The sequence below is a fragment of the Camellia sinensis genome, chromosome 13 (genome assembly GCF_055761805.1).
Source record: "Camellia sinensis isolate YWXY chromosome 13, ASM5576180v1, whole genome shotgun sequence".
NCBI classification, from domain to species: domain Eukaryota; kingdom Viridiplantae; phylum Streptophyta; class Magnoliopsida; order Ericales; family Theaceae; genus Camellia; species Camellia sinensis.
Genome location: NC_138973.1, coordinates 47,158,906 through 47,230,838, shown reverse-complemented (window position 1 = coordinate 47,230,838; position 71,933 = coordinate 47,158,906). Strand labels below are relative to the sequence as shown.

General features: G+C 42.3%; 4 protein-coding genes across 5 annotated transcripts; 1 reads left to right on the top strand and 3 right to left on the bottom strand.

Moving 5' to 3' along the window:
* Nucleotides 1–17,414: 17,414 nt before the first annotated feature.
* On the bottom strand, nt 17,415–19,664 carry LOC145805366 (uncharacterized). The gene is made up of 3 exons (XM_082900487.1): nt 19,610–19,664; nt 18,136–18,527; nt 17,415–18,044 (listed from the first exon to the last, which is right to left on the bottom strand). The coding sequence occupies exons 1-3, from the start codon at nt 19,662–19,664 to the stop codon at nt 17,415–17,417; spliced, it is 1,077 nt and encodes a 358-aa protein (XP_082756613.1).
* Nucleotides 19,665–28,642: 8,978 nt separating this feature from the next.
* LOC145805365 (uncharacterized) lies at nt 28,643–31,123 on the bottom strand. Its single transcript, XM_082900486.1, has 3 exons — nt 31,069–31,123; nt 29,595–29,986; nt 28,643–29,503 (listed from the first exon to the last, which is right to left on the bottom strand). The coding sequence occupies exons 1-3, from the start codon at nt 31,121–31,123 to the stop codon at nt 28,874–28,876; spliced, it is 1,077 nt and encodes a 358-aa protein (XP_082756612.1). The 3' UTR covers nt 28,643–28,873.
* Nucleotides 31,124–33,063: 1,940 nt separating this feature from the next.
* LOC145805364 (uncharacterized) lies at nt 33,064–34,017 on the top strand. The gene has a single exon (XM_082900485.1). The coding sequence runs from the start codon at nt 33,064–33,066 to the stop codon at nt 34,015–34,017; it is 954 nt and encodes a 317-aa protein (XP_082756611.1).
* Nucleotides 34,018–41,777: 7,760 nt separating this feature from the next.
* LOC114256480 (pre-mRNA-splicing factor of RES complex protein) lies at nt 41,778–55,309 on the bottom strand. Of its 2 annotated transcripts, none has more exons than XM_028196138.2 (9): nt 55,036–55,309; nt 54,465–54,678; nt 53,400–54,360; nt 52,558–52,625; nt 52,414–52,472; nt 51,722–51,825; nt 43,049–43,121; nt 42,784–42,964; nt 41,778–42,259 (listed from the first exon to the last, which is right to left on the bottom strand). In XM_028196138.2, exons 2-9 carry the CDS (start codon nt 54,655–54,657, stop codon nt 42,174–42,176), a joined length of 1,725 nt encoding a protein of 574 aa, XP_028051939.2. In that variant the 5' UTR covers nt 54,658–54,678; nt 55,036–55,309; the 3' UTR covers nt 41,778–42,173. The 2 variants fall into 2 exon arrangements, with proteins under 2 accessions (XP_028051939.2, XP_028051940.2); XM_028196139.2 differs by having other exon boundaries at nt 54,465–54,681; nt 55,036–55,268.
* Nucleotides 55,310–71,933: the final 16,624 nt, after the last annotated feature.

The following is a 71,933-nucleotide window of genomic DNA, read 5'->3' as shown; positions in this document are numbered from 1 at the left end:
ACCTAAAACCAAGTCTGGATAAGAGAGATATGCCCGTTTGAAGTTGAACTTAAGAGTAGATTTTGTTGAACCGATCTGAAACAACATCAGACCCCTTTTTTTTTGGGTTTTGGTTCTGCTGGGACACCTCATTAACTCATTTTCTGATATAATCATCACCAAATATATATACACTCAGCTTCCATTATCTAGTGCTTAATCCATTAGATAATGCTCCGTTTTTGTCTCCTATTAGCTCCATTAGTACTACATTAGCTTCATTATCTTCCTTTTGTCTTCCACCATTTCTCTACTTGCTTAGCCTATATATACATCAGATTGTTGAGAGAAGCAAGAGGTTAGATTAAGGAGAGAACATTTGAGCTAGAGAAAAGAGGAAGAAAAGAAAGAAAAGTTCAGTTTTTGAATTAAACACACTTCTATCTTCCATATACACCCTATACCTTCCATACAAACTGAAATTCTATCTTTTATACACCCAAAGCTCCTTCAAAAATTCTGAAATACTTGAATTTCAGTAGCTTTGATCAAGAGGAAGAGTGGGTGTTGGTAAAAGTGAGCAAAAACAAGAGAGATAATCACTTTTCACCACATACACTTCCAAGCCATCATTTTAGCAAGAATTCCAAGCTTTCAAATTGAGGATTGAGAACATAATTCATATACTTGAAGATGATCAGAAGGAAGTTTGAAAATCATGAAATTCATCCTTTCTTGAAGAGGTGAATTTTCAATTTATTTCATTTTCTTGCATTTCTTACTTATTTTGCTCATTTGCTTTGATTTCTTATTATATTGTATATTGTTGTAATCTAATTGAAAGTGGTGAATTGAGAGTTGTTTTTAGTTTTGTTTTAATCATGAGAAAGAGACCTTTCATGCTAAATGGTTTAATCTCTTCGGAGGTTCGGAGGTTCATTACCAGGACATTACATTTCTCTCTCATGCCAAGAACAAACTTCTTGTTTGACGCTTCTCGTCATTAGTGGATGTAATTATCACTTTTGGACAAAATGATTAAAGAATGGAAAGGTAATGAAAAGGGCGAATAAATTTGGACTAAAAGAGGCACAAGATAATAAAATTGAGTTGGGTTCAATCTAACGTCATATTGAACCCATTGGCTTTTTTTACTTATTTTGCTCTTTTGTTTTGAATTCTTGTATATTATATATTGTTGTAATCTAACTGAAAGTGGTGAGTTGAGACTCCTATAGATATTGTTTTTAGTTCTGTTTTTATTGTTGAAATCTAATAAAATAGAGTTTGGTCAAGCCTATCGAGCTACCCAGCCCGTTAGTTGGCCGAGTAGCCACCTAAAAGTACACCATCGCGCCCGCAACCTTCATGACCATACCTGTAACCTCTAGGCAAAACCGAGCAGCCTTCCGACGTTAAGAAGATCAACTTCCGCCATTTTCTTATGTTTATTTTATTTTGAGTGTTTGTGAGTATTTTTATATTGTGTTGTAATATTTATTCATCTCCTTCGAATTTGTAATATTTAAAATGTTGTAATAATTTCCCACCCCGTTTCTTTCTATCCCGTTCTTTTACTTGCTTTCTTTATTTGTGAATATGCATCATATTTTGTTTTTCATTATATCCATGCTTTGCATCCATATTTCATGCATCTTGGTTCGGCTAAGTTTGCATTTGTGGATTTAGTCAATTCCTATGAGATTATGTGCGCTATCTTATGTTTTTGAGATGACTGACATGTCATATCTTAGAAGCTGAATCTTTAGTTGCATCTCAAGAGTGAATTGCATTAGGATTTTGTATATAAGATCATACATATTTTACTAACTTTGTTTTGTCGTTGTTCACGGGACATTGGTAAATATGTGAGTTTTTATACTTTAGCATCCCGCTTATGTGTGTTTTTTCTTATTATGTTTAAGCATCCTAGAGTCGGACGGTGACAATCGTGAAAGCAGAGTAATGAATACTTTGCCAGAAGTGGTGGATGGAATGGTTGCAGAGCTTAAGAACTTGAAAATGGAGGTTTGGAAGAGAAATGTTAAAGAGAGAGAGTCTGAGAGACAAGGGAAATTGTGAATTGCAAAAATGAAAAGACAGAGAGAGAAAGAAGAGTTTTGTCAAAAATACGAAAAGGCGGCAAAACATAATGAGGTGCGTTGGACGACGTGCATGCCAGGTGACATGCGCAGAAGCGACGCGACCTAGTAGCGTGTGTCAGGTATGAACCAATGAGGAAGGGACGTGTGGAAGAAATGGTTGGGACGACTATGCGTGACAGCTCATGCGCAGTTAGAACTTTTGGGATTCTTGAAGTAACGAGGCCGTGATCTCGGCCATTGAAGCGATCTCGATTAAGATATGTGAAGAACTGAGAACTTGGTTCTTGATCCTTGACAAAGGTAAACAGTTGAGTCCTGGATACTTAAAACCGACGAGTCATGATCTCGGTTGAAGGGAAGAATGAATTTTAGTCAACATAATATATGAACAAGTGATGTAGATTCCATCACCTCAGGTTGCCGAGGTAATAGAATCTAGGGGGTAGTTGTGGGAACATATTTTGTGACTGACAGCACGTGGTCAAGGTGACGCTGAAGTGTCAACCAAGATGCCACATGGCCTGGTCCTGATACCGAGGTGATCTCGGCTAGGCCGAGGTTATCTGCAGGGATACCGGAATCCAAAATGAGCAGATAAGGGACAAGAGTCCTAGAATAGAGGGAGGATCTTAGTTCGGATAAAGATAAAGTTCTTAGGGAGTTTATCTCTATCTAGTTGAGAGTCCAGGATAAGTATTGAACCTGAGTCCACTGAAGTGAGGTTTCTACAGGGATCAGGTCAGTGGTAGCTATAAAAGCAGGGCACCCCTGTAGGTCTTAGGTATGTGTGATATACGATGAGCAGTAAGTTTTTTTTTTTTTTTGGGTTTTGAATATTATTTGCTATCTGTGAGAGATATAATTTACTAACTTAATCGTCGGAGTGCCCTCAAGTGTACGAACCACCGCAGAATTCTCATCTTCTTATTACAGGTTGTTGGGCTTAATCTATTCTGCCGGTGCTCTCCAGCTGAGTTCCCCCTTTTGGTTATGTGGTCAAAAATCAACACCCACAGGAACATTATGACAATTAGAGCATTCTCACCCCTCATATATATATATATGTGTGTGTGTGTGTGTATGTATTGATTTTTTTTTCTTATTTTTAGAAAATCTTGGATATAGTAAAAATCATATATATTGAATGTTTTTTTGTTATTATTTTTGTATGGTTTTTTTTTTGGATTTTTAGTATGTGGTTGGAGGTGGGATTCTTTCCCCTCAATCCCCAATTTTTTCTAAAATACCTGGAGAATGTATTGAATTTGTGAAAATCAAAATCACCCTCTTTCACTTATCCTTTGTAAAAAAATTATAGAGAAGCACATTATTGTTCATAGTGTGTGCAAATGAATTGGGAGGTTTTCTATTTTTTTTTTTTTTAATTAACTAATTTAGATCTATTCATTTATTGTTTTTAATAAATGTTGTTCATATTGTAGTAGGTAAACGATAATAATTTTTGTAGATGTATTCATTTATTTTTTGTAATAAATGTCGATAAATGAGAGATATTCCTAAATATATTTGTGAAAAAGAGATCTTTCTAGGTAGAGTTTTCCAGAGATCTTCCATTTACGGAAAGTTCTATTATACAAGAAGTTATTATTCAATAAAACATTTTAAGTAGACTTTAGTTATTACTTATTGAGTTTTCACCTATTACTCAATCAAACAAGTACTACTTAATTGAACACGACTTATCAATCAATACGACACCAATTTCAATAGACTTAAGTTAATAATTAATAGAATTATACTTAAATAGAAAACAGTAAATATAAACGTTACCTAGTAGGCCCTGAAATATTATTTATTATTTTGAGGTGTTGTAGGTATAATAATAATAATAATAATAATAATAATAATAATAACTATTTTAAATTAATGTTTTTAAAATTAAGTTTAAATTAATGTTTAACAATAATGACTATTTTAAAAAATTAGTAAATTTATCAAATCTTAATACATTGATATTTCCATATCATATTTTACTTTTTACAAATCATAACAAGACAAAATATAGAAAGAAAATTGTTAAATACAATTTGTCATTAGTTTTATATATTTAAAATTAATTTAAAATGTAAAAGATGGCACATTTTTTAAGAATTGAAGATGATCTGTTTAGCAGGTAATATTTTAAGTAATAAGTTTATTCATAACAAATAGTAAGTGAGTGAATACCAAATAATAAGTATGTTTGTAGCAAATTATAAGTTAACATCATTTTTTTAATCTCAAAATTAATCAAAATTACTTTAATTTTTGAAAAACCACCTTACTTTTTAAAAAATCACCTTACTTTTTTCACCTAGTTTTACTATCTATTCATCCAATGGCTAACATTTATCTTATCTAAATCTAATAGTCTATATTTCTTCATGTACCATACAAGAAAATCACTGTTATGTATGGTAGAATTTTCCCATTCCAAAGTCTTGATGGTGGAATGGTGTGTTTGATAAATATATATAAAAAATAAGACAAATATGTTATTTATATATTTAAATAATACAAATGTAAATAATAGTTAAATTTATTTATATATAAATAATAGTTAATTATAGATAATATATTTATGGGTAAATTACACTAACACCCATGAGGTTTATGTTTATTACAGTTCTTCCCTCACCTTTTGGAAATTACATCTCCTCCCTGAGGTTTAAAGTTTCATTACAGATTCCCCCCTTGGCAATTTAATTTTTTTAAATACCAATTTTGCCCTCATTAGGTAGATTACATTGACACCCCTCACATTTTAGAAATTACAATCCCCTCCCTAAGGTTTAAAGTAACATTACCAATTGCCCCATCAGTTAGTATTAGTTGGAAAAAAATTCATTGAAAAAAAAATTAATTGGAAAAAAAATATTTGAAAACAAAAATTAATTGAAAAAAAAGTTTAGTAAATTTTTTAAATTTCTGTTTAAAAACCAACGTAAACTCATTTTTTGAATTTACATTTTTTGTCAAATTAACAAACTGAGACAACCATTTATAAACCAAAAAAATTATCAAACAAGTTTTTATGACAGTTTTTAAAATTTTTGTAAATATAAATTGAAAACTAAAAATGAAATGGTTACCAAACAGGTTTCAGATGGTAAAAATGTCGTAAAATTAACAAATAATTAAATAAGTTACCAACGTAAGAAATGACTTATTAAAAGATTCTTAGACTATGTATGGTTTGATTTTTAGAATTTTTTTTTAAATTAAAAATTAATTTGGTTAAAAAATAAATAATAATTATCATTTTTATATAATTTTTATCTTTCTAATAGTTAGAAATAATTTTTTACAAATTAAATTGAAACAGCCATACGTGTATATATAACCTGCCCAAAAGTTAAAATAATAATTATTTTTTACCCTTAAATGATAATTATTTTTTATTTTTTTATTTTTTTTATTTCTTAACCAAATTAATTTTTAATTTTTTAAAAAAAAATTCTAAAAATCAAACCATACATAGCCTAAGAATCTTTTAATAAGTCATTTCTTACGTTGGTAACTTATTTAATTATTTTTTAATTTTACGACATTTTTACCATCTGAAACCTGTTTAGTAACCGTTCGTTTTCAGTTTTCAATTTATATTTACAAAAATTTTAAAAACTGTCATAAAAACTTGTTTGATTATTTTTTTTGGTTTATAAATGGTTGTCTCAGTTTGTAAATTTGAGGGAAAAACGTAAATTCAAAAAATGAGTTTATGTTGATTTTTAAACAAAAATTTAAAAATTTTACTAACAAAAAAATTTTTCAATTAATTTTTTTTTCCAACTAATACTAACCAAGGGGGGGCAATTGGTAATGCTACTTTAAACCTTAGAGAAGGGATTGTAATTTCTAAAATGTGAGGGGTGTCAATGTAATTTACCTAGTGAGGGCAAAATTAGTATTTTGAATCTGTAATGAAATTTTAAACCTCAGTGTAATAACTCAGATTTTTAATTATTTTGTAAAATTTATACTAATATTATTTAATCACAGATAAAAAAATATATAATTTATTTTTTATTATTATGTATAATTTTATAAAATAATATAATTATTAAGAATTTAAGATCAAAGTATAAATAAATAAATTGGTTAAGTTTATCTATCGATTAAAGATAAGGTTGAATTAAGGGGTTTTATGGATATGTGACACGTGGCAGCGTGGCTCGGTGCCCACGGCTGCATTTCTATATGGGGGGTGGGGGAGGAAAAGTAAGAGAGAAATAAAGAAAGAAAGGAAAATGAGAGAAAAGAGAGGAAAAAACAGAAAGAAAAAAATACTGGATGTTGGAAAGGTTTTTGATGATAGAAAAAAGGAGTAAGGTATTAAAGTTAAGGTGAGTTATATTATATTTTGAGTTACCATAATATATTTTACGTATATTTTGTCTTACTATTATTTATTTTATACAAGTTGTATTTTATTAGTTATATTAATATAAGTTATGTTTTATAAATATTTCAATTACGTAGATTAATTTCTAAACCCTATTTGCTTAAAATGAAACCCATGAATATGTTTGTTTATATTTTAAAGAATATTTGATTATAACCTTATAAGCAATTATGTTTTGTAAGTACCACCGCGGGAGTCCCACGCTTTGTGGGACTTAAATAACCATTGGCCCTCTGATTAGTCACTTTGTGACCCTTTGTCTGTCATGGATCCATTGACCCTTTGAATTTCTGGTGTGGAGTAAAGTGTTGTACGGAACTAAGTGCTACACTATAGTGGGAGTCACTTCTAGAATTCGTACGAGTCACCTCTTGAGTCCATACATTTGTTCTGTTCTTGCCCTCTGGTGTGGAGCAAAGTGCTGTACGGAACTAAGTGCTACACTATGGTGGGAGCCACCTTTAGAATTCGTACGAGTCACCTCTTGAGTCTATACATCTGTTCTGTTCCGTTCTGTACCGTGGTTATGATTATGATTATGTTTTCCGTATTATATGTTAAATGATCTCTGTATTATATATTCTGCATTTTAATATCAAGCTCTGCTTAGCTAATAATTATCCATGGTGAATTTTATGCCTTTATACTCTTAGTATAATATTTCTCACTCTGCCATGTGCTTATAGTTGTTTACTACTTTCAAGTGACATGCCAGGGTCAGCATGTGGGTAGGCACAGAGCACTTGTAGACATAATTCAACTCTGACAATTTAATTAAATAGAAGCTCCAATGGTTATTTTGGTACCCTCACTTAAATATTATCTCCGCTCGCATTTATTTAATTGTTCAAGGATTGGCCGGAGGTAACCTCAGTTACTGGCCATCACAATATTTAACCCTTGGGTACGGGGAGCGGGTCGTGACACTCAGGGGGGAGATGTAATTTCCAAAAGGTGAGGGGGGAACTGTAATAAATATAAACCTCAAGAAGTGTCAGTGTAATTTAGCCAATATTTATATAATAGTAGTGGTAAATATTATTATATAGTAAATTTCATCTTTATTTACTTAGTTTTTTTTATTTTGTCTCATATAAAAATAAACTAATTAATTAATTTAATATTTTATCGACATAGATGTTTCAAGTAAAACTTTTATACCATTAAGATGAGAACAAACATTTTGTTTTTGAATATTATTAGTCAGTCTTGCAAAACAATATCAGGTAGTAAGATGTAACTCTTACTAATGTAGTGAAAGGATACATGCACCATTTATCGATTCAGTCCCTAAATTCGCTATAGATAATTGCATTTCTTTTGAAGACGATAACAGTCCAAGTGTTAGCAACAATCCAAGTGCTGGTAATAATCCAATTGGTAAAGGTAGTGTCTCTACAATGAGTAAAGCCTATAGGTAGGAAATTTGCAAAAGAATTACTTCGAAAAAATCTAGTCATTGAAGTTGAAGTTGACAAATTTAACAATTTGTTGGAGACATTTAACCAACAACTTGCTGGAAAGGAAATGAAAAAAGTTGAAAGCGAAGAAAAAAAGGGTTCAAGCATTGTAGAAGATCAAAGAACTTGAGATAAAAAGAAGAAGAACATTTGATAATGATTGGACATATCTAATATGGACCCTCAAACGAAAGTTTATTACATAATTCGCAAAATTGAGATTTTTATAATGTGATCCACACGTGTGAACAACCCAAATTATTATTTTTCCCTGCCTCCTGATGAATAATTGAAGGAGAATGCACTTTTCATTTTGCAATGTCATTTATTTTTCAATGTAATTTTTATTTTGCAATGTAATGTATTGTTACATGTAATTTTTAGTATTTTTTATGTTTCAATTTTTTCAATGAAAGCATAATTTTTCAATGTTATTATGAAAAATGCAAAGTTATTAAAATGAAGACAATAAAGTTGTAAATAAATACAATTTTATTAGATAAAAAACATATTAAACGGTAAGGTGAATTATATTTATATATTTTTTTTTAATTTTTTGTATGTCTAGTGGAGTAAAAATTTTTGAAAAAGTTTTAAAAATGTCATAAAGAATAAATAATAAATAAATAAAAATTACTTAGCCTCCGTTTGGGAAGTGAGTTGGCTTTTTGGCTTTTTTTACTATTTTAGCCTGGGCTAAAAAGTTTGGTTTGGAAAGAACTTTTCGACTTTTTTGACTTTTTTTGTGAGAGAAGAATGTAATGATTATGGGTTGGATGTGATATTTTATTTTTTGTGGCTAAAATAGCCTATTTTGTCTTTTGTGGCTAAAATAGCCAAAAAACCCTGTTTAGCTCTTGCCAAACAGAGCCTTAAAGCTATGTTTGGTTTTGGCTTTCTAGCTAAAAAAAACATAGAAGACAAAATTGGCTACTGAGAGGGTGATTTATGCTCCGGCGTTGGGCCGAGGTATAAACCGAACAGGTTGGGGGCCCAGCAGAGCAGTGGGCCGAGATGATCGACTGTTCACCCGGAGATGGGCTACCAGAACTTGGGCCGGGCAGAGTTTGGACTATGTGCTGCCCCGAACCGTGCAGAAGGTGCTCGGCCAGGAAGTGACCGGTCAGACCAGGATGCTCGGTCTGAGGATTGTCGAGATCAGACAGACCGAGAGGCCGGCGCTCGGAAAGGCGCGGTCAGCCGAGGTAGCTGACTGACCGGCGAGAAGACCGACCAAAGGAGGATCCCGGGCTAAGCTTTGCCGAGATGCCGCCTAGCCCGGTCCTTCATTCGGTTATCCGGTCGGGCGCTTAAGGTATGAAGCATGGTATGACCGAGGTAGGGCAGCTCGGCTGCCGAGCTCCAGCTATGCTGGCAGGCAGTTGAGAGCAGGTGATGAACGGCATGGTTTAAGCTGACAGATGGGATAGCAGAGCCACGTGTCAGGAGATGACAGGGAGTGGATATGGGGCACAGAAGGTATATAAGCCTGTCTGCGCCCCCCATACGGGACAAACGAACACTCTGTAAGAAAATCCCTACACACAAACCCTCTCTCCCTTCTCTCTATTCCCTCTAAGGTGTGTGCTAACTTGACCGTCGGAGGGGTTTTTCCGGCCACACACCGCCGGGTAGCTCATCCTTATTGACTCGCAGGTGATCGGACATCGACGGAGCTCGGAAGAAAGGAATACGGGCACGCCGGAATATCTGCTCCCCGTACAATTGGCGCCGTCTGTGGGAATCTTGACAGACAAAACCTTGTCTTCCAGGTTCATCTGATCGCCGTCCATGGCGAACAACGACGAGTTCCCGTTGTCCGCCATCGATGGAACCACCCCGGAGTATACCCGAAGGAGAGAGGGACCACCTGCCGTCCATCCAATGGCTGAGTTGGGGACGCCCACTGGAGGACAGTCAGGAGACGCGCGGGATAAGCGCGGAAGGAGTCATGGGCATTCACGGAGTCCAGACGGTCACCGGCGGAGAGACTCACACGCCAGGCGACTGGAAAGCAAGTTAAGGGACCAAGACGCTGTCATCAGGCGGATGGCGGCGGAGATGGAGGATCTTAAACGGCATGTCAAAGGGAAAGGTGTAGCTGGAGTGGGGGACCACAGTGAGCGCACCCTATCCCGCCGTTCAGGCGGACAGAGCCAACGACATACTCAGTCCATATCTATCACCAGAAGTTACCAGGTTGGTGATTCCGACGTGCGTGCAGAAAAGTCCAGCGCGCAAGACAGCACCTACAAACCCTCACGTCCGGCGACGACGTCGAGGTATTCTTATTCAGCTCAGTCAGAGGACTTACGGGCAGTATTAAGGGAGCGGGCTCGCCGGCGCGAAGCTCAGAGAATACCTGCTTTCCAGCGGCTCTCCTACGGGGTTCATGCCAGCGAGGAGGTCGGAATGCTTCCACCCCGCCAGGCGGTGCCGATATTCGAAGATACAGACTTGGCAAGGTTGAATGCCACTCCTTTCTCCCTGGAAATAGAAACAACGCCGCTTCCAGCGGGCTTCCATCAGCCTAAGTTCACACTTTACGACGGGAAGACCGATCCGTACATGCATGTGAGCCACTTCCGACAGGTTATGGCCGGACATCGGCGCAATGACGGACTTATGTGCCTAATCTTCCCGTCAAGTTTAGGCGAGCTGGGCTTAAAGTGGTTCGAGAGGTTGCCGGAAGGGAGTATACAAAGGTGGCATCAGTTGGCCGAGGCGTTTGTTACGCGCTTCAAAACCAACACAAAAACACCAAAGGAAGTTGATCACTTGCTGAGTGTCAAGATGGAACCGTGCGACACACTGAAGGTGTACAATTCAAGGTATTGGGAAACCTTCAACGAGATCTTAGACTGCCCGGTCAACCTTGCTATCACGCAGTACAAGCGCGGTCTCCCGGTCGGACATAGACTGCGGGACTCGCTTACCATGCACCAACCGACTTCCATGGGCCAGCTCATGCAGCGCATCAACGAGCACATCCGAGTAGAGGATGATGCGTCGGCTTCCACCGTAAAGGCCACTCCGGTCGGAACAGACAAGAAGACAGCAGGCAAGGTGCACGCAGTTGGGCAAGAGTCCAGCCGCTCAAATGACCGGGCAGAGGAATCAGACCGAGGTTCAAATCGAAAAAACCGGGGTAGAGGACGTCGGAATGACCGGGATGACTACCCCCGTGACGACGTTGAGGACGCAAACAGGAGAATGAAGGCAAGGACTGGCATAACCACGGTCTTTAAGATTCCAATCTATCGCATACTTAGCGAAATCCGAGACGAGGAGTATGTCCGGTTTCCTGCTAAGTTGGGCGATGGACAAAAGGGGTACAACCCGCGGTATCGTTGTACGTTTCACCGGGAGAGGGGCCACCGGACTGAGGATTGTTTGCCTTTGCGACAACATTTGGAAGAATTGGTTGCGGCCGGGCATCTGGACCTTTACATTGATGGCGGAGTGAAACCAAATCAGGCTCCGGTTGATCCCAGGGGACAGGACGACCGAGATGCACCACCACAAGGAGTCATTAATGTCATCCACGGCATCGTGGAACCGGAGCGTGTCTGCGAACTCCGGGGCATGATCAAGAAGGCAGAGCACATGAGGGAAGTTTTGTCAGTACAGCCTGCCATCAAAAGGGGGAAGACAGAGGAGAAAGACGTGATCAGTTTCACCTCAAGGGATTTAGAGCGTATCCAGACGCCGCACAACGATGCTCTTGTCGTAACACTACGCGTCAAAGAATTTGATGTTAGACGGATCTTGATCGATCAGGGAAGCTCGGTCGAGATCATGTATTATGATGCGTTCAAACAGCTCAAACTTCGTGAGACAGACTTGGCACCGGCCACTTCGCCACTGGTTGGATTTAACTCGCAGCCGGAGTGGCCATTGGGAAAGATTATCCTGCCGGTCAAAGCGGGATCCGTGGTCCAGCAAGTGGAGTTTTGGGTGCTACAAGTGCCTTCAACATACAACCTTATCCTTGGAAGAGGATGGCTTCACGCCATGCAAGCCGTAGCATCGACCTACCACCAGGTGATGAGATTCCCCTCGGCTATGGGGGCAATCGAGGAGATTTGGGGTGATCAGGTCATGTCCAAGCAGTGTTTCGTGGCGGTCAACGGGAGCCGGGCTGCCAAAGGATTCGTTCAAATGATCGAGGGACCGGAGGACCAGAGTGTCTTGGATGATGTTGGCACCAAAGTAGAAGACAAGGCAGTTGAAGAATTAGTTGAGGTACGGATTGATGCCGAGCAGCCGGACAGGTTCTTCTTGCTCGGTTCAAGTCTCTCGGCCATGGAGAGAACCGAGATGATCGAGTTTTTAATGGCGAACATCGAAGTCTTTGCATGGTCGCCCTATGACATGCCTGGTCTTGACCCAAGCTTTATCTGCCATCACCTCAATGTCTTCCCTGGAGCAAAGCCAGTCATCCAGCGAACAAGGCGATCGGCGCTGCATCACGCCGAGGTAGTAGCAGAGGAGGTAAAGAACTTGCTTGAGGCACGAGCAATACAGGAAGTGCACTACCCTCGGTGGATTTCCAACACGGTAGTGGTGCCCAAGAAAAATGGAAAGTGGCGAGTTTGTGTCGACTATAAGACAGTCAACCGAGCTTGTCCAAAAGACAGCTTCCCTTTGCCGCGCATTGACCAGCTAGTGGATTTGACGGCTGGACACAGCCGGCTCAGTTTCTTGGATGCATACCGCGGCTATCACCAGATTGCCATGCATGGGCCTGACCAAGAAATCACCTCTTTTACGACTCCAAGGGGACTCTTCTGCTATCGAGTTATGCCCTTTGGTTTGAAAAACGCCGGGGCAACCTTTCAGAGGATGGTGACCAAAATGTTCGCTCCTTTGCTCGGCCGGACAATGGAGGCTTACATCGATGATATGGTGGTAAAGAGCCGACATGAGGCACACCATCTGTCCGACTTAGCCGAGATGTTCGCCATTCTTAAGAAGCACAAGCTGCGCTTGAACGCCTCGAAGTGTACCTTTGGCGTGGGATCCGGGAAATTTTTGGGATTCTTAGTCACGAACCGAGGCATCGAAGCAGACCCTACCCAGATCAAAGCCGTGCAAGAATTGAACAACCTAGCTCGGCTAAGGACGTACAGCATCTGGCCGGTATGGCCGCCGCGCTTAATCGATTTATAAGCCGGTCATCAGATCGCTGCCGCCCTTTCTTTCAAGCATTGAAGTCAAAATTCTCATGGGATGACGAGTGTGACCGAGCTTTGGCTGAGCTCAAGGATTATTTGTCTTCCCCGCCGCTGTTGGTTACACCAGAGCCCGGTGAGGAACTCTACCTTTACCTTGCCGTCTCCCAGCACGCAGTAAGTGCGGTGTTAGTTCGGGCTGAAGGAATTAAGCACCTCCCAATTTTTTACGTAAGTAAGACCCTTCTGCCGGCTGAGACGCGGTACTTGCCGCTGGAAAAACTAGCGTTGGCACTGATGATGGCTTCGAGGAAATTGGCACATTATTTTCACGCCCATACCATCGTCGTACTGACCGAGTTCCCTCTCAAGGCCTTGTTTGAGCGCGCAGACTTTTCCAGCCGAATATTAAAATGGGCGGTCGAGTTGGGACAGTTTGATGTGAAGTTCCAGCCGCGCACCGCAATCAAAGCCCAAACCTTGGCCGATTTTGTTGCCGAGTTCTCACCTGGCACTCATCCGGTATGCCCGGTCGTCATTGCCGGGGCAGATGATGAGACGCCCACAATGCCAACCGAGGAACTACTATCTGCAGAAGGTCGCGCCGCGGAGTTAGCGTGCACCATCGAAATTCCCTCAGTTTGCACGGTAATACCTCCCGGTGTTGCGATGACGGAGTTGTGTATCACCAACCCATCCACTCTGTCCGGTACCGCATCACCAAGGGGGGAAGGAATGGTTCCACACAGCTCCGAACTTGATGATTCGCCTACGGACTTGGGCATTCTGAACCAACTTGCTGAGTCCGGTGCCGAATCCTCAAGGGGGGAAGGAATGGTTCCAGGCAGCTCAGAACCTGCGGCCGGCTTCACACCGCAACCTGGTGTTTCGCCTACGGACTTGGGCATTACGGACCAACTTGCTGAGTCCGGTGTCGAATCACCAAGGGGCACTGACTTTGAACCGGCCAACACCAAACTTGACACCGCACAGCCGAGCAGTTGTGATCCCATTGCCCTTCGCAACTCTCAGGACCCATCTGACTGCTGGAAGCTTTTCGTGGGGGACATGTGGAAGCTTTTTGTTGATGGAGCGTCCAACCGCCATGGTGCCGGCCTAGGTATTGTTCTTATATCCCCGGACGGCCTAACCGTAGAGCATTCTATCACACTCGGCTTCCCGGCATCTAACAACGAGGCTGAGTACGAGGCGCTTCTTGCCGGGCTCAAGAGCGCAATCCAAATGAAGGCTGCCGAGCTTCTGGTATATAGTGATTCCCAGCTTGTGGTTAATCAAGTTTCCGGGATTTATGAAGCGAAGGACGACAGGATGGCGAAGTACCAAGCTCTGGTCAGGGACCATATCAAGCAGTTTGAGGCAATCAGAGTCCAGCAGATTGGCCGGGACGAAAACAGCCGGGCTGATGAACTCGCCGGCCTCGCTTCCATGGTAGATAGCACATCTCCAAACCCCCTGTTGATTGACTTTCTTCCGCGGCCAAGCATTGAAAACGTCGGGCAGACGGATGTACTCTGCGCCGAGCTCGGTCCTTCATGGATGGACCCATTGATCTCGTTCCTCAGAGACCGGACTCTTCCAGCGGACAAGAAAGAAGCACACAAAATCCGGGTGAAGTCCGAGCGGTTTTGGCTCTCTCCATCAGGCGCGTTGTATAAGAAGTCCTTCACCGGTCCTTATCTCAAGTGCGTGCACCCGAACAGTGTGGAGGCCTTCTTGTTTGAAATTCATGAAGGCAGTTGTGGCAGCCACGTCGGGGGACGGTCCTTGGCTTACCGAGCTATTTCGCAGGGATACTGGTGGCCGTGCATGCAGGCCGACGCCCAAAAATATGTCCGCAAGTGCGAGAAATGCCAAAAATTCGCTCATCAGATCCACCAGCCTGCCAGGGAACTTCTTCCCCTCACCAGTCCTTGGCCTTTCGCCATGTGGGGGCTAGATATAGTGGGACCGTTGCCAACAGCACCGGGCAACCGGAAATTCTTCATCGCGGCCACGGATTACTTCACAAAGTGGGTTGAAGCTGAGCCCTTGGCCACCATCAAAGAAAAAGACGTGAAGCGATTTGTCTGGCAGAACATTGTCACGCGGTTTGGCGTCCCCAAGATTTTGATCTCTGACAACGGTACCCAGTTTGATGGTCGCCTATTCAGAGGATTCTGTGAAGACCTAAAGATAGAATTCTACAACTCCACCCCGGCCTACCCGCAGTCCAATGGTCAAGCCGAAGCATCAAACAAGACTATACTGGATGGGTTGAAGAAACGGTTGGAAAAGGCTAAGGGCAAGTGGGCTGAAGAATTACCGAGCGTCCTTTGGGCATATCGAACAACCCCGCGACGTTCGACCGGGGAAACTCCATTTGCTTTGGCTTATGGCATGGAGGCGGTCATACCCTTGGAAGTTGAAATGCCCACCCTCAGAACTGAGAGTTTTGAGCCCGAGCTAAATGCCGAGGCTATTGCCTTGGAGTTGGACTTAGCGGAAGAGCGCCGGGAGAAAGCCCTCATCCATGTTGCCGCTTACCAACAAGAGCTCTCCAAGAAGTATAACAAGACAGTGCACCCCAGACCGTTCAAAGTTGGGGATTGGGTTTTGAGGAAAATTATGGGCAACACCCTGGTGCCAGGAGAAGGCAAACTAGGGGCAAATTGGGAAGGACCTTACAAGATCACTGGTCTGGCGGGCAAGGGGGCTTACCACTTGGAGGATCTAGAGGGAAGAGCCATACCCCGGCCATGGAATGCGGCCAACTTGAAATTGTATTATTTTTAAGCTTTTTACTTTCCTCTTTTTTGTAAAGCAATTTTTTGGCTTGCAAAGCAGAATGTAATTCTTTTTGTCAAATTATAGAAGTCATTTTGCATTAGCACTTGGATTGTTCTTTTAATGTTTAAAACCGAGATGATTTGCTCCGGTTGGAAGAGTTGGTGTTTTGTCCAACTTAGGATCCCCAACCGAGATGATTTGCTCCGGTTGGAAGAGTTGGTGTTTTGTCCAACTTAGGATCCCCAACCGAGATGATTTGCTCCGGTTGGAAGAGTTGGTGTTTTGTCCAACTTAGGATTCCCAACCGAGATGATTTGCTCCGGTTGGAAGAGTTGGTGTTTTGTCCAACTTAGGATCCCCAACCGAGATGATTTGCTCCGGTTGGAAGAGTTGGTGTTTTGTCCAACTTAGGATCCCCAACCGAGATGATTTGCTCCGGTTGGAAGAGTTGGTGTTTTGTCCAACTTAGGATCCCCAACCGAGATGATTTGTTCCGGTTGGAAGAGTTGGTGTTTTGTCCAACTTAGGATTCCCAACCGAGATGATTTGCTCCGGTTGGAAGAGTTGGTGTTTTGTCCAACTTAGGATCCCCAACCGAGATGATTTGCTCCGGTTGGAAGAGTTGGTGTTTTGTCCAACTTAGGATCCCCAACCGAGATGATTTGCTCCGGTTGGAAGAGTTGGTGTTTTGTCCAACTTAGGATTCCCAACCGAGATGATTTGCTCCGGTTGGAAGAGTTGGTGTTTTGTCCAACTTAGGATCCCCAACCGAGATGATTTGCTCCGGTTGGAAGAGTTGGTGTTTTGTCCAACTTAGGATCCCCAACCGAGATGATTTGTTCCGGTTGGAAGAGTTGGTGTTTTGTCCAACTTAGGATCCCCAACCGAGATGATTTGCTCCGGTTGGAAGAGTTGGTGTTTTGTCCAACTTAGGATTCCCAACCGAGATGATTTGCTCCGGTTGGAAGAGTTGGTGTTTTGTCCAACTTAGGATCCCCAACCGAGATGATTTGCTCCGGTTGGAAGAGTTGGTGTTTTGTCCAACTTAGGATCCCCAACCGAGATGATTTGTTCCGGTTGGAAGAGTTGGTGTTTTATCCAACTTTGGATTCCCAACCGAGATGAAGTACTCCGGTTGGAAGAGTTGGTGTTCTGTCCAACTTGGGATTCCCAACCGTGATAAAGTACTCCGGTTGGAAGAGTTGGCGTCTTGTCCAACATGGTATCTTGTCCAAACTTAGCAACAATCGAGATGGATATTTCGGTGCGTGAATTTGTTTTGTTATGCTCAACTGCGTCGACCATGTTATGGACTCCGGTCGACCAAGTGTTCAAATGATAAGTCGTACCGAGATAGTTTGCTGAAGACGGAATTAATTACTACCGGGCAAACACTTGGCGAAAATTCAAAATTTTTCATTGATAAAGAAATTCATTACAAAAGGTGGGGACAAAGCCCGGTTACATCAAGTGTATTGAAAGCAAAAATACAGAGAAAAGAAACCTAAACTAAGGGGGAAAGATTGGCGAACTCATCCTCGGCAGCATCAGCGTCAAGGTCAACAGCTTGGCTTGCTTCTTGAGCGCCGGGCTCATCGTTGCCGGGCTGTTCAGGCACCTCGGCCTCTTCTTCCTCAGAATCTGTGTCATCCTCTCCATCTTCAAGTCCTTCCTCGGCCTCCGCTTGAAGCGCAGTAAATACATCATTTGCATATGGCACGAGGTAGACCGGTAGTGAAGCTTTGGGAGGATTGGCAAAAACGTCGGTGTCAGAGCCCTGGCCGAGGTGTTCACAGGCAGACTTCCAACCGGCCTTGAAGTAGATGTCTTGTGTTGCAAACACCTGCTTCTTATAGCTCTCCTCGGCCTCGTTGAACCCGGCCTTGTTGGCAGCCCGGCAAGCCTTCTTCTTCGCCTTCTTCAAAGCGTCAACCTCGGCCTGAAGCTCACTTTGTTTTTTCTCGGCTGCGCCCAGCTGACCGAGCAGTCTATTGTTGTTATGGTTGGCCATTTCGAGAGAAGCTTTAGCCCGGCCGAGCTCGGCTTGGAGGCTTTCAACATGGCTCGCAGTGTCGTTGGCTTTCTGCCTAAGCCGGTGGATGCGCTCTAGGACCAAATGTTGTTTTTGAATGGCCTGCAAAAAGAAGCAAAGTACATCAGAAAGGGGACCGAGCAAGAAGGACCGAGCAAACACCTGTGAAATGTTAAAAAGAACGCCGACTTACCCTGGCCATCGACTTCACAGAAGATTTTACCAGCCGGGTGTCAGGGACGTGGTCACTGCCTACCACGTCGCCCGGTAGGAGAAATGCTTTGGAGAGATCGAAGGCAAGCAAATGTTCTTTGTCTGCCTTGATCGATGCAGTCGCCGGGATGTCCTGTCCCCGGTGCTTCAGCTGAGGACGCCAAGCGGGCACGGGAGCAGGAGTTTCAACAGGATGCTCGGTTGTCAGCTCGGTGACGAGCTCGGCGGAGGGATCTGCCCTTGGTCTTTTTCCAGCCCGGCGCGCTTCTCTAGCGGATTGCACGGCAGCTGGAGCCGGAGAAGCAAGGGCTACGACGGCTGCACTCGATTGACCGGCAGCCGGGGAACGGGTGGTGACGCTCGGTATCTCGGCTGAGGTCGCGGTTAGAAGGTTTTTGATCCGAGATCTTTTGGCCATTTCTTGCTCGTCAGTTAACCGGATTAATGGGACGTCTGGTAGTGTTGGATCTGGAGGTGGCGAAGGAGCTCTAAGGAAGTCAGTTACTCTACTCCGGCGCGGAGCAGAATATCTGTAAGTCGGTGTGTAGCCGAGCAATTCGTTGCAGTCTCGGTGACGGTACCTAAGCACGGCCCGAATTGCCTCGACGTTGGGGAATTGGTAGTTGGCTTGCAAGGCTTGGATAGCTGTAAAAGAAACAGGGAAACCGGTTAGTAAAACTAAAGAATAAAGTTAACCGAGCAAGTTGGAGTGGCTTACATGAAGAACCGAAGTCCTTGCTTATGAACCAGCCCGGCACCTCGGCTGTTTCGTAGTTGCCGGACACCCAGAAGAAATCATCATCGTGCATATCTTTGTCCGGGGTGCCGGTTACGATTTTTTCCTTGCCCGGTCTTATTTTCAGGTAGTAAGCCAGGCCGTCACCGGTGTGGCCCATAGTGTATTGCCTTAATATCTCGGCTAGGCCTAAGTTGGCGCCCAGCCGTTAGTTCAATTCGTGTACGCCGTTGATTATTCTGTATGTGTTGGTGGACACCTGTGTGGGTGCCAGCCCGGTTCGGCGGAGGAACTCGGTTATGAGAGGGTTGAGTGGGAAACGAAGACCCCCTTCAACGATGGATAGCACGGTGAAGGGGCATTCCTCCCTACCCCAAGGCGTGGTCTCTTCTTCGGCCAGCTCGAGATGGACGTTGGCCGGGACGCCGTAGTCCTCTCTGAAAGCGGCTAGCGCGGCCGGAGTATCCACAAGGAAGCGGAACTTCCCCATTTGTGGCCGACTTACTATAGCCCGGTTGATGGGTTGGGCACGGTGATAAATTGCTGCAGCTCGGTCCTGAGAAGTTCAGGAATGACAGGGGTCCCCTTGGACTCTGCAGGAAGAGGATGGTAAGTGTAAGTGTGTGGTTTCGCTAAGAGAGCTAGACTTCAGCTCGGTCGGTAAGGGGGCCAAACTACCTCGGTTGTCTGATTAAGGAGCTCGGTCGCCCAAGCAGACCTGATGTTAGCCCGGTTAAGCGACCAAGCCCTTTGGTTATCTCGGTTTTTGCCATGATTGGAACAAACACGTTGTTTGCCCGGTTTGGCTAACTTTTCGGATCAAAAGAAGGCCCAGAGCCCGATTCACCCCAGTTCTTCGATGTTCTTCAGGAAGACGAAGAACACCAAGAACAGTGGGAGGTTTAGGACGTTTTCTATGGTCTAAGCCCTAAAAGCTATGTTTTCGGGTCCTAATGTGTGCAAAATAAGAGTAAATAGCAACATAAGAGAGATTGGACATCTTACCTGTGAAGGGCCGAAGGTGTTCTTCCCAAACACGAAGAATGGCAGGATGGCAGTCGAGCTTGGGTCTGAGAATTGACAGAGATGGATGCAGCAGTAGAGGAAAAACGGAACTGGGGGGGGGGCAAATTTGTATAGGCGTTAGAGACCGCCCAAATTCAAATTCTGGCAAAAACGGCGGGTTGGCTGCCCGATGACCAATGGCAGACCGCCACGTGTCACCATTTATGGCTTTGGCAGGACTGAAGCGACGGGTTGAAAAGACGAAGAGCCAACCGAGCTGCTTTCAACGAGGAAAGGTCAGCCGAGGAATATAACCGGTCAAATCTGCGGACAATTGCGTCAACTAGCTCGGTCGAAGCTTGGCATCCTGATGACCGGATAAACGTTATCTCGGACGAGGTGAATAATCCCAGTCACGCTTCCGCGGACGGAATTAAGGGGCAATTGAGAGGGTGATTTATGCTCCGGCGTTGGGCCGAGGTATAAACCGAACAGGTTGGGGGCCCAGCAGAGCAGTGGGCCGAGATGATCGACTGTTCACCCGGAGATGGGCTACCAGAACTTGGGCCGGGCAGAGTTTGGACTATGTGCTGCCCCGAACCGTGCAGAAGGTGCTCGGCCAGGAAGTGACCGGTCAGACCAGGATGCTCGGTCTGAGGATTGTCGAGATCAGACAGACCGAGAGGCCGGCGCTCGGAAAGGCGCGGTCAGTCGAGGTAGCTGACTGACCGGCGAGAAGACCGACCAAAGGAGGATCCCGGGCTAAGCTTTGCCGAGATGCCGCCTAGCCCGGTCCTTCATTCGGTTATCCGGTCGGGCGCTTAAGGTATGAAGCATGGTATGACCGAGGTAGGGCAGCTCGGCTGCCGAGCTCCAGCTATGCTGGCAGGCAGTTGAGAGCAGGTGATGAACGGCATGGTTTAAGCTGACAGATGGGATAGCAGAGCCACGTGTCAGGAGATGACAGGGAGTGGATATGGGGCACAGAAGGTATATAAGCCTGTCTGCGCCCCCCATACGGGACAAACGAACACTCTGTAAGAAAATCCCTACACACAAACCCTCTCTCCCTTCTCTCTATTCCCTCTAAGGTGTGTGCTAACTTGACCGTCGGAGGGGTTTTTCCGGCCACACACCGCCGGGTAGCTCATCCTTATTGACTCGCAGGTGATCGGACATCGACGGAGCTCGGAAGAAAGGAATACGGGCACGCCGGAATATCTGCTCCCCGTACAATTGGCGCCGTCTGTGGGAATCTTGACAGACAAAACCTTGTCTTCCAGGTTCATCTGATCGCCGTCCATGGCGAACAACGACGAGTTCCCGTTGTCCGCCATCGATGGAGCCACCCCGGAGTATACCCGAAGGAGAGAGGGACCACCTGCCGTCCATCCAATGGCTGAGTTGGGGACGCCCACTGGAGGACAGTCAGGAGACGCGCGGGATAAGCGCGGAAGGAGTCATGGGCATTCACGGAGTCCAGACGGTCACCGGCGGAGAGACTCACACGCCAGGCGACTGGAAAGCAAGTTAAGGGACCAAGACGCTGTCATCAGGCGGATGGCGGCGGAGATGGAGGATCTTAAACGGCATGTCAAAGGGAAAGGTGTAGCTGGAGTGGGGGACCACAGTGAGCGCACCCTATCCCGCCGTTCAGGCGGACAGAGCCAACGACATACTCAGTCCATATCTATCACCAGAAGTTACCAGGTTGGTGATTCCGACGTGCGTGCAGAAAAGTCCAGCGCGCAAGACAGCACCTACAAACCCTCACGTCCGGCGACGACGTCGAGGTATTCTTATTCAGCTCAGTCAGAGGACTTACGGGCAGTATTAAGGGAGCGGGCTCGCCGGCGCGAAGCTCAGAGAATACCTGCTTTCCAGCGGCTCTCCTACGGGGTTCATGCCAGCGAGGAGGTCGGAATGCTTCCACCCCGCCAGGCGGTGCCGATATTCGAAGATACAGACTTGGCAAGGTTGAATGCCACTCCTTTCTCCCTGGAAATAGAAACAACGCCGCTTCCAGCGGGCTTCCATCAGCCTAAGTTCACACTTTACGACGGGAAGACCGATCCGTACATGCATGTGAGCCACTTCCGACAGGTTATGGCCGGACATCGGCGCAATGACGGACTTATGTGCCTAATCTTCCCGTCAAGTTTAGGCGAGCTGGGCTTAAAGTGGTTCGAGAGGTTGCCGGAAGGGAGTATACAAAGGTGGCATCAGTTGGCCGAGGCGTTTGTTACGCGCTTCAAAACCAACACAAAAACACCAAAGGAAGTTGATCACTTGCTGAGTGTCAAGATGGAACCGTGCGACACACTGAAGGTGTACAATTCAAGGTATTGGGAAACCTTCAACGAGATCTTAGACTGCCCGGTCAACCTTGCTATCACGCAGTACAAGCGCGGTCTCCCGGTCGGACATAGACTGCGGGACTCGCTTACCATGCACCAACCGACTTCCATGGGCCAGCTCATGCAGTGCATCAACGAGCACATCCGAGTAGAGGATGATGCGTCGGCTTCCACCGTAAAGGCCACTCCGGTCGGAACAGACAAGAAGACAGCAGGCAAGGTGCACGCAGTTGGGCAAGAGTCCAGCCGCTCAAATGACCGGGCAGAGGAATCAGACCGAGGTTCAAATCGAAAAAACCGGGGTAGAGGACGTCGGAATGACCGGGATGACTACCCCCGTGACGACGTTGAGGACGCAAACAGGAGAATGAAGGCAAGGACTGGCATAACCACGGTCTTTAAGATTCCAATCTATCGCATACTTAGCGAAATCCGAGACGAGGAGTATGTCCGGTTTCCTGCTAAGTTGGGCGATGGACAAAAGGGGTACAACCCGCGGTATCGTTGTACGTTTCACCGGGAGAGGGGCCACCGGACTGAGGATTGTTTGCCTTTGCGACAACATTTGGAAGAATTGGTTGCGGCCGGGCATCTGGACCTTTACATTGATGGCGGAGTGAAACCAAATCAGGCTCCGGTTGATCCCAGGGGACAGGACGACCGAGATGCACCACCACAAGGAGTCATTAATGTCATCCACGGCATCGTGGAACCGGAGCGTGTCTGCGAACTCCGGGGCATGATCAAGAAGGCAGAGCACATGAGGGAAGTTTTGTCAGTACAGCCTGCCATCAAAAGGGGGAAGACAGAGGAGAAAGACGTGATCAGTTTCACCTCAAGGGATTTAGAGCGTATCCAGACGCCGCACAACGATGCTCTTGTCGTAACACTACGCGTCAAAGAATTTGATGTTAGACGGATCTTGATCGATCAGGGAAGCTCGGTCGAGATCATGTATTATGATGCGTTCAAACAGCTCAAACTTCGTGAGACAGACTTGGCACCGGCCACTTCGCCACTGGTTGGATTTAACTCGCAGCCGGAGTGGCCATTGGGAAAGATTATCCTGCCGGTCAAAGCGGGATCCGTGGTCCAGCAAGTGGAGTTTTGGGTGCTACAAGTGCCTTCAACATACAACCTTATCCTTGGAAGAGGATGGCTTCACGCCATGCAAGCCGTAGCATCGACCTACCACCAGGTGATGAGATTCCCCTCGGCTATGGGGGCAATCGAGGAGATTTGGGGTGATCAGGTCATGTCCAAGCAGTGTTTCGTGGCGGTCAACGGGAGCCGGGCTGCCAAAGGATTCGTTCAAATGATCGAGGGACCGGAGGACCAGAGTGTCTTGGATGATGTTGGCACCAAAGTAGAAGACAAGGCAGTTGAAGAATTAGTTGAGGTACGGATTGATGCCGAGCAGCCGGACAGGTTCTTCTTGCTCGGTTCAAGTCTCTCGGCCATGGAGAGAACCGAGATGATCGAGTTTTTAATGGCGAACATCGAAGTCTTTGCATGGTCGCCCTATGACATGCCTGGTCTTGACCCAAGCTTTATCTGCCATCACCTCAATGTCTTCCCTGGAGCAAAGCCAGTCATCCAGCGAACAAGGCGATCGGCGCTGCATCACGCCGAGGTAGTAGCAGAGGAGGTAAAGAACTTGCTTGAGGCACGAGCAATACAGGAAGTGCACTACCCTCGGTGGATTTCCAACACGGTAGTGGTGCCCAAGAAAAATGGAAAGTGGCGAGTTTGTGTCGACTATAAGACAGTCAACCGAGCTTGTCCAAAAGACAGCTTCCCTTTGCCGCGCATTGACCAGCTAGTGGATTTGACGGCTGGACACAGCCGGCTCAGTTTCTTGGATGCATACCGCGGCTATCACCAGATTGCCATGCATGGGCCTGACCAAGAAATCACCTCTTTTACGACTCCAAGGGGACTCTTCTGCTATCGAGTTATGCCCTTTGGTTTGAAAAACGCCGGGGCAACCTTTCAGAGGATGGTGACCAAAATGTTCGCTCCTTTGCTCGGCCGGACAATGGAGGCTTACATCGATGATATGGTGGTAAAGAGCCGACATGAGGCACACCATCTGTCCGACTTAGCCGAGATGTTCGCCATTCTTAAGAAGCACAAGCTGCGCTTGAACGCCTCGAAGTGTACCTTTGGCGTGGGATCCGGGAAATTTTTGGGATTCTTAGTCACGAACCGAGGCATCGAAGCAGACCCTACCCAGATCAAAGCCGTGCAAGAATTGAAACAACCTAGCTCGGCTAAGGACGTACAGCATCTGGCCGGTATGGCCGCCGCGCTTAATCGATTTATAAGCCGGTCATCAGATCGCTGCCGCCCTTTCTTTCAAGCATTGAAGTCAAAATTCTCATGGGATGACGAGTGTGACCGAGCTTTGGCTGAGCTCAAGGATTATTTGTCTTCCCCGCCGCTGTTGGTTACACCAGAGCCCGGTGAGGAACTCTACCTTTACCTTGCCGTCTCCCAGCACGCAGTAAGTGCGGTGTTAGTTCGGGCTGAAGGAATTAAGCACCTCCCAATTTTTTACGTAAGTAAGACCCTTCTGCCGGCTGAGACGCGGTACTTGCCGCTGGAAAAACTAGCGTTGGCACTGATGATGGCTTCGAGGAAATTGGCACATTATTTTCACGCCCATACCATCGTCGTACTGACCGAGTTCCCTCTCAAGGCCTTGTTTGAGCGCGCAGACTTTTCCAGCCGAATATTAAAATGGGCGGTCGAGTTGGGACAGTTTGATGTGAAGTTCCAGCCGCGCACCGCAATCAAAGCCCAAACCTTGGCCGATTTTGTTGCCGAGTTCTCACCTGGCACTCATCCGGTATGCCCGGTCGTCATTGCCGGGGCAGATGATGAGACGCCCACAATGCCAACCGAGGAACTACTATCTGCAGAAGGTCGCGCCGCGGAGTTAGCGCGCACCATCGAAATTCCCTCAGTTTGCACGGTAATACCTCCCGGTGTTGCGATGACGGAGTTGTGTATCACCAACCCATCCACTCTGTCCGGTACCGCATCACCAAGGGGGGAAGGAATGGTTCCACACAGCTCCGAACTTGATGATTCGCCTACGGACTTGGGCATTCTGAACCAACTTGCTGAGTCCGGTGCCGAATCCTCAAGGGGGGAAGGAATGGTTCCAGGCAGCTCAGAACCTGCGGCCGGCTTCACACCGCAACCTGGTGTTTCGCCTACGGACTTGGGCATTACGGACCAACTTGCTGAGTCCGGTGTCGAATCACCAAGGGGCACTGACTTTGAACCGGCCAACACCAAACTTGACACCGCACAGCCGAGCAGTTGTGATCCCATTGCCCTTCGCAACTCTCAGGACCCATCTGACTGCTGGAAGCTTTTCGTGGGGGACATGTGGAAGCTTTTTGTTGATGGAGCGTCCAACCGCCATGGTGCCGGCCTAGGTATTGTTCTTATATCCCCGGACGGCCTAACCGTAGAGCATTCTATCACACTCGGCTTCCCGGCATCTAACAACGAGGCTGAGTACGAGGCGCTTCTTGCCGGGCTCAAGAGCGCAATCCAAATGAAGGCTGCCGAGCTTCTGGTATATAGTGATTCCCAGCTTGTGGTTAATCAAGTTTTCGGGATTTATGAAGCGAAGGACGACAGGATGGCGAAGTACCAAGCTCTGGTCAGGGACCATATCAAGCAGTTTGAGGCAATCAGAGTCCAGCAGATTGGCCGGGACGAAAACAGCCGGGCTGATGAACTCGCCGGCCTCGCTTCCATGGTAGATAGCACATCTCCAAACCCCCTGTTGATTGACTTTCTTCCGCGGCCAAGCATTGAAAACGTCGGGCAGACGGATGTACTCTGCGCCGAGCTCGGTCCTTCATGGATGGACCCATTGATCTCGTTCCTCAGAGACCGGACTCTTCCAGCGGACAAGAAAGAAGCACACAAAATCCGGGTGAAGTCCGAGCGGTTTTGGCTCTCTCCATCAGGCGCGTTGTATAAGAAGTCCTTCACCGGTCCTTATCTCAAGTGCGTGCACCCGAACAGTGTGGAGGCCTTCTTGTTTGAAATTCATGAAGGCAGTTGTGGCAGCCACGTCGGGGGACGGTCCTTGGCTTACCGAGCTATTTCGCAGGGATACTGGTGGCCGTGCATGCAGGCCGACGCCCAAAAATATGTCCGCAAGTGCGAGAAATGCCAAAAATTCGCTCATCAGATCCACCAGCCTGCCAGGGAACTTCTTCCCCTCACCAGTCCTTGGCCTTTCGCCATGTGGGGGCTAGATATAGTGGGACCGTTGCCAACAGCACCGGGCAACCGGAAATTCTTCATCGCGGCCACGGATTACTTCACAAAGTGGGTTGAAGCTGAGCCCTTGGCCACCATCAAAGAAAAAGACGTGAAGCGATTTGTCTGGCAGAACATTGTCACGCGGTTTGGCGTCCCCAAGATTTTGATCTCTGACAACGGTACCCAGTTTGATGGTCGCCTATTCAGAGGATTCTGTGAAGACCTAAAGATAGAATTCTACAACTCCACCCCGGCCTACCCGCAGTCCAATGGTCAAGCCGAAGCATCAAACAAGACTATACTGGATGGGTTGAAGAAACGGTTGGAAAAGGCTAAGGGCAAGTGGGCTGAAGAATTACCGAGCGTCCTTTGGGCATATCGAACAACCCCGCGACGTTCGACCGGGGAAACTCCATTTGCTTTGGCTTATGGCATGGAGGCGGTCATACCCTTGGAAGTTGAAATGCCCACCCTCAGAACTGAGAGTTTTGAGCCCGAGCTAAATGCCGAGGCTATTGCCTTGGAGTTGGACTTAGCGGAAGAGCGCCGGGAGAAAGCCCTCATCCATGTTGCCGCTTACCAACAAGAGCTCTCCAAGAAGTATAACAAGACAGTGCACCCCAGACCGTTCAAAGTTGGGGATTGGGTTTTGAGGAAAATTATGGGCAACACCCTGGTGCTAGGAGAAGGCAAACTAGGGGCAAATTGGGAAGGACCTTACAAGATCACTGGTCTGGCGGGCAAGGGGGCTTACCACTTGGAGGATCTAGAGGGAAGAGCCATACCCCGGCCATGGAATGCGGCCAACTTGAAATTGTATTATTTTTAAGCTTTTTACTTTCCTCTTTTTTGTAAAGCAATTTTTTGGCTTGCAAAGCAGAATGTAATTCTTTTTGTCAAATTATAGAAGTCATTTTGCATTAGCACTTGGATTGTTCTTTTAATGTTTAAAACCGAGATGATTTGCTCCGGTTGGAAGAGTTGGTGTTTTGTCCAACTTAGGATCCCCAACCGAGATGATTTGCTCCGGTTGGAAGAGTTGGTGTTTTGTCCAACTTAGGATCCCCAACCGAGATGATTTGCTCCGGTTGGAAGAGTTGGTGTTTTGTCCAACTTAGGATTCCCAACCGAGATGATTTGCTCCGGTTGGAAGAGTTGGTGTTTTGTCCAACTTAGGATCCCCAACCGAGATGATTTGCTCCGGTTGGAAGAGTTGGTGTTTTGTCCAACTTAGGATCCCCAACCGAGATGATTTGCTCCGGTTGGAAGAGTTGGTGTTTTGTCCAACTTAGGATCCCCAACCGAGATGATTTGTTCCGGTTGGAAGAGTTGGTGTTTTGTCCAACTTAGGATTCCCAACCGAGATGATTTGCTCCGGTTGGAAGAGTTGGTGTTTTGTCCAACTTAGGATCCCCAACCGAGATGATTTGCTCCGGTTGGAAGAGTTGGTGTTTTGTCTAACTTAGGATCCCCAACCGAGATGATTTGCTCCGGTTGGAAGAGTTGGTGTTTTGTCCAACTTAGGATTCCCAACCGAGATGATTTGCTCCGGTTGGAAGAGTTGGTGTTTTGTCCAACTTAGGATCCCCAACCGAGATGATTTGCTCCGGTTGGAAGAGTTGGTGTTTTGTCCAACTTAGGATCCCCAACCGAGATGATTTGTTCCGGTTGGAAGAGTTGGTGTTTTGTCCAACTTAGGATCCCCAACCGAGATGATTTGCTCCGGTTGGAAGAGTTGGTGTTTTGTCCAACTTAGGATTCCCAACCGAGATGATTTGCTCCGGTTGGAAGAGTTGGTGTTTTGTCCAACTTAGGATCCCCAACCGAGATGATTTGCTCCGGTTGGAAGAGTTGGTGTTTTGTCCAACTTAGGATCCCCAACCGAGATGATTTGTTCCGGTTGGAAGAGTTGGTGTTTTATCCAACTTTGGATTCCCAACCGAGATGAAGTACTCCGGTTGGAAGAGTTGGTGTTCTGTCCAACTTGGGATTCCCAACCGTGATGAAGTACTCCGGTTGGAAGAGTTGGCGTCTTGTCCAACACGGTATCTTGTCCAAACTTAGCAACAATCGAGATGGATATTTCGGTGCGTGAATTTGTTTTGTTATGCTCAACTGCGTCGACCATGTTATGGACTCCGGTCGACCAAGTGTTCAAATGATAAGTCGTACCGAGATAGTTTGCTGAAGACGGAATTAATTACTACCGGGCAAACACTTGGCGAAAATTCAAAATTTTTCATTGATAAAGAAATTCATTACAAAAGGTGGGGACAAAGCCCGGTTACATCAAGTGTATTGAAAGCAAAAATACAGAGAAAAGAAACCTAAACTAAGGGGGAAAGATTGGCGAACTCATCCTCGGCAGCATCAGCGTCAAGGTCAACAGCTTGGCTTGCTTCTTGAGCGCCGGGCTCATCGTTGCCGGGCTGTTCAGGCACCTCGGCCTCTTCTTCCTCAGAATCTGTGTCATCCTCTCCATCTTCAAGTCCTTCCTCGGCCTCCGCTTGAAGCGCAGTAAATACATCATTTGCATATGGCACGAGGTAGACCGGTAGTGAAGCTTTGGGAGGATTGGCAAAAACGTCGGTGTCAGAGCCCTGGCCGAGGTGTTCACAGGCAGACTTCCAACCGGCCTTGAAGTAGATGTCTTGTGTTGCAAACACCTGCTTCTTATAGCTCTCCTCGGCCTCGTTGAACCCGGCCTTGTTGGCAGCCCGGCAAGCCTTCTTCTTCGCCTTCTTCAAAGCGTCAACCTCGGCCTGAAGCTCACTTTGTTTTTTCTCGGCTGCGCCCAGCTGACCGAGCAGTCTATTGTTGTTATGGTTGGCCATTTCGAGAGAAGCTTTAGCCCGGCCGAGCTCGGCTTGGAGGCTTTCAACATGGCTCGCAGTGTCGTTGGCTTTCTGCCTAAGCCGGTGGATGCGCTCTAGGACCAAATGTTGTTTTTGAATGGCCTGCAAAAAGAAGCAAAGTACATCAGAAAGGGGACCGAGCAAGAAGGACCGAGCAAACACCTGTGAAATGTTAAAAAGAACGCCGACTTACCCTGGCCATCGACTTCACAGAAGATTTTACCAGCCGGGTGTCAGGGACGTGGTCACTGCCTACCACGTCGCCCGGTAGGAGAAATGCTTTGGAGAGATCGAAGGCAAGCAAATGTTCTTTGTCTGCCTTGATCGATGCAGTCGCCGGGATGTCCTGTCCCCGGTGCTTCAGCTGAGGACGCCAAGCGGGCACGGGAGCAGGAGTTTCAGCAGGATGCTCGGTTGTCAGCTCGGTGACGAGCTCGGCGGAGGGATCTGCCCTTGGTCTTTTTCCAGCCCGGCGCGCTTCTCTAGCGGATTGCACGGCAGCTGGAGCCGGAGAAGCAAGGGCTACGACGGCTGCACTCGATTGACCGGCAGCCGGGGAACGGGTGGTGACGCTCGGTATCTCGGCTGAGGTCGCGGTTAGAAGGTTTTTGATCCGAGATCTTTTGGCCATTTCTTGCTCGTCAGTTAACCGGATTAATGGGACGTCTGGTAGTGTTGGATCTGGAGGTGGCGAAGGAGCTCTAAGGAAGTCAGTTACTCTACTCCGGCGCGGAGCAGAATATCTGTAAGTCGGTGTGTAGCCGAGCAATTCGTTGCAGTCTCGGTGACGGTACCTAAGCACGGCCCGAATTGCCTCGACGTTGGGGAATTGGTAGTTGGCTTGCAAGGCTTGGATAGCTGTAAAAGAAACAGGGAAACCGGTTAGTAAAACTAAAGAATAAAGTTAACCGAGCAAGTTGGAGTGGCTTACATGAAGAACCGAAGTCCTTGCTTATGAACCAGCCCGGCACCTCGGCTGTTTCGTAGTTGCCGGACACCCAGAAGAAATCATCATCGTGCATATCTTTGTCCGGGGTGCCGGTTACGATTTTTTCCTTGCCCGGTCTTATTTTCAGGTAGTAAGCCAGGCCGTCACCGGTGTGGCCCATAGTGTATTGCCTTAATATCTCGGCTAGGCCTAAGTTGGCGCCCAGCCGTTAGTTCAATTCGTGTACGCCGTTGATTATTCTGTATGTGTTGGTGGACACCTGTGTGGGTGCCAGCCCGGTTCGGCGGAGGAACTCGGTTATGAGAGGGTTGAGTGGGAAACGAAGACCCCCTTCAACGATGGATAGCACGGTGAAGGGGCATTCCTCCCTACCCCAAGGCGTGGTCTCTTCTTCGGCCAGCTCGAGATGGACGTTGGCCGGGACGCCGTAGTCCTCTCTGAAAGCGGCTAGCGCGGCCGGAGTATCCACAAGGAAGCGGAACTTCCCCATTTGTGGCCGACTTACTATAGCCCGGTTGATGGGTTGGGCACGGTGATAAATTGCTGCAGCTCGGTCCTGAGAAGTTCAGGAATGACAGGGGTCCCCTTGGACTCTGCAGGAAGAGGATGGTAAGTGTAAGTGTGTGGTTTCGCTAAGAGAGCTAGACTTCAGCTCGGTCGGTAAGGGGGCCAAACTACCTCGGTTGTCTGATTAAGGAGCTCGGTCGCCCAAGCAGACCTGATGTTAGCCCGGTTAAGCGACCAAGCCCTTTGGTTATCTCGGTTTTTGCCATGATTGGAACAAACACGTTGTTTGCCCGGTTTGGCTAACTTTTCGGATCAAAAGAAGGCCCAGAGCCCGATTCACCCCAGTTCTTCGATGTTCTTCAGGAAGACGAAGAACACCAAGAACAGTGGGAGGTTTAGGACGTTTTCTATGGTCTAAGCCCTAAAAGCTATGTTTTCGGGTCCTAATGTGTGCAAAATAAGAGTAAATAGCAACATAAGAGAGATTGGACATCTTACCTGTGAAGGGCCGAAGGTGTTCTTCCCAAACACGAAGAATGGCAGGATGGCAGTCGAGCTTGGGTCTGAGAATTGACAGAGATGGATGCAGCAGTAGAGGAAAAACGGAACTGGGGGGGGGGCAAATTTGTATAGGCGTTAGAGACCGCCCAAATTCAAATTCTGGCAAAAACGGCGGGTTGGCTGCCCGATGACCAATGGCAGACCGCCACGTGTCACCATTTATGGCTTTGGCAGGACTGAAGCGACGGGTTGAAAAGACGAAGAGCCAACCGAGCTGCTTTCAACGAGGAAAGGTCAGCCGAGGAATATAACCGGTCAAATCTGCGGACAATTGCGTCAACTAGCTCGGTCGAAGCTTGGCATCCTGATGACCGGATAAACGTTATCTCGGACGAGGTGAATAATCCCAGTCACGCTTCCGCGGACGGAATTAAGGGGCAATTGAGAGGGTGATTTATGCTCCGGCGTTGGGCCGAGGTATAAACCGAACAGGTTGGGGGCCCAGCAGAGCAGTGGGCCGAGATGATCGACTGTTCACCCGGAGATGGGCTACCAGAACTTGGGCCAGGCAGAGTTTGGACTATGTGCTGCCCCGAACCGTGCAGAAGGTGCTCGGCCAGGAAGTGACCGGTCAGACCAGGATGCTCGGTCTGAGGATTGTCGAGATCAGACAGACCGAGAGGCCGGCGCTCGGAAAGGCGCGGTCAGTCGAGGTAGCTGACTGACCGGCGAGAAGACCGACCAAAGGAGGATCCCGGGCTAAGCTTTGCCGAGATGCCGCCTAGCCCGGTCCTTCATTCGGTTATCCGGTCGGGCGCTTAAGGTATGAAGCATGGTATGACCGAGGTAGGGCAGCTCGGCTGCCGAGCTCCAGCTATGCTGGCAGGCAGTTGAGAGCAGGTGATGAACGGCATGGTTTAAGCTGACAGATAGGATAGCAGAGCCACGTGTCAGGAGATGACAGGGAGTGGATATGGGGCACAGAAGGTATATAAGCCTGTCTGCGCCCCCCATACGGGACAAACGAACACTCTGTAAGAAAATCCCTACACACAAACCCTCTCTCCCTTCTCTCTATTCCCTCTAAGGTGTGTGCTAACTTGACCGTCGGAGGGGTTTTTCCGGCCACACACCGCCGGGTAGCTCATCCTTATTGACTCGCAGGTGATCGGACATCGACGGAGCTCGGAAGAAAGGAATACGGGCACGCCGGAATATCTGCTCCCCGTACAGCTACATAAGAGCATCTCCAACTGTTACTCAAATTTTTCATCAAATTTGAGTAAAAAATGGCTCATTTTCTCAATTTGATGTCAGGTGCTCCAATGGTGCATCAAAATTCGTAGGTCAACCGGTTGGTCGACCGGTGGGTCGACTGGTCGGTTGACCGGTGAGGGTAAAATTTTTTTTTTTTTTTTACCTTTTTGAACTGTTTGAACCCACCTATGTGAACTGGGAGAGGAGCGACCGGTTGGTCGACCGGCCGGTTGACCGGTAAGGCAATTAATTTTTTTTTTTTTTTTAGTTTCTCTCCATTTCTGTTCCCATTTGTTTTCCTATTTCTTTTTCCCTCCATTACATATATGTTCATTTTGGTTTACCTCTAACAATGATTTGCTTCTAAAATCTCATACAAACACATTATCCATATGCCAGACAACTCCGCACAACTGATACGATCATAGCTTACACCAAACAGAGAATAATGAATACCTTCAAATCCATGATATTGACTTCATTTCCATCCTCTTCTTCTTCCTCCTCCTCTAATGATGAGTCTGGTGATGAATATATGGTCACACTTTTAGGGGCTTATGAGCAGAATAATAGTAATATGCTTCAGATTCTTAAGTCAAGTGATAGCTCAAAGAAAATAGGTGGTTCTGTTGTAGGCTATAGGTATATACGCAGAGATAGAAGGCAGGGTCATGACAGATTGTTTGCAGATTATTTTGCTGTAAATCCAGTGTATTCACCTATAATATTTTGGAGACGTTTTCGAATGCGTCGTCCTTTATATCTGCGAATTTTGAATGCAATCCAAGCACACAATTCATATTTTGTTCAAAAACAAGATGCAGCTCATGTAGTTGGATTATCTCCCCTACAAAAAATGACTTTAGCGATGAGAATATTGTCATATGGTGTCGCAGCAGATGCAGTTGATGATTACATACGTATCGGGGAAAGCACTGCAATTCAAAGTTTACAACAATTTTGTAATTCGGTAATTGAAATATTTGGAGTAGAATATCTGAGATCTCCGACACCAACTGACATTGCTAGATTACTTGCTATTGGGGAGGTTCGGGGGTTTCCTGGTATGTTGGGAAGTTTAGATTGCATGCATTGGAAGTGGAAAAATTGTCCAAAGGCATGGCAAGGTCAATATATAGGCCATCAAAAAAAGCCAACCATTATTCTTGAAGCAGTAGCATCTTATGACTTATGGATTTGGCATGCATTTTTTGGAATGCCTGGCTCACACAATGACTTGAATGTGTTGGACCGATCGCCTTTGTTTTCTAATCTTGCGCAGGGTAAAGCTCCCCCTTTCCATTACACTATTAATGGATATAGTTACGATATGGGTTATTACCTTGCTGGTGGTATATACCCTCAATGGGCAACACTGGTTCAAATAATTTCTTCTCCCTAAGGAGCAAAGAGACAACATTTTGCAATGATGCAAGAGTCTGCCAGGAAAGATGTAGAGCGGGCATTCGGAGTCCTTCAATCTCAATTCGCAATTATAGGTGGTGCTGTACGTTTTTGGGATCCGAAAATGCTTGCCAACATAATGAAGAATTGCATTATATTACATAATATGATTGACGAAGATGATAGGGAGGAGCACCTTGATTTCGATTATGAAATTTCATCAACCAACACACCAGAGCAACTTTCCTCTACTCCTACCGATGACTTCCAATCATTTTTGTCTCGTCATTTAGGTATTAGAGATAAGGATGCATATCATGCCCTCTGTAATGATTTAGTACAACATATGTGGCATCATCATGGTGAACACTAAATTCATTATGATGCACTATATTAACTAAGTAATTCAGAAGTTATGTGATGATGTACTATTGTAATAATCCAATCTTTAATATTTAGAATTGTTCTGTGTGCAATTCATGAGAATTACAAATGATAAGAATCATGTCTTAACTAGGGGTGTGCATAATACCGCCGAAACCGCTAAAACCGCACCAAACCGCACCGCCAAGGCAAATTCGTTATTATTTGTCAATCGAACCGCCGGTTTTTGGTAAAAAAAAATGGCAAATTCTAGTGACACTTTTATCAATCCGCCGGTTTCTATTTTTCTTCCAAACCGCACCGACCCGCACCGCTATTAAATCATGTTTTATAAGATTCTAAAAATTCTTTTTTACTTAAGTTTGCTTGTTGTTCTATACCTTAGAATATAGTATTACATTATTGCTCGAGGGGAATTCAAGATGTCAGTAATCCAAAATAAAGTTGGATTCCAATTCACTTTTCAAGATGCTTAACATCACGGTATCTCTCGTCTTTTTTTTACTCTTTGATTTAAGTTTTGTAATTTGAATTATATTTTTTATAAACCGCCAATCCGCCCAAACCGCCAAGGCAAATCCTCCATTATTTGCCAACCGAACCGCCGATTTTTGATAAGGAAAATGGCAAATTCTAGTGACACTTTTATCAATCCGCCACCCGCCATACGGTTTCTATTTTTCTCTCAAACCGCACCGACCCGCACCGCGCACACCCCTAGTCTTAACCACATAAATTTAATAATCATGTCTTAAGTTCTGTGTTCAATTTAGTATTGATGTGCCACAAATGATAATACCACATCCATTTATGCACATTTAATAATCATGTCTTAAATGATAATTTAATAATAATGTATTAAATTACTGATCTTCATGTGCATAATCATAATGTCTTAAATTACTGATGTTCATGTGCATAATCATAATGTCTTAAATTACTGATGTTGATCTGCATAATCATAATTTAATAATAATGTCTTAAATTACTGATCTTAATTTAATAATAATGTCTTAAATTACTGCATAATCATTATTTGTGCATATACAAATTTATTGATGTGCCATTCATTTACTGATGTTGATCTTGCCATTCATTTTTTGCCTCAGTTGAAATGCATTCAACATACAGAGTTAAAAAATACTTAATAATGTTGCCATTCATTTAGTCAGTGAATAAATGCATTCCACCTACATTCATGGCATACTACAAACAATGCATACGTTTGAACCACCTACCATTCATTTTAAACACACCACCTACCATTCATTTTAAACACACCACCTACCATTCATTGAATTCATTCCACCTACCATGCCTCATTTTACACACACCACGGTTGTTGAGTATTAATTTCCTCACCACCTACCTCAATAATTCACCCTCTATATCAGCTCAAGAATGTATACAAACCTGGTATCAAAAAATTCACTCTATTTACTGAATACCTCTGCCACAGATTGCCTCTATAAGAACACTCACTCTATTCACTGAATACATCTGCCCACAGATTGCCTCTATAAGAACACAGTCACTGTATTCCCTCCACCACCACCTTCAAATTCAGCTGAACCAAATTGTAATCCCAAACTCTGCATATTCACTATATTGTAAGTGTGAATCCACAGAATCAGCAAGGCAAACCATCTGAATCAGGAAAGCCAACATCAGCAGAACAAGAAGGCAGTATCCCAAAACATCAGCAGAACAATAAGGCAGCATCCCAAAACAGAGTATGGCGTGGGTCAACCGGCCTTTTGTTATTTTTTTATTTTTTTATTTTTTGCCTTTCAGTGTGCATGCTTTATTTGTTCAACTTTATGCTTTATTTGTTCAACTTCAACCTTCTCAAGAGCATAAAATTCATATTTTAATCAAACTACATTCATGTTCAATATTTTAAAATATAACTTCTTTGATTTTTAGTTTCAGTATGCACTTCTGAACAACAAACACTGCATAACATGAAATAAAAATTAATGTGCCATTAAGCATGCACCAATTAGTATGCACTTCAGTAAAAAAATGAATGAAGTAAAAACACTTTAATATGCATTCTAATATTAAAACACTGTAATAAAAAAATTAATGTACCATTCTAAGCATACACCAATTAGTGCATAACATGAAGTAAAAACACTGCATAAAAATGCTTTCCATTTCAGTATGCATTTTCCATTAGTACGCAAAACCAATTAGTATGCATACTGAATGCTTTCATGTTTTTCCATTATAATTTGCATTGTAACATTAAAACTAAATTCATTTGAATTCTAAGTTCATGTTTGCATTAATAAACACTGCATATTTATATTCAGCATAACACCAAAACAACACCAAGCCAACTGTAATTCAGCTTTCATATGTAACACATATTCATTAAAATTCAACAGATATTGACATCATGCCTAGAACTAAAAGAGCGAGACCACAAGTTGGTGAAAGTTCCAACCCTCCACAACGCCAAGAACAGCAGCCTCAAAATCAGTCATATCCTACTGATGATTTTCTCAGTGAAAGTCATGAACTAGCCTTTCCAAACTTCTACAGCCGACCTATTGTAACAGTGAGGAGGGTAAATCTGCCACCTCAATATGATGCACTATTAGTTAGTAAACTTGAAGCAATGGAATGGCTAAATTTAATTAATTTACCCCAAAAGGTATATCCACGGCTGGTATCTCTATTTTATGTTCACCTAAGAGCTACTCAGGAAGAAAATGAAAATTTTACTCTTTTGTCATATGTGAAAGGAAAGGGTATACAGTTTGATATTCCTACTTTGGCAAGCATTATTGGAGTTGATGTAGGTGATGAAAATATCCATTTTCAGACTGAGGTTGAGTTAGCTGATATTGTTGGTAATGCTACTGATGTATATACTACTATTTGTCAGAACAAATTTATTAGGACTAGTTTACAAGCAAGACATTTAAAACCTTATCTTCGGATTCTCCACCGATGGATTGTAGAAAATGTCACTCCAAAAAAAGAACATCATGATGCAGTCCCATATTTTAATGCCTATTTGTTATATTGTTTTGAAGTTGGCCATAAGTTAGATTTGTGTTACATAATTATGAAAGAAATGATTTTCGCAAATCAAGGTCAATCCACGAGTCGGTCATTACTGTTTGGGGCACTCTTGACAAAAAATTTCAAACATTTTAGGGTTCGCCTTGTAGATGAAATGGAGATCAAAATCCGTTCACCCATTACTCAGTATACAGTGACCCGTGCTGGTGCAGCCTCCAATTTAATGGGAAGTGTTAATGCGTCAGAAGATTCACAAGATGAAGTCCCACCAAATGATGCTCCAAAAGATCCTCCTGCCAATGTAATGCCATCAACTGAACTACCTCAATATTGGACTGAGTTTTTGGCCATGGAAGAACAACGTTATAATCAATGCGTTCAATGGGAACATCAAATGGCTAATCAGGTCAATTCGTTGGATACTCAGTTTGATACATTTGCCACTTCGCAGAACTCATTAATTCAATAATTTGGTGAGTTCCGTGTGGACATTGAAAGACGTCATGAAGTGGCAAACAATCGCATAGATAGGATTGAGCATTGTGTAAATGACATATACCATCACTACTTCCCTTCTCCACCACCACCACCAGATAATGATTGTTAATGTGTTTGACATTATGTATTTGCATTGTTTTGTATTTTGTTATTTTAACAACCTTTTGTTAGATCAATTTGTTAAAGAGGACGAGGATAATTAAAACCTATTTAGTTATGACATTAGCGTATGCAGTTATTATCACTTTATATTGTAGTTTTTCATTTTAATGCCTATTTGACAAAGGACATGATTATGTACATTCTGAAAATGCTACAAAAAGGTCATTATTCAGTTATGATTTTCTGGTATAAATCATGTTATACTAGTCAATGGCCTTCACTTGAAATATCATTTTAAACAAGACAAGGTTAATCAAAAAAAATCCACATTGAACTACAAACCAAAGATCTCCCTATGCAAAAAACATGGCAACAATTACACATTGAACTTGAAATATGGCAAAAATCCATGGCAAAAATTCATAAAATCTGATGTTTAATAAAAATCCATAAAATCCATAAAATTTGAACTTTAAATATGGCAAAAACTATGGCAAAAATCCATAAATCCACATTGAAATTTAAAAATCCATAAATCCACATTCAACTTGAAATATGATGTTCCATAAATCATTATGTTCCATTTAATAAAATTGTGATTACATGATTGCTTATCACATTAATAATTCCAATAAAACTAACCAATACAAGTTAGATGTAATATTTTTAGATAATAAAACCAATAGATGAAACCCACTAATACAGAACCTTTCAAGGCAATCTATTAGTTGTTCGAAATAAAATCTGTCGTTGAAGATGTTCGTAGTACGCCCTTTGCATAGGATTTAAAATTGTCATGGCCATTGACATTATTTTATGATCTTCATTTCATTGTTCTCTTTCATTCATCATAGATAGGAGTTTTAGTTGTTCCTCCCTATCTTCGGCCCTTCTTCGACGCTCTGCAGCCTTCTGCTCACGGTCTATCGCCTTTTGTTTATCTCGCTCAATAGTTCTAACGGAGATAGTTGATAACACTTCAACAATTTTGGATTGGTTGACAGTCATTTCATCAAATCTACTATCGTGTGTTATTTGATTCTTCAACTTCTCTTTCGCTGCCTTAGTACCAATTGGTCGTGTTGATATATTAGATGGTTGTTCGTGCACCGCATTATTCTGGTTGGCTTGAAATGCCTCATATTCAGTTGGTGGATTCGAACATAGATCAGCATGTTGCGTGCTTCTTTTGGGTTGTAATTGAAATTCATCTCACTTACAACTTCGGCGCAAAATATCCCAACATGTATCAAATGTGAAGTGTTTTTTCTGTACTGCATGATACATCTGCTTCGCTTCAGTGACCTACAAAAAAAATTACAAACATTTCAATAACAAGTATACATTTAGAAAAGAAAATAAATTTTACCATATCTGCGTCAGTTGTTCCACTTTGTTGCCTCAGTTGAATTTGTTCAAGAAAATCACAAAATTTATTAATTGCCTTTTGCATACCAGACCAACAGTGAGACAAAGAAATACGGTTTCGATTTGATTCACCTCTCAATTATGAATTAAAATAAACAAGGACTCGTTCCCAAAATATAGCCATAGTCTGACTATTACCAGTAATGGGATCTTGAGAGACTGCTAACCAAGATCTACATAAAGTTTCATCTTCTATAATTGTAAACGCTTTACTACGAGAAACACGAGAAGTTTCTAAAATAAAATGATTATCACTGTTCTACTTGTTCTGCTCTTGTGAAGTTTCCGACATAAAATTAATATGAGTGTTGTGCTCCAACATTTGTGATTCCTCAAACATTTCAAAATCTTCCACAGTTTGAAAAAAATAAAGAACATATAATATCTAGCTTACCAAAAAATATTAGAATGATATACACTCAACCTCAGAATCAAATATTTTAATCAGATAATATAAATTAAAATTTCAAGGGAAAAAAATTTCTAATGACACAAAAGAAACAAAATTCACAGCATATAATGTAATGTTATTCTGAAAATGAAATACTCTGTCAGCTTGATATACGAAATAGATATATTTTATAGAGCACATCATTAACGGGAAATTTTCAAAATACTCTGTCCATCCAACGGTAAATTATTGGAACGGCTAGTTCTGAAATATGTATATGAGAGGTAACAATTTCAATTATATTTTGAAGAGAATTTAAATTTATATCACTCTCCAAATTATTCATAATCCACAAAATAACCTATCTCAAAATAAACCAGTTCATTACTGTTGGCGCATAATTGATCAACCCGGTCGACCGGTTGGTCAACCGGCTGGGCAACCGGCTGGTTGACCGGTTCCTCTCCTCCACCGGTCACGCAGCTCACAGTTCAAACCAACCAGCTCACAGTTCAAATCAACTAGTTCAAACTTGTCGTAGAATTGCTGAACCGGTCGACCAGTTGGTCAATCGGCCGGGCAACCAGCTGGTTGACCGGTTCCTCTCCTCCAACGATCACACACAGTAATTTGCTGAAATCTGGACACTATTCTCAGTTTGTTGATTTTTTTGTTGAATTCTCATTTTGATATCAAATTGCTAAAACCGTTGGAGCATCAAAAAGTGACTTTTTACCAAAATTTAAACCTGATGTCAAGTTTGGTTCACCGTTGGAGATGATCTAAGTCAATAAAACAAAATGTCACATCCAAACCATAATCATTACACTTTTTTCTTTCACAAAAGTCAAAAAAACCAAAAATAAAAATCAAACGAGGCTAAAAAAGTCAGGCTAAAATAACCAAAAATTCAAAAAATTAGACTATTTTAACTCTTTCCAAATGAAGACTTAGGCCTCGCTTGGGAATTAACTTTTTTAGTAACTTTTTGACTTTTTGACTAAAATATGATGTACAACAAACTAGTATATTTGAGATGACTTTTTACGAAAAGATATGTAAAAAGTAGAGAAAAAAAAAATCTTTGACTTTTTAGTATAGATTGTTGACCTTTTGATTTTTTAGTGACTTTTTGACTTTTTAACTAAAAAAGTCACTTGTCAAACGAGGCCTAAATCTATATCCAAATATCACCTACAAAATTGGATTGGCTAAAAATAAAAATAAAAATAAAATAAAATAAATAAAAACTTTACTAGAAGTTTAAAAAGTTAATATTTTGAAAAAATGTTACTAAAAAGGTTGTTTTTGTGAGGGGAAAAGTGGAATTTTCTTATTGAACTTTTTAAGTTGATGACAAGTAGATTTTTTACTTATTCAATCAAAAAGTTTATTTTTTTGTAAACACCCCAAACAACCTCGCAATAAAATGCTTACTCTAGATTCAAGTCTCCATAGAAGGTGATGTGATTCTCATCTACCTCAATTCTCTGCTTCCACTCACTAAAATCTTGGTAGGGCTATAAAATCAAGAGACGATCAAATCCATCTTAAAAAAGCTCTAGTGGTTTTCCGTATGCAATCCCTTTTTGCTGTACCATCTAAACCCCTCATGACCAGCTCCTAGCACATAAGAGAGAGACTCGTTTGGTCAAAGCTAAAGAGGATTCCTACAGTTGATCGTCCCTAACCCTTTTTTATCAAGCAAAAGTCTTCCTCAAAAATACTTCGTTCCAAGCCAAAACCATGTTTCAACAGATGGCCTTCACAAGTGATTACTGTAACTCAAAAAAAAAATTAATAAATAAATAAAAATTGAAAATTCATTTGAAAGGCAGGATGAGAACTCTGATATTATGATGAATAATGTGTGTGAGAGACAAACACAGATCCTCTGCTGCTAATCACTTACAAGGCTCTTCACAAGCAAATCAACTATCTTCATTGTTTTCAATTCGACCTTAGCTCTTCAAAATGACTATTCATTCAGATTACATATTGCAAACATGCAGAATCCAATTATTTCCAGGACAAGGTAAGGAGAAAATAAGACACCAAACAAAAAAAAAAAATCCAATACGGAAAGTTAATTTCAGATAATCAGGCTTTGATCCTCGCAATTGTTTTCACTTCGGACTTGCTAATACAAAAAGAGATGGCAACAACATAGCTAAATTATTCGATTCTCAAAACTAATCTTCCACAGACAATTTGAAAATTACCCAATAAGAGAGATATAGGAAGCTCGGACAAAACCCTCATTGCACTTTCTAAGCAGTAAAACAAAGTTTGTGTCATCTTCTTTGGTGTACACTTCACATATCTGAGACAGACCAAAGATACGCTTCTCTTTCCGTAGCCTGTTTCTCATTTGTCCTTTTAAACATTTCCTTTTCAAACCCTACAAAGCACAGAACAACAGAGGTTAAATAATTTTGACAAATAGAAATACAATACAAATACATATAGTTCATAATTTCTTTAACTATTCTAATTTCAAAAAAGAATGATGAGAATCAGCTCACGCCAAACAAAATAAAATAATGCTCCGTTTGTTTCAATGGAAATCTGGAAAATGCTTTTCTCATTTTCTGGCATTTGGTACAACAGAAAACAAAATTCAATAGAAAATGTTTTCTGTGGTTAATGGAAAAAAAGCTTGTTAGGGCAAAAAATGATTTTCACCTTACCAATCTGACCACATTATCACCACCACCATCCCACCACCACCACCACCACCACTACCACTACCACTAATGCAATCACTAGGTTTCAAGGTTGCAACCAAGGTAGGAAAACTTTTTCTACAAAAAAACGTTTTTGGAAAACGTCTTGCACCCAAACAAACGGAGCGTAAAATATAAGCTGAAAGCATTTGGGGGGAAAAAATACATTTAACTTGAGAAGAGGTGCAAGTAAACAAACCATTACTACGATCGACCCCATCCCAGTGTCTCCCTGGTCTGATACCATACCGGTTTGGTGCAGCATCTAATCCTCTTTTTAACCAGCTGTGACTAGGAATGTCTTGAGGGACTATAAACCCTGATTCTTTCATCTTATCATCATCTCCTAGGTCTGATAGAACATGCTCGGGATACTTTTTCTGAAACATTGGGGAACAATTCAAAAATCAATACAAAATTTGTCATTTCAGCAAACTAGAGTCTACAGACAAGTCACTAGTTACCTTCACCAAATGTGCCATAGGATCACCCCATCTAACTCTCTCCTTAAACATTCTGTCAAGTTCTGGATCATCTCTGCAATACAAAGGATGTGTACACATAAGAAGGTAATTGAAAAGAAGCCATCATTTTCTAGTGATTTGACAGACAGAAGACATAAAAATGCATCAGATCAAGCAACCTGACATTAGATGCTCCATAGTCAACAAACGAAATCAAAACCAAAGATTGAATGATATGTGTATGAAGTGCTTTACATCATCTGAGAAGTCACATATATCAAACTAAGATCATGAGGGCGTAGCAATGAAGTGTCATACGAGAACCCCTCACTACAAAATAATTACTAACTATTACTTCAAACAAGACATGCATAAAAAGCCATCACAGTCACAGATATGAAGCATCACCAGTTACCTTCTTTTTACTCCTTCCCTTCCCCTTAATATTTTGTTTCCATAGCTAGTAAGTCAACCGACCTATGATTCCCTTATAAATAGCATTCTTCATAAAGGAACAACAAAGGGCACGAACACCACTGCATCCTTATAGTAACTTCAACTTCACTGCATAACTCTTATTACGCGCACACACAACTGAACCTACTTTTTTTTTTTTTTTGACCAGCAACAAACAAAGATTTATTAAGGCTCAAGGCTCAAGGCTCAAGGCCAAGAAAAAAGAGGATAAGATATCCTCTTACAGCAGAAATGGAAAAACCAAAAAGAGAAAAAGAAAATACAAAAACACCAAACTCAAAAACTTCCACATAGAACAAACTGACACCCAATCCGAAGCAAGCAAAAAAAGCGGAATCCCCCAGAATACTGTGCTCGCCGAGACCCAAAAAGAAGCCAAGTATCTCACCCTATCCCATAAGTAATCTATATCCCGGGCCACTCCTTCGAAAATCCGAGCATTTCTTTCCAACCAAACAACCCAGAAAATTGCAAAAGATTACACCACTCCACAATACTTTAGCTCTCTTCGATCTTCAAAAAACATGAAAATCAAATAATAACATCTGAGCACATCCTTTTGGGGCCACCCACATCACTACCCAATCCAAACACCCTAAGCCATAAACTAGGAAGCATGGATACGGATACGGATATGGATACGGGATACGGGTACAATACGATACGGATACGGTGATACGACAAAATTTGAAAAACTAGGATACGAGTACGGCAGGGATACGTTCATACAAAATATTATTTTTACAATTTTTAGTAATGTAGCATACAAAAAAATAAAATTTCAACAATTTTTAGTAATGTAGCATACATAAAAATAAAACTTAAAGCAAAAGTTCAACAATATAGCATCACCCATAACAACCATAATGCAATTCAAATTAAGGGGAGGGGAGGGGAGGGGAGGGGAGGGGGGGGAATTTACAAAGTTCGTTTATTTATTAATAAGTTTATTTATTTATTTATTTGCTTATAATAAATTAATTATAACTTTTTAGGACATTTTTAATATTTTTTGCACAAAAAAAAAATGTGACAATTTATTTAGCCAAAAAAGTTCAACTTTTTTTTATAACCAAACACATTTACAACTTATTTTAATTCTTTTAAACTAATAATCAAAAAAATTATAAATATAAAAGCTAATATATATATATATATATATGATATATCAAATTAGGCCCAATCAGGTTACAAAGTATACTAAAAAAAAAAATTATATATCAAATGGGGCCAAAACAGATTACAGTCTACATTCAGAGTATACTTATAAAATAAAACATAAAAAAAATGTGTCCAGTCCAGACAAATTGAAAGGGATTGGACTGGTTGTCTGGACTGGTTCAAAAAAAAAAAAAACAGATCGAAAGGGAGAGCGAGAGACGATAGAGGGAGAGGGAGAGGTCGATCGAGAGGAAAAGAGAGAGAGAGAGAGAGAGTGAGATCGAGCGAGAGGGAGAGGGAGAGAGAGTGAGATCGAGCGAGATGGAGCGAAAGGGGGAGAGAAAGAGGGACAAACCTAATCATCGATAAGCTGTTGTTCGCGAACCTGATTGACGACTCCTTGCTAGTTGTTGGTTGATAGAGACTCCTCCTAGTCTCCTCCTTTGCTGCTGCTGTCGTGACCTAGGTAGGGTATGGTTGATTGATTTTTTTTTGTTTTATTTTACCTTACTTTTGTTATTTTATAGTTTGACCCCATTATAAGTTTTTAAAATTAATTTTTTGCCCCGCTGTATCCCAAAAGTATCCCGACCGTATCTCTGAAGTATCCTCGCGTATCACAAACGTATCCGAAATTAAAAAAAAAATTTAAAAAAATTGGATACTTCTTTGCTGTATTTGATACATATCCTGCCGTATTGGGCGCGTATCCGTATCCGTATCCGATACGCGTACGGGAGCCATTTCAAAGTATCCGTGCTTCATAGGCCATAAACATCTAGCCACCGAGCAATGCAAAAAGAGATGATCCAAAGATTCTCCACTTCTACAACACATGATGAAACATTGAGGATTAAGATACCGCGAAGGTCTCCTCTTTTGCAATGAATCATTGGTTAGAGTGCCCCCATGAACCAAAATCCGCATGAACACTTTCACCTTGAGAGGAGCACACGCCTTCCAAATCTTGTTATGAAATGGAAACTGAGAGACATGAGAATTATCAATGATTTTATCAAGAAAGGACTTACAAGTAAAAGACTCTGACGAATGAATATTCCAAACCAACCTATCCTTCAACATTGGAGACAGATAAACATTTTCGAGCCTTGACAAAAGCGAAATCAATTCCGAAACTTCCCTGTCATGAAGATTCCAATGGAAATTAAAATTCCAAAATAAAGGAACCACCAAAGAACCCACCATAGACGTAACAGAACAATTATGAGATTGAGAAACACCATACAGAAGTGGATATGACTCAACCAAGGACATCGAACCCACCCAAACATCCTCCCAAAATTTGAGCATTTCTTCATTACCCACCCTCATAGAAATGAATCGGGACCAAACTGGATAAATCTGAGAAATGGACTTCCAAAGAGCACGACCACTACCCCTCGAGACCACCTGAGAGTCCCTACCATTAACCTAAATTCCATATTTACTTTTAATAACCGCATGCCATAATGAACCACACACATTGGGAAATCGCCATAACCACTTGCCCAGCAGAGCCATGTTTCTAGCCATTATATTACCAATGGCCAAACCCCCCCTTCTCCTTAGATAAGGACACCGTTTCCCAATTCATCAAATAATCCTTCCTACCCTCACATTTCCCTTCTCATAGAAAATCCCTCATTAACTTTTCAATAGATTTTGCTACCTTGACTGAAACCTTAAACACAGACATGAAATAAATCGGAATTCCACTTAGCACTGTCTTAACCAGAGTATACCTACCCCCACGTGATAGTAAAGCCCTACTCCACCCTTCTAACCTTTTGCCTATCTTTTCCACAACCAGATTCCAAAACACTTCACCCCTTGGGTTACCTCCCAGCAAAAGCTCCAAATACTTCATCGGAAATGTCTCTATACCACACCTAAGTAACTCAGTCACTCTCTAAATCAAACTTGAATCAACATTAATTCCTACAACCCTACTCTTCGCTAAATTTACCCTGAGACCAGAGCACCCCAAAAAGTCTAACCACCGTAAAAAGATTCACCATTTGGCTCTCATCCCCTTCAGAGAAGGAAATAGTGTCATCCGTAGACTGTAAATGTGTCACACTAATCTTACCTCTACCAACCCGTAAGCCTTCAAATAGACCAACCTCTTTAGCCCTATCCACCAAGGATCTCCCTGTCTCAACCCTCAAGATGCCTTAAAAGTCAGCCTCGGTTTACCATTGACTATCACCGACATATTGCAAGACGCTAATACATCCCCTTATCCAGGACCTCCATCTCTCACCATACCCTTTCTTAGCCATCACAAAATCCAAAAAATGCCAATCTACATGATCATATGCTTTCTCAAAATCTGCCGTAAATACAAGACCTCTCTTTCTAGACTTTCTACACTCCTCAACCACCTCATTCGCCACCAGCACCACATCTAGAATCTGTCTACCTTGCACGAAAGCCCCTTGTGTCGAAGAGATTGTATCCCCTAAAGAAGCCCTCAACCTTTTTTACAAAACCTTCCCCAAAATCTTGTAGAGTGATGTTACCAAACTAATTGGTCTAAAATCACCAATTTGAATGGCTCCATCTCTCTTGGGAATCAAACAAATAAATGTGACATTAGCACATAAATTAACCACTCCTGACTCATAAAATTCCATGAAAACCTTCACCAAATCCCCCTTTACCACCTCCCAACAGTCTTGAAAAACTGCCAATGAAAACCCGTCGGGACCTGGAGCCTTGTCCCTCTCACACTCAAAAACTGCATCCTTAATCTCCATTTCCTCAAAAGGCCTCTCTAACCAAATGGCACATTCCTAATCAATAGGCCTCCACTCAATCCCCTTCTAACCCAGGCTTGACTATCTCATCCTTCGAAAACAATTTTGAGTAAAAATCCAAAATCCCTTGGACTATTTGCTCCTCTGAGTCCACCACTACCCCTGGCCTTACTTCCAATCTCTTAATGAACTTTTTCTTCCTTTTGCCATCCGCAACCCTATGAAAGAATTTTGAACTAACATCCCCCTCCTTTAACCACCTCACCTTTGCTTTTTGTGCCCAAAAAATCTGCTCTCTAAGAGTCAATTCTTCCAACTTCACGCCTAGCTCCCTCCTCTCTCTCCTCAAATCCTCGACCTCATTTCTCTGCATTTCCAAAGAATCTATCTCCTCCATTCTACCCATAACTTGAAGTTTAGATGATTCCAAATTTCCAAACACCTCCCTATTCCAAAGCTTCACTTGCTCTTTAATGACCTTCAACTTTCTCATGAATTTAAAACCCTCCCACCTGTGACATCTAGCATTATTCCATCACCCCGCAAAGATCTCCTTAAATAAATGATGATCCAACCACATATTCTCAAACCTAAATGGGGCCAGACCTCACCTAAAAGGACAACTCTCGATCATTATGGGACAATGATCAGACACTAATCTTGGAAACGCCTCCTGTCTCACATTGGGGAAAACCCCCTCCCAACCCAAAGAAAATAAAAATCTATACAATCTAGAACATACCCTGCTTTCCCTAAGATTAGACCATGTGAATCTTGCATTAAATAAAGGAGGATCCACCAATTCACAACCTCTAATGAACCTATCAAAATCTCTCATACTCCTACTGATTCTACCCCCAGTAAGTTAGCTTCTCTGAAATCTTCCTAACCACATTGAAATCCCCCCCTAAACACCAATTGGGGTATCATAATCCATATAACCCACCTAACTCCTCCCACAAAGCCTGTCTCTTAGCGGGGCAATTTGGGCCATATACACCTGACAACCACCACTCACTATTATCTAGATTCCTGAACCTAACAGATAATGAAAACTCTCCAACTAATGAGTCACACTCAAAAACCACCCTCTCATCCCAAATACATAAAAACCTCCAGACCTTCCCACTGATGGTACAAAAGCCCACTTTTTATTCCTAACTCCCCAAACACTTTTAATGAAATTTCTATCACAAGCTTCCACTTTAGTTTCCTAAAAAATGACTATATCGGGTTGATGCTTCTTCAAAAAATCCCTAATGACCCCCTTCTTCTTTCGGAGCCCAAACCCCTTACATTCCAACTAAAAATCTTCATTGAGAAACATTGCCACCCCTAACCTCCTCATGTCTCCTATCATAATTGATTGTACTCACCAAGTTCCTTAACTCCCTAGGCTCCCTTCTAACCGAAGCCCCTCCCCTTCTAACATGCTCCCCCCTGGAGACACTAAGTTCCTCTCCACTAACCCCCTTCCTCCCATTTAACCTTACTAACGGCAGCCCCATAACTTGAAGCAAATGCCTGAAAAGAGGAACTTTATTTTCCTCAATACGACACGATGCATACTTGCTTAACTCCATCAACTAATACTCAGTTTCAACCTCACTATCCCTCACTCCACTAAAAACATAGCTTCTCATGGGCATATAATTAACAGAATCTCCCACTTGAGCATCATTTACTTGGCCAACAGGAATATTAGCATTATAGGACACAGGATTAATAGTAGAGCCAGACATCATGGCTCTGGAAATATCCAGCAAGACTCCTTGATCATCCATTCCCTTAACAGAGCCATCAAGACCCTGACTCTGAGACCCTCCTACCCCATTCCCAAGAGAAGAAAAAATTTGACTAGCAATGTTACCCCTCTTAGATGCTGGAGCTGTAAGATCTTGGATAATAGTGTCACTGACATGATCCATTGCTTCAGAGGCATCCTCGGCCTCCTCATTCTCAACAGTGCCTTGCTCCTTAAAGAGATTACACAACTAAAAATCACACTCTTCTTGATCACCTCCATCGCCTTCTGAATCAGAGACAAACTCTGAGCTCGTCTCAGACCCATACATTTCCAAGCTTGCAACACTTCGTTAGGCTCGAAACACCCATCATCAACCTTGCGACTCAACAAATCATCATCCTGCACCTCCTCTATCCTCTCATCGACCCACTCCTCCATATTCCTCTCTATTTTCTATAGGTCCTCGACAGATCCATTCACGACATCAACTAATCCTAGCTGATTCTCATCCCCTCGTTAGTCGAAACTAATTAGTCCTTGAAGAATTCATCTCGCGATCCACATCCTCAGCCTCTCGCACCCCAGATGACTGCTGATGCTGAGCCTCCTCCTCCCCCATTGATCGTTTCTCCCCTACAAGCAAATCGGGTTGAACTGCATCACTGATCCTCTTCCGACCCAGAAGCCCCTTTCAATTGTCCCACTAGACCCAAATCAATTGCATAGACCACATCCACACTTTGAGGCCCAACATTACAACCCATTTGCTTCTTACAGAATGGCCCAGCTGTTGGAGAATCCAACCTGGGCCGTTGATTTATAACACTCTGGCCCTTCTCATAAAGATCACTCGGGCCCAAAATAAATGTTGGCCCACTACGCCCCATTGGCCCAGCTAAAGCCTCCCAAAGCCCCTTATCCCTTGATCTACCCTCCATTTCAGCCATCGCATGGGAACTAACTCCAGCCCCTTCGACTACTACACCCTTTCGATTTTCCCCTTCGAAGCCGCCACGTGTCCCCCCTGGCTATCCTTCCCCTTCGTCTTCCTCGTCGCCGGCGAAAAGATTCGCCAGAAGACTGTTGCCGGAAGATCGTTGGCCAAACTTCCTCCTTCCGTCGCACTAACTTGGACAGAGACTTGAGACGCACCATGGAAGATCAATCTCCCTCCTTGATCTCCATACAAGCTGGCAGAAAACCACAATCAAAACCTTTGATTTTCAATCTTACTTCAAATAGATTTTCCAACGAGACCGTTCTTCTATCCACTTCCAACAAACCACCACACTTTTGACCGATGTACTGGAATACCTTTTCATTCCAAAGGGTAAATGGCAAGTCACACACTGCTATCCACCCTCCATAAGAGACAATCACCTCTGGTTTAACATGCCTCACCTCTAACCACTTCTCCAAACTGATCGCCACACCTCTGTTGAAGAACCTCAATCCCATGTTTCCAATAAAATTTGCTTCCTCACTATTACTTACCCAGAACAGAGCTCTATTGACTTGAAATGGCCGAAGTGCAATAGACTTCTTTAAATATTTGCTCAACTCCTTTTCAATTTGCGCCCAGCTGCTTAAGAAATCACACCTTACACAGACTACCGCCCGCTCCATATCAACCCCTAAATTACCCATTCGATTCTCAGTGAACAAATCAACAAACTTTCTCCCTCTGTTCACCCCTGTACTCCTTTTCGAAGTCTTTTCTCTGAACACTTTCTGTAACTCTAACCCTGTCACCCGTACCTATAGTTTTCGTCTTGGGTTCATTGCAAATGATCTTACAAAGCATGGTAGCTGTATCCATCCACCCACTACCATTATCCCCGCCGGAATGATAATATTTCTCTTCTTGACGCCTCGCTCCCATTTCGACAACTCAACAAAAACACCCTTATCATTGGTATATTTCTGTAAACAAAACACAGCAGAGCTGCTATGGTATTTGCTAAAGAAAGAGCCTCCTTTGTAAAGTTTCCCCACCTGCTGTAGAGCTTGCACAGCCCAACTTACACCTCCCAAATCTATCTTCACAGAGAAGCTTTGTAGTCGATTCCTCTCTATAATCTCCACTAGACTCCCTCTAGATCTCTCGTCAACCTGGACAATGATTACCTTCTGTTCAATCCTCAATTCTGAGGATAACTCCCAATACTCTCTCATTTTTTTGGGGAAGACAAAAACTCTGGTAACAGCTTCCTCCAACGCTAAAGTCACACGACTGAACCTACTACCAATGAATATTACGTCATAATAGCATAAATTGAATTTTATTTGCCACAAAGGGAGAGGACCAAATAGTTGGTGAGTACCAACACATTGACACAGAAGTTGTGCCTAGTGCTATATCAAACACTAGACAAATAACTAAATGCAAGTATCCTCCCCTCTTTTCCAATGACAAATGTTAGCTCAAGAGAGTGCAGCAATATATATAGTATGAAAATCAAAACAAACACTTATAATTATTAGAAGTAAAAGAAATAAATTCACATTGCTCTTGTACATCAATTTTACCTCGTCCGTGCAAATGGTTTTTCCTTCTCAAGTTCTAATTCCAGCAGCTTTGTTTCAGCTTCCCGCTTTTGAGCCAAACCTTTACCCCATTCCAGTTTTATCTCCTGATAAAGAACACCATGAACAATTATCAAAACTCAAATGACAATTTTCAGCATGTAATAATGCTTTTTAATTATGCATAACAAATGGAAACTAGAGACTATGGTGCTTTCAAGCCTTCAAACTACCTATTAAAGCCACCTCATTAAGTTTAATGGGCTTTTACCAGGTCACATTCTGAGCACAGATGCAAGTCTCAACTGTTGTATCACATTGCATTATGGTAAGAATACAGCAGGTCTTATAACTATTGCCTCATGGATTGATTCACTTCTTCCAAACCTTTTTAAGGATTTAAAAGAAGCTGTAACATGTTAAATTTATATATATTTTTATCAGTAATAATGCCTTAAATTTATATTCTATTGTTATATCCCTCCAGAGCTTCATGCACACAAGGGCTCAAGCTTCAAATTGATCATAACAAGTTTTTTATTTGTTACCTAAAACTAAAACAAAGTAATTCATAAGTACCAGATCTATATAACTTTGGACTAATGACAGTGTAATGAAAAAACTAATAAGAACAAATGCCACTTAAAGAAAACATTAAAGAAGATTCCAAACATAAAAGTAAGTCAACACCGTACCTTGGGCTTTTCATCTTTTTTTGTTAATTTCATTAACTCATCCTTTGACATGCGTGCTCCTGTAAAAGCATGAAGTGAGAACAAGATAAAAGCATGCATATGTTGCCAAACAAAGAATCACAAAGGGCATTGTTGTTCAATAACCTGTGGCTTTATCGCGATATACAGGTTCAGCACCTCGACCACTTATAGAAGGATCCATACCTTTAAACCTATGATAATGCATATAATTGAGTTAGAACAAGAAATTTAATCAACTGACGACCATAATCTGCAACAAATGAGAGCAAAAACCACTTCATACATATTTCATTTCCTTCACTATCATAAAAGCAACATAATTTTATTGATTAAGGCAATGAATGAACAACTTAGAGACACCAAGCATTGGTTTCTTGGAAAGAATTAAAAGGCCCAACCAACATTAAAAAAACATTTATCATCTCATTGATTTGGAAGAGAACTATCGAGGCCAGAAAAAGACAAGCAGAAATTTGTTATTCAAAGAAATATTATGTTCTTTTTTTCCTGAAAAGAATTTTCATGAGGTAATAAGCATTTAGGCACATAATGTAAGTCATTCTCCAATACAGCAAATCATCAAAGAGAAAGGTTTCATTTAGAAGTCTGTTTGTCAAGGATATGAAAAATTTGCAATCCTCTTCACTTGTACATGTTTAGCAGCTGCTTCCAATCTTAAAGCAAGAGTGATCAAAAGTAAACTAATGCTTTAAAGCTGTAGAATACAAATCATTTTTCACCCCAAAATTTTAATAGAGTTTGGCCTAGGCAGCAGTATTCACCCAACTAAGCTCAAGAGCAATTCTTTTTAGGTATGCATGTAATGTATCTACTCTCAATAAGTTCATGTAAACATACATATCCATTCAATTGACCAACATGTGTGTCAAATGTCAGCAAGGAGAACTTAAACAGGAGAGGCAGAAGAAAAAAAAGAAAAAAAGCCAAATAACAGAATCAGTTACCTCTCCCAATCATCTTTCTTAGTTCTAGTAATCTCTTCTTTGATATCTTTCCCAGAAACCAAACCAGTTTTTGGCCGCTCTTTCAGGGATGATGGTTCCTTTCGAGTATTCCTTGGGGGGGAAAGATCTGATACTGAAGATACACGTGAAACATCAATATCATTTGAACGGAGAGTTGATTGTCGAGGGAAGAGATCACTTGATCCAGGCCTACCCATCCTGCTTTTCCTTGGAGGTGAAAGATCTGTCCCTGGAGAGGCATGTGAATCATCTTGATACAGAGAACTGCGTCGAACTCGTGGAGGTGGGGAAATGTCAGGTAAGTCAGATATCTCTGAGTTCTTTCCTTCACATGCTGACTTTTGAGGACGGTGCCGGCGAGGAGGGGAAAAATCAGGATCTGGACCAGAAGAAAGTAATTGCTTTGTTTCAGGTTCTGGTGATGGAGTATAATGACGATGTTGTTGCTTACGTGGCCGTGACAAATCAGCAACCTCTCTGCCAGACTCCAATGGTCTGAGATTGGGTTCTGGTGAAGGTGTGTCATACCTAGGCCTCCGCTTACGAGGAGGGGAAATATCAGGATTTTGGTCGCTGGATTTCAGATGTTTATGATCAGGGCCAGAAGGATGTAATGCTTTTGCTTCAGATTCTGGAGATGGATTGTGGTAACCCCTCCGCGACTGCCGTGGTGGCGACAAATCAGTAACTTCTCTGTGATCCACTGAAGACTTCAGTTCAGGTTCTGGTGAAGGTGTGTCATTCCGAACCCTACGTTTACGAGGTGGAGATATATCAGAATTTTGGTTGTTTGAATCCAACGGCATAGGAGTATCAGAGACTGAAATCCAACCACTTCCATCCTCAGAAATGGCACCATATGGGCGTCTGGACCTAAGCTCCTCTAGTCTCTTCATCCGCTTGACTTCAATATCTTCATCAACCAGGGGTTTCTCTTCATCTATGGAAGAGTCCTCAAATTTTAATTAACTCAATCAAGCTGAAATACAGTCAATGGATAATAACTATATGATATTGTAACTGTATCGAACATCGATTACTTACCTGCTGAATCATCATCTTCTTCAAGCTTTACTGGTTTTTGCCAAACAGGGTCTTCATCAACAACAACAACCCCTGTTGCATCAAGTCTAGTTTTCTTCTTTTTCTTCTTCTTTTTCTTCTCCTCTTCATTATTGTTTTCATATCTTTTCAGATATTCCTTCAGTGATGTAGATGCCGAAGAAGAAGCCACCATTATTTCTATTTAATTACCTTCCTGCTTCAATTGTTAATACAAATCTTAGCAGACACCCATTATGGATAGTCAAGTATGAATTTACCCTAAAGAAGAAGCTGCCCACATGGCAAACAGAACCAAAATCAAATCACACCAATTTAACCCAAGTTTTGGGTTTTATTCTCTATGTTAGTAACTATAAGATAATAGATCCACAATTCATTATATATATATATATATATATATATGTATGTAGATGTATAGATATTGTTCTCCTAGGGTTTCAATTGTTTACCCAAGAAGCAATCAATAAAAGAAATTTAAGGGGGAAAAAACCCCTTGATTTGGTTTAGGTGATAAATACATGTAGAGAGTCTTAAAAGAGGAGGATCGTACCTTAATGGAGAGATGGTTTGGAAGAATTCAGTGAGAGAAGGTTCTTGGAGCGCTTAGACGGCGTAGAAGGGAGCAGACAGCCACCTATGTTGTTCTGTGTTTCTCGCGCCTATTTCTCGGGAAACAAACAGTTTGGAAAGGTAACGACTAGGACTCGAACTCCAGACCGCCACCACACCTTTTTTTTTAATTATTATAATTTCTCAATTTTTTTTTTTTAAATATGTTCAAATTCATTGAGCACTTGTCTGTAGGTGGTGGATTTATATTCTATAATTCCCGTGAGAGTTATTTACGTTTTTTTATTAAATATTATTAAAAAAACAGTAACCAAGGAGAAAAAAAGTTTGAAACTTTGAGGGAGAACCTATTTATCTCTGATAGTCAAACTTATTATATATTCTGAAGTAATTCAGTGTTACTTCTATTAAACAATTGTAAGTTATTTTGATATTAAACATTTACTTTATTTTGGTTACTTTGTGTACATATTATTCTGTTTCTTTGTTATCATCTTCTTCTCTGCTTCCGTCCTATTTTGGTATCAGAGCCAAGTTATGTTGCTATCTGTTGCTTACTGTCTTGTTAATTCTGATTAATCTGTCTCTATTCTGCTTAGTATCTGTCTTCAGTCATCTTAATCTGTCAAAATATTATCTGTGTCTTTCCACTTTGTAACTAGCCACCCAACCTTCATCCCAGTCCTTGGTTAGGCAGTGTGGATTTTAGGGGTCTTCCGAAATGGGTATGTGTGAACACAGAGTATGTGAAAACATGATAAATTTAGACAATGTATTAAGATTCTTGTAAGTCATTTACCCAGCTAGAATAATGAGTCGATTATTTAGAAGTAACTCTTCAGTCAGTTCTAGGTCAACAACTTTGTCCTCAATACCTAATCAAGGATTAATAATTAATGAAGAAGATGTTGAAATACAAAATGATAAAATTGATTTAAGCTGGAATATACCAAAATTATCAGTTAAAGAAATTTATAAAATTACTTTTTTACAAAATACATTCAAAGTTAATTTTCATGTTAAAACATTAGAACAAGTTTATGCATTAGAAAAATCTCGTGAAACATGTCAGTTATTTGATACTAATACTATTAAACGTCATTTGCAAACTGGTCACAATTTTATTCATTTAGGATTAATACAAGTTTGAATAAAATCATTAACTCCACAAGGTAAAAATACTTCTGTTTTATTATGTTTAAGAGATGCTCATTTTATAGATTATAATGATAGTCTTATGGAAATGATGGAAACTTGACCATTTAATATGTAAGACTTGTTAAGTACTTCTTCTCTGTAGAAAATCACATTGATTGGATATCGATAGTCACATGATTAGATTAAATTTGTGTCAATGGTAACTATTATTTTAAAAACAAATTATCGACACAAATGTGTTATAATCGAATGGCTATTGATATTCGATCAACGTGATTTTTTATAAGAATAAAGTACTCGATGAGTCTTACATATTAACGGTTTGAAGTATCGATATGAACTCCATCGTGAGCCCACAGAAGTCCGAAAACACACTTCAATTGAGAAATTCAACTGGAGGGAAGCTTATTCTCTTGTTATGTTATAAAAAAGTATTCAATAAATGTAAAAAAAAATTCATTGGGTAGTAATGTCCTTCCGCTACAAACTCATTGGCATGCATGGATTTGAAACTATGGCATATGTAATGAATGTTTTAGATGAGATTTGGATTTCTTTAAATTAAATAAATAATTCCACATGAAATAACATTTTTGTCCTAATGACTCCACTTCTCTTGTTTGGTTTAACTATTGCCCTATTATTTCATAAAATAGGAAATTGATGGAGAATCGTCTTCTTTTTTCTTTCTTTTGTTACTTTCTTTTCTTTTCTTTTCTTTTCTTTTCTTCTTTTTTTTTTCTTTTTTTTTTATTTTTTTGGGTGGGGTGTGTGTGTGTGTTTTGTGTTTTGTTGTCTTTAGTAAATATTTTTCATTTTTTTATTTTTTTTATTTTTTATTTTTTTAGATGTACACAACCTGAATCTATCTAAAAAGTAAAATATTTGTGAAACTATATATAAAAAATCAAAGGAATAAAAAAAATTACTAATTTTTTGTATTTAGTGAATTTTAAAAAAAAAATTGTCAAAATATTTTACTTTATTGATATGTTTAGATTAGATTATTTAGATCTAAAAAATATCGAAAAAAGGTTTCACTAAAAATAAAAGAATACAAAAAATAAAAAACTCAAAAATTGTTTTTAAAAATTCAAAACCAAAATTATTACTCAATTGTTTTTTGTGGTATATATAATATGCTGAATTTCGAGATCTCGTTCAAGAATTGACATTTTTAGTTTTTTCAAATTTTTATGAGGTTAAAAAAAATTAATATATCTAGAAATGGATTTTTTTAATTGTATGAAAAATTGTAAATTATGGAAATATTTAGATTGTATTTGGTAGAGTTTTCTAAATATAATTTGAGAATAGAGTTGTATTTTGAATTTGTGAGTTTTGGAATTATAATTTGAGTGTGAAAAATTTGTTTGGTGAATGAATTTTGAAAAGAGTTTTGAATTGAGTGAGAAATTTTTGATGTGACATATGACATTTGATACAAAAACTTACAACTCATAACCAAACACATAACTCAAAATTCTATTAAAGCTCATAATTTTTTTAAAAAAATTCAGAAAATATTTTGTAATGAATATATAAAAATTAACATGTGTCAATTGTAAAAAAATAAAAAATAAAAAATTGCATTGTTCTGATCAACCTGTGGGACATCTGGTTCGCCCAAATTTTCCTGTCTTCAATCGTGTTTTCAAAAATGAATGTGGAATTAATTTTAAAAAATTATAAACAAACATCATGTTAATCATAAAACAAACACCATGTTCACCAGTAAATTACACCTTACCCTTTTATATTTGGCTATTTTTTTACTTTGGCCCTTTAAATTTTCTTTTTCCCACTTTGACCCTTAATGTTTCAATTTTTTCCTAATTTACTTGTAAAGTTAATTGGATAAATTATATAAATGGTCCCTATAGTTTATATGATGTTTTGATTCTTGTTATTTTAATTTGATCGATTTTGCCTTTTAATTTAACGGATTGTGTCATATTGGTCCAATAAATAACAACCGTTAGGTTTGGTGGACGGAAAGTTGTCACGTGCTTAAACGATGTGTCAATTTGGTCTCTGTAGTTTACATGATATGTCAATTTGGTCCCTATCCACCAAAGTTAACGCCCATTATTTATTGGACCAATATGTAATAATTTATTAAATTAAGGAGTAAAATCGAGCAAATTAAAACAACAGAAAATAAATTGACACATCATGTAAATTATAGGGACCATTTGCATAATTTATCTAAATTAATCTCTATTCAAAATTAGATTAAAAAAAATGTCACATTACATAAAAAAAAGCGGGCAAATTACAAACACCCCCTTCAAGGTTTGGTGAAAATACAGGTTCCCCCTGAGGTTTGAGAAATTACAAATTGTTCCCTGAGGGTCAAATTTTCATAACAAATTAGAAGAAATTAGGGGGAATATGTATGAAAATAAAAACCTCAGGAGCAATTTGTTATGGAAATATAAACCTCAGGGGGTAGGATGTAATTTCTCAAACCTCGGGGAAAAATCTGTATTTTCACCAAATCTCGAGAGAGGTGTTTGTAATTTGTCCTAAAAAAATATATTATTCCATTAGAATTTGTATCAAAGTTGTGCATTAGATATAATAAAATATTTTTCATAGAACATGACTATCAATATATTATTTTTTATTTAATTTTAAGTATAAATTAGTTTTTAAAATAAATTTTAAAAAAATAAAATTGAAACTGAAAAGGACAAAGTGAAAAAGTAAAATTTTAAGGTCAAAATAAAAGAAAAATACCAAACATGAAAATGACAAGTATAATTTACTCTTTTTTCACTAAATTACTAAACTCGAAGTCGGTGATAATTGGAGGGGCAACTTTTGTCGCAACCCTTACATAAGATTTGGCCTCACATGCTCAGAGGCTTAAAGGCAGTGTGGTGGGTGAGTAGGGATGGCAATTTGAACCCAGCCCAACGAGGATCCAACCCCCCGACCCCGATTCAAGCGATTTTTCTTCAAAAAATACATTCGACGGGACGGGAATGGTATTAAAAAATCAATCCCTGATCACTTTCAGGCAGGAGACGGGGATCAGTATCCAAGCCTCGTCCCCGGCCCGGCTCCGCCCCCGCCCCCGCCCCCGCCCCGGTTTGTTCTCGAAAATAAAATTACCATTTTACCCATATATATATATATATATAAAACTAAACCCTCAAACATTGCACAGACCACGGCTTCTCTTCTCTCCATCTTCTCTCTCAATTTCTCTCTTTCACCCCTCTCTCTCTCCATCTTCTCTCTCGGTTTCTCTCTTCCCTCTCTCTCTTTCAGTAGATCGAGCAGCAGTAGTAACAAAGGGACGGTGTCGCACTGCGATCGAGGCAGCGTACGTGAGGTCGGCGTCAGACGGTCGAAGCAGTCGACGTCAGAGGCGACGTACGTGACGAAGTGCCTCCTCAAGAGCACCGGCGTCGGACAGATTGTCCACTCTCTCTCTTTCTGTGACAGATCTCAAATCGTCCACTCTCTCTCTCTGTGATAGATCTCAGAGATACATGTATGTGACAGAGTCCATTTTTTTTTTCTTCACCGTCTGTTAATGATGCCGATCGTCCATTCGCAGATCTGTTTGTGTATGTTTATGTATGTATCTATACATGAATCTGTCCATTTTTTTTTTTTTGGGTTTATGATCTGTTGATATGGTGATGTTGATGATTCTATTGATGATGATGATGATGATTCTGTCTGTTGTTGTTGTTGATGGTGGTGTTGAAACAGGTTTGGGGGCGCGGGGAATTTTCGGGGTCAGGGAAACCCGATCCCTGTCAGGGGGCGGGGATGGTGGTAGGTTTCCCGTCGGGGATCGGGGTCGGGGTCAGGGCCAGGGAGATTTTCACAATCGGGGATCGGGAACGGGGAGGGTGATCCCCGGCCCCGCCCCGCTCCATTGCCATTCCTATCCGTGAGACCACACCACCTGTTAAACCATGGGATGGGAAGACGCGTCTCTCAAGTCTAACAAGTAGGTGTTTGGGGAGAATTAAAAATATATATATTTATATATATATATATATTTATTTGTTTAGGTCATATTAATTCACATCTATTAATATTTATTAATATTTCTTTTCTATTTTTTTAATCACTTTTTTTTTTTTTACTTTTTTACATATTTTTTTATATAAAAAGTCAAAAAGTTCACTTATGTAGAACATTCCAAACCACCCCTTAAATTAGATTATAGGATACTGTTGAATTTTTGTGGATCTATCATAGAACTTGTATTGATAATTTGAATTATTTAATTTGTAAAGTTTGTTGAATATTTTATTCTTATAAAAATATTATATTAATTGGATATCGATAGTCACTTGATTTGATCATATTTGTATTAACGGTAAGTATGATTTTTAAAATAAATTGTTGATACAAATATAATTCAAGTATCTATTGATATCCAATCAAATTAATTTTTTATAACAATGGAATACTTAATAAACTTTATATATTAAACGATTCGGATTATCGATACAGACTTCATAATAAATGAAGTCTAACAACACTCTAATTGATAAATCCAATTGAAGAGAACCCTCCCCTTAAACTTTTACTTCTATGCAAAATAATGTGTAAATAGATAAGACAAACATGAAATATATATATTTTTAATTTTAAACTAAATTCATAATTCAAGCTCAACATAAAAAAATTAAAGAAAAAAATAAAGGCATTGGCTAAGCATGTGAGGTAACTGTACTACCTACAGGTCTTCAGCACAAAAAAAATTGAAGAGAATAAATCGATTTAATACACAAAAGATATCTAATCCGAATGACCAAATCATTTATCCCCTACATTACCCAGCAGATTTGTCTACACTTTTTCTCATATTCATACATACAATATATGAGAAATTCTATTGGAGGTGTATATCATATGAATTTCTAGTTACGATTTTTGTAATATTTAGTTATGATTTGTTATGTTATAAGTTATGACATGTTGGGTTATTGATTATGATATTATTTTAATTATGATCTAAGAGTTCTTTGTTATATCTAAGAAGTGCATCTGAGGCACTGTGCGATAAACGAATACTCATTAGACTAAAAAATAAGTTCACCACCGAGGGTAGTGGCCCAGTGGTGAAGGCATTGCCTTCCCACAGCCATGAGTCAAGTTCGACTCCTGGGGGGAGCGAAAAAATCCTGGATTTTCTAGGGGCTCTCTTCAGAGACCTCGTGCTATACTCCGATCGAAACTTGACCGTGGCTGGGGTGGTTAATGAGCTTCACTGGTGCCTCGGTGATGGGTCCCTTTCTATGGGTTGAGTTAAATCAAGTTGGCAACTGGCTACTCCGGGGCCTGGGCCTACGGATGTAGTGATGACACCTCAGAACATCCTTTTTTTCGTTCAAAAAAAAAAAGACTAAAAAATAAGTTCTATGGAACGGCTATTAGACCAACGATGTTGTATGGGACAGAATGTTGGACAACCAAGAAATAACATGTAGATAAGAGGTGTGGCTGAGATAAAGATGCTAAGGTGGATGTGTGACAAGACTAGACAAGACAAGACAAAATTAGAAATGAGTGTATTCAGAAATGGGTAGGAGTAGCACCGACAGAAGATAAGTTGAGAGAGAATCGATTGAGATGGTCTGGTCATATTCAATGGAGACTAACAGAGGCAATAGTGAAGAGGTGCGATACTGTAATGGTAGATGAAAATGTTAGAAGACAGGGTAGACCTAGATTAACGTTGGCTAACGTTGTAAATAGAGATTTGAATCTACTTAATTTGACTAACGAAATGGCTTTTGATAGAACCGCATGAAAAAGAAGGATTCATATAGCCGATTCTATTTGATGGGACTTAAGGTTTGGATTGGTTTGGTTTAATTCTTTGTTATGCCTTATGCTGTTTGATTACAACCCTTCTTTTCCTTTTTTTTTTTTTTTCGTGTCCAGTTATAATTTACAGTATTGAATTATGCCATTTATAATAAGTAAATTCATAAATGGCCACCTCCTTGTAAGGGGTGTTACAAAATAAACTTTGATGGAGCATGTTTTGCTGCGAAAGGTTTAATTGGCGTCAGAGTAATAGTTTGAGACCATCTTGGGGAGGTTATTGTTGTGATGGTGGGGAACTTAAAGTCTACAATGGAGGTGGACCGTTTTGAAGCTCATGTGATTCTTAAATCTGTCCAGTTTGTTCACGTTTTGGGCCTGCATGATATCATCCTTGAAAGTGATTCTTTATCGATTGTTTGAGCTGTTCAGACTCCAATAGAGTAGCTCTCTTCCTTTGGGCATTTGGTGGCATATGCTCAGTCGGTGTTATGGAGTTTTCGGCTATGGGAAGTGGCGCATATAAAAAGGCAAGGGAATTTGATAGCTCATTGTTTAGCTCGGATGGCTATTGAGTTGAGTGATTGTACTGTTTGGATGGGGGAAGTTCTCCAATCGCTACAGATCTTAGTGGTAAAGCGTCATCTATTTAATCTGTCAACAATATTAGATGGCCCAAAAAATTATGGTTTGAATGGCTCGAAACACCTAAAACGAAGTCGTTTTGGGTGTAAAACGACGTCGTTTTAACACATTTGAGCCATTCGAGCCATAAAAATTCAAGCCACTAAACATTTTCCTTAATCTGTTTCGATTTTATGATTTTTATCTAAAAAATAACTTACAAATGACACAATTTGCATAAAATATATATTCTTAAAAAGGTTTGTACTATAACATTATCCTCAAATCATAACTATGGCCAAAGGTTTGTGTATGTATGACATATTAATATAATAGAGTAAGAGTTTCAAGATAGAGGCATTTATTAGATAGAGAAATATCACCAGAATGAATAGTGTTAAAATAGACAAAGAGAGTAGTGATGAGTTCAAGGATCTATTGCAGAGACATAGGAGTAGAGAGAGGAAGAATCCAGTGAGGAAGAACTATCAACAATGGTCGTTCGATAATTTGAGCAAAATAGATAAGTCTGAGTAAGAAATAGAGAGAGCTCAGGCACAACTAGGACCAATCAAGGGAAAGAAAATAGAGTAAAGAAAAAAAGGAAGAAAAGTTGGGGAAAAAAATTTAGGAGAAAATTTATTTAGTAGACAAAATAAAATCACGTCATAGATAATTTTTTTCAACATATTTTTATTAAAATATAGTTAAATTATATATATAAGTGTATATAGATATTTTAAAAAGTATATCATTTGTATATTACTATTTCTATTATATTTAATGAAGATACTATGACTAAAAATAAATCTAAAATAGAAATAGGTGATCAATTGCAATTGTCACTTAGAAATGACACTTCAAAATTAATTGAGAGAGTTGAGAGTTCAAAGATAATGAGAGTTTGAAAAACAGATTTGTTTATGAGAAACAAAGTGAGAGATGGGTGGTATTTATAGGACTTGGGAGGGAGGGGTTAATTTATATATTTATATATATATATATATATAAATAAATAAAATAAAGTTGGTTGTTGGTGGAATTAACGGTTATATGACTGTTTCAATTTATTTATTTTTAAATTTTTGACCGTTGCACTAATAGGGGGGCAGGGAGCCGTTAGGGTTGGGTCAGGCCAAATGGGGAAAAAAATTTCGAGTCGAGCTCACGAGATGGGTCACACTCCATAACACACCAGAGTTGGGCCGGGCTCTAAAACACATAGCCCAAGCTCTTAGGTTAGGCTTAGGCTCAGGCTTGGTTGGGCCCGCCCAGGGCGCGACTGGTCTTGGGGTGTGCCGCAAGCTCGTGGGCCAAATTTACACCCCTATATATAGGTAGTGGTTATGGGATATGTGATTAGTGATTATGATATATGTGATGTTGGTTATAAGGCAAATGGTGTTGGTTATGAGATGTGGTTATGACATAAGTGGGTAAAGGTTATGAGATATATGATTTGTAATTATTAGATATGTGATTTTGGTTACGAGTATAGTGGTGTAGGTATAAGTTAAAGGGTGTTTGGTTATGAGATATGTGATTAGTGGTTATGAGATATGTAATGTTGGTTATAATCAAAGTAGTGTGGTAATGAGATATGTGATTAGTAGTTATGATATATGTCATGTTGGTTGTGGGTAATGGTTATAAGATATTTGATTAGTGATTATAAGATATGTGATTTTGATTATAAGCAAAATAGTGTCAAAAGGTGTTTGGTTATACTATAGAGCATGTTTGTTTTGAGGGATAAGGGGGTGGGATTGGACTATTAGTCCCACCGGACTAATAGTCCATTATTTGTTTGCAGAATTTTGCTCCGGACTAATAGTCCCCCCCGGACTATTAGTCCCACAAATATGGGGCTATCCTATCTCATGGGGAGGTGTGGGATAGAAACCATGGAATTGGTATCTCATGGGATTATTTTGTGAAATGTCCATTTTACCATCTGAGAGGGAGATTTATGATTTGAGATTGGGCCGTGACGTTAGTTGGACAGATTTGGGCCGAGGTATTGGGCTCCAAGATCAGGCCGTGATATTGCTCGGTAATGGCAAAGCCCACGTAGAATCGAGCTATATGATCTCGGTTCCGCGAAGGGCGGATAGGTGGAGGAACAACCCAGATGAGGCTCCCTGGCTCATGCGTTGCAAGGTTGTAATGCACGCACCTTAACCCGATAGAAAGGCCGGCGCTTGGAGCTTGGCCGAGAAGGTTGTTGGCTGACCAGCACAACCAATCTCCAGCTCAGCTTCGCCGGAATACAGTTGAGCACGGTTGGAATTAGGCCCGGTAGTATGAAACTATATCAACTGCATTTCGGCATGTTCAGTATGGCCGTTGATAGCCGAGATAATGTTGCCCGACTGCCGTGCTCCCAGCAAAGTAGGCTGGCAGTTAGGTTAGGTGATGTATAGCAAGATTTGTGCTGACGTGACAGGAACATTTTGTAAGGAAATTCTTACACTCAAACACTCCTCTCTCTCTCTCTCTCTCTCTATCCTAAGGTGTGCGCTAACGTGATCGTCGGAAGGTTTTTCCGGCCACACACCGCCGGGTAGCTCACCGTTATTTGCTCGCAGGTGATCGGACAGAAATGGAGCTCGGAAGAAAGGAGTACGGGCTTGTCGGAATATTTGCTCTCCGTACAATTGGCGCCGTCTGTGGGAAGACTTGACAGACAAAACCTTGTCTTCCAGGCTAGTCTGATCGCCATCCATGGCGAACAACAACGAGTTTCCGTTGTCTGCCATAGACGGAGCCACACCGGAGTATACCCGAAGGAGAGAGGGACCTCCCGTCATCCATCCAATGGCGAACTTGGAGACGCCCACCGGAGGACAGTCAGGAGACGCGCGGGATAAGCGCAGAAGAAGTTATGGTCATTCACGAAGGCCGGACAGTCATCGGCGGCGGAGAGAATCACATGCCCGAGGTCTGGAACACAAGTTGAGGGACCAAGACGCTGTCATCCGGCGAATGGCAGCGGAGATGGAGGAGCTCAAGCGGCATGTCAAAGGGAAAGGTGTAGCACCCCATACCGCCATTCAGGCGGTCAGAGTCAGCGACGCACTCCGTCCATTTCTATTATCAGAAGTTACCAGGTTGGTGATTCCGACGTGCATGCAGAGAAGTCTAGCGCGCAAGACAGCACCTACCGGCCCTCACGTCCGGTGACGACGTCGAGGTACTCTTACTCCACTCATTCAGAGGATTTGCGGACGGTCTTGAAGGAGCGGGCTCGCCGGCGCGAAGCTCAGAGGATACCGGCGTTCCAGCGGCTATCATACGGGGTTCACGCCAGCGAGGAGGTCGGAATGCCTCCACCCCGCCAAGCAGCGCCACTCCTAGTGGATTCAGATTTGGCCAGGTTGAGTGCCACCCCTTTCTCCCTGGAAATAGAAACTACACCACGCGCTTCAAAACCAACACAAAAACACCAAAGGAAGTCGATCATCTACTGAGCGTCAAGATGGAACCAAGCGACACATTGAAGGCATACAACTCTCGGTATTGGGAGACCTTCAACGAGATCTTAGTTTGCCCAGTCAACCTTGCAATCACTCAATACAAGCGTGGTCTCCCGGTCGGATATAGACTGCGGGACTCGCTTACCATGCACCAACCGACGTCCATGGGCCAGCTCATGCAGCGCATCAATGAGCACATCCGAGTCGAGGATGACGCGTCAGCATCTACCGTGAAGGCAACTCCGGTAGCAACAGACAAGAAGACAGCAGGCAAAGTGCACGTAGTTGGGCAAGAGTTCAGCCACTCAAGTGACCGAGTCGAGGAATCGGACCGTGGCTCGAATCGTAAAAACCGGGGTAGAGGACGTCGGAATGACCGGGATGACTACCCCCGAGATGACGTAGCGGATGAAAACAGAAGGTTGAAGGCAAGGACTGGCATAACCACGGTCTTCAAGATTCCGATCTATCGCATACTTAGTGAAATTCGAGACGATGAGTATGTCCGGTTTCCTGCTAAGTTGGGCGATGGACAAAAGGGCTACAATCCGCGGTATCGTTGCACGTTTCATCGGGAGCGAGGCCACCGAACTGAGGATTGTTTGCCATTGAGGCAACACCTGGAAGAGCTAGTCGCGGTCGGGCACCTGGATCTTTACAGTGATGGGGGCGTTAAGGCAAATCAAGTTCCGGTTGATTCGCGGGGACCGGACGACCGGGATGCACCTCCTCAAGGGGTTGTGAATGTCATCCACGGCATAGTGGAACCGGCGCGTGTTTGCGAGCTCCGTGGTATGATCAAGAAGGCAGAGCACATAAGGGAAGTTTTGTCAGTTCAGCCTGCGCTCAAAAGGGGGAAGAAGGAAGCGAAAGATGTGATCAGTTTCTCCTCAAGGGACTTGGAGCGCATTCAGACACCGCACAATGACGCCTTAGTAGTTACACTCCACGTCAAAGATTTTGACGTGAAACGGATCTTGATCGATCAGGGAAGCTCGGTCGAGATCATGTACTACGACGCTTTCCAACAGCTCAAGCTTTGAGATACGGATTTGGCCCCGGCGACATCGCCGTTGGTTGGTTTCAACTCACAACCGGAGTGGCCTTTGGAAAAGATTATCCTGCTAGTCAAAGCGGGATCCGTGGTCAAACAGGTGGAGTTCTGGGTATTACAGGTGCCATCTACTTACAATTTGATCCTTGGAAGGGGGTGGCTTCACGCTATGCAAGCCGTGGCATCGACTTTCCACCAAGTAATGAGATTTCCCTCGGCTATGGGGGCAATCGAAGGAATTTGGGGCGATCAGGTCATGTCAAAGTAGTGCTTCGTGGCGGTCAACGGGAGCCGGGCTGCCAAAGGATTTGTTCAAATGATTGAGGGACCGGAGGACCAGGGTGTCTTGGATGATGTGGGCACCAAGGCCGAAGACAAAGCTGTCAAGGAATTGGTAGAGGTGCAAATTAATACAGAGCAGCCGGACAAGTTCTTCTTGCTCGGCTCAAGCCTTACAGCCACAGAACGGACCGAGATGGTTAAGTTTTTGATGGCCAACATCGAAGTTTTTGCATGGTCACCTTACGACATGCCCGGCCTCGATCCTAGTTTTATTTGCCATCATCTCAATGTCTTCCCCGGAGCCAAGCCAGTCATTCAGCGAACAAGGAGATCGGCGCTGCATCACGCCGAGGTAGTTGCGGAAGAAGTCAAGAATTTGCTAGAGGCACGAGCAATTCAAGAAGTACACTATCCTCGGTGGATCTCAAATACAGTGGTGGTACCGAAGAAGAATGGGAAGTGGCGGGTTTGCGTTGATTACAAGACCGTCAACCGAGCTTGTCCGAAAGATAGCTTTCCTTTGCCTAGAATTGACCAGCTTGTGGATTTGACGGCTGGACATAACAGGCTAAGTTTCTTGGATGCCTACCACGGCTATCATCAGATTGCCATGCATGGCCCCGACCGAGAAATCACCTCGTTTACTACACCAAGGGGACTCTTTTGCTACCGAGTCATGCCTTTTGGTTTGAAGAACGCCGGGGCAACTTTTCAAAAGATAGTGACTAAGATGTTTGCTCCTTTGTTGGGCCGGACAATGGAAGCCTACATTGATGATATGGTGGTTAAAAGTCGGCATCAGGCAGATCATTTGTCCGACTTGGCCGAGATGTTCACCATTCTCAAAAAGCACAAGCTACGCCTGAATGCGTCTAAGTGTGCCTTCGGCGTGGGATCCGGAAAATTTTTGGGATTCCTAGTCACGAACCGAGGTATCGAAGCAGACCCTACACAAATCCAAGCCGTGCAAGAGTTAAAACAGCCTAGCTCGGCAAAAGACGTGCAGCATCTGGCCGGAATGGCCGCCGCGCTTAATCGATTTATAAGCCGATCATCAGATCGCTGCCGCCCTTTCTTTCAGTCCTTAAAATCAAAGTTCTCTTGGGATGAAGAGTGTGACCGAGCCTTGGCCGAGCTCAAGGAGTATCTGTCTTCAGCGCCACTGTTGGTCACACCGGAGCCTGGAGAAGAGCTCTATCTTTGTTTGGCCGTATCACAGCATGCAGTCAGTGCGGTGCTTGTCTGGGCTGAAGGAATCAAGCACCTCCCCATTTTCTGTGTCAGCAAAACTTTGCTACCGGCAGAGTCGAGATACTTGCCGTCGGAGAAGCTTGCTTTGGCATTAATGATGGCTTCAAGAAAGTTGGCGCACTATTTCCATGCACATACCGTCATCGTCTTGACCGAATTCCTCCTCAAAGCTTTATTCGAGCGGACAGACTTCTCCGGTCGGATTCTTAAGTGGGCGGTCGAGTTGGGACAGTTTGATGTGAAGTTCCAGCCACGCACTGCCATCAAAGCCCAGACTTTGGCCGACTTCGTCGCCGAATTCTCACCTGGAACGCATCCGGTATGCCCGGTCGATATTATCGCGGCAGATGATGAAGTGTACGCAAGACCATCCGAGATACAACCAGTTGGTGAAGGTAGCGACGCGGAGTTTGCGCGCACCACTGAAGCACCTTCAGTTTGTACGGCTTTACCACCCGGTAATACGATGACGGAGTTGAATATCACCGACCAACTAGCTCTGTCCGGTCCCGCATCACCAAGGGGGGAAGAAATAGAACCACACAGCTCAGAACCTGCGGCCAGCATAATACCGCAACCTGGTGATTCGCCTACGGACTTGAGCATTGCAGATCAACTTGCTGAGTCCGGTGCCGAATCATCAAGGGTGACTAAATTGGAATTGATCAACACAGAACTTGAAACCGCATAGCCGAGCAGTCGTGATCCCATCAACCTTCAAGCCTCTCAGGACCCCTCAGAATGCTGGAAGCTCTTTGTGGGGAAGATGTGGAAACTTTTTGTTGATGGAGTCTCGAACCGTCACGGCGCCGGGCTAGGTATAGTTTTGATATCACCAGACGGGTTGACAATTGAACACTCTATCACCCTTGGCTTTCCAGCATCCAACAACGAAGCTGAGTACAAGGCGCTTTTGGCCGGTCTCAAAAGCGCGCTTCAGATACAAGCTTCCGAGCTAATGGTGTACAGTGATTCCCAGCTTGTGGTTAACCAAGTTGCTGGGATTTATGAAGCAAAGGATGACAGAATGGCAAAGTACCAAGCTTTGGTCAGGGAACACATCAAGCAATTTCAGGCAATCAGAGTTTAACAGATTGGCCGAGAAGAGAACAACCGAGCTGATGAGCTGGCCGGCCTCGCTTCCATGGTTGATTGTACATCTCGTAACCCCCTGCTAATTGAATTCCTTCCACGGCCAAGCATAGAGGGAGCCAGGCAGACGGATGTATTTTGCGCCGCGCTAGGTCCTTCCTGGATGGACCCTATAACCCTGTTTCTCAGAGATCGGACTCTACCAGCAGACAAGAAAGAAGCGCACAAAGTCCGGGTGAAATCAGAGCGGTTTTGGCTCTCTCCATCTGGAGCATTGTATAAAAAGTCCTTCACCGGTCCTTATCTAAGTGCGTGCATCCGAGTAGCGTGGAGGCCTTCTTGTATGAAATTCACGAAGGCCTCTATAGCAGTCACATAGGGGGCAGGTCCTTGGCCTACCGCGCTATTTCGCAAGGCTATTGGTGGCCGTGCATGCAAGCCGACGCACAGAAATATGTTTGCAAGTGCGAAAAGTGCCAGAAGTTTGCGCACCAGATCCATTAGCCGGCCAGAGAACTTCTTCCCCTAACCAGCCCTTGGCCTTTTGCAATGTAGGGATTATACATAGTGGGGCCGCTCCCGACAACTCCAGGCAACCGGAAGTTCTTCATCGCGGCAACAGACTACTTCACCAAGTGGGTTGAAGCCGAGCCTTTGGCAACAATCAAGGAGAAAGACGTGAAGCGGTTTGTCTAGCAGAATGTAGTAACAAGGTTTGGCGTCCCTAAAATTTTGATTTCTGACAACGGCACCCAGTTTGATGGTCGCCTATTTAGAGGGTTTTGTGAAGATTTGAATATTGAATTCTACAACTCCACTCCGGCTTACCCGCAATCCAACGGTCAAGCTGAGGCGTCAAACAAGACTATCCTTGACAGACTGAAGAAGAGACTTGAGAAGGCCAAGGGAAAGTGGGCCGCGGAACTTCCCAGCGTCCTTTGGGCATACCGAACTACCCGCGGCGTTCTACCAGGGAAACTCCATTCGCTTTGGCGTATGGCATGGAGGCGGTCATACCTTTGGAAGTAGGCATGTCCACTCTCAGAAGTGAAAGTTTCGAACCCGAGCTAAACGCCGAGGCCATTGCTCTTCAAATGGATCTGGTTGAAGAACGCCGGGAAAAGGCGCTCATCCACATCGCTGCCTACCAACAAGAGCTCTCAAGGAAGTACAATAAAATGGTGCACTCCAGACCATTCAAAGTAGGTGATTGGGTTTTGAGAAAGTTATGGGCAACACCCTGGTGCCAGGTGAAGGCAAACTAGGGACAAATTGGGAAGGACCCTACAAGATAACCGGTCTGGAGGGCAAGGGGGCATACCACTTTGAGGATCTCGATGGTAGAGGAATACCCCGGCCATGGAATGCGGCCAACCTCAAACTGTACTATTTATAGCTTTTATTTTCTTTTTGTGCAAAGGAATTTTTTGCCTTACACTTCAGAATGTAATTCTTTTTGTCAATATATAGAAGTGTCTTCTTTGACTGAGCATTTTGATTGATTGCTTTGATTACTTGAAATTCTCAACCGAGATGAACTAATCCGGATTGAAAGAGTTGATGTATTGTTCAACTTAAGTATTCCCAACCGAGATGAGTTATTCTGGTTGAAGGAGTTGGTGGTTTGTTCAACTCAGAGATTCCAACCGAGATGAGTTACTCCGGTTGAAGGAGTTGGTGGTTTGTTAAACTCAGAGATTCCAACCGAGATGAGTTATTCCGATTGAAGGAGTTGGTGGTTTGTTCAAATCAGAGATCCCAACCGAGATGAGTTATTCCGGTTGAAGGAGTTGGTGGTTTGTTCAACTCAGAGATCCCAACCGAGATGAGTTACTCCGGCTGAAGGAGTTGGTGGTTTGTCCAACTCAGTGATTCCAACCGAGATGAATTACTCCGGTTGAAGGAGTTGGTGGTTTGTCCAACTCAGAGATTCCAACCGAGATGAGTTACTCCGGTTGAAGGAGTTGGTGGTTTGTCCAACTCAAAGATTCCAACCGAGATGCCCTGCTCCGGTTGAAGAAGTTGATGGTTTGTTCAATTCTCAGAATTAAAATCGAGATGGTGTATTCCGGTTATACAAGATGTTTTGTTCAGTTCAGGCATGCTCAACCATGATGGTTTAGTCCGGTTGAAAGA

Coding starts and splice junctions, on each gene's coding strand:
- LOC145805366 (XM_082900487.1), bottom strand. CDS start 19,664: ATGGCAAAAACCGAGATAACCAAAGGGCTTGGTCGCTTAACCGGGCTA. Junction 18,528..19,609: donor CTTAACCGGGCTAACATCAG/GTCTGCTTGGGC, acceptor CCGCGACCTCAG/CCGAGATACCGAGCGTCACC. Junction 18,045..18,135: donor CTGTGAAGTCGATGGCCAGG/GTAAGTCGGCGT, acceptor TTCTTTTTGCAG/GCCATTCAAAAACAACATTT.
- LOC145805365 (XM_082900486.1), bottom strand. CDS start 31,123: ATGGCAAAAACCGAGATAACCAAAGGGCTTGGTCGCTTAACCGGGCTA. Junction 29,987..31,068: donor CTTAACCGGGCTAACATCAG/GTCTGCTTGGGC, acceptor CCGCGACCTCAG/CCGAGATACCGAGCGTCACC. Junction 29,504..29,594: donor CTGTGAAGTCGATGGCCAGG/GTAAGTCGGCGT, acceptor TTCTTTTTGCAG/GCCATTCAAAAACAACATTT.
- LOC145805364 (XM_082900485.1), top strand. CDS start 33,064: ATGAATACCTTCAAATCCATGATATTGACTTCATTTCCATCCTCTTCT.
- LOC114256480 (XM_028196138.2), bottom strand. CDS start 54,657: ATGGTGGCTTCTTCTTCGGCATCTACATCACTGAAGGAATATCTGAAA. Junction 54,361..54,464: donor AGAAGATGATGATTCAGCAG/GTAAGTAATCGA, acceptor ACTCTTCCATAG/ATGAAGAGAAACCCCTGGTT. Junction 51,826..52,413: donor AAAAAGATGAAAAGCCCAAG/GTACGGTGTTGA, acceptor GTTCTTTATCAG/GAGATAAAACTGGAATGGGG.